The following is a 72,089-nucleotide window of genomic DNA, read 5'->3' on the forward strand; positions in this document are numbered from 1 at the left end:
AGCTGCACTCAGTGGTATCTGAGTCCCAGAATTAGGCAGGAGGATGAACAATAAGTAACTTTGCTCATCAAATACCATAATGAGAACATACATCACACAATATAAAAGGAGGAGATAGGGTACTCAAATACAGCATGAACAAAACAAATTATGTTGAAAAGATAAGTGATCTTTAATTAGCAAAAATTAATGCATTACATACATAGAAGCTCAAACCAATTGAAAACAATAAGTACAACAAGAAATAAAAGTTAATTCAACATTCTATTCAAAATAACAAATATTTCTGCCAGACTCTCAATAAACACAAACAGTCACATTAATATATATTTCTTTAAAATGAAGCTCTGAACTGGTTTATGATACTAAACAATGAACAATCTCTATGTTTTACACATAAATTACATTGTGATCAAATTTACAGTAGAAGCAATAAAAGTTCATATTCTGTTTCAAAGTGCTTGATATCGGAGTTTATTTCTAACACTCTAAAATCTCAGCTCATTAAACCACAAAATAAAAGTGAACTATCAATATGAAGACAACAAGATCTCCAAACAGTGAACACAACATCTGCTAAAGTGGAAGTGACAATCTACCAACTCGGATTCACTGAGCTATCCAGAACAATTGTGAAAACTCATAAAGATTTCATTATTGGTAGGAGAATCCATGCTCCAGAATTAAATCCATTCCTTTTTTTAACTGCACTTGCAAATGCATTGATAGCTTTGTACATTACGGTTCACTGAAATATTCACTAATACTTCCACATTTTACAACAAGAAATTTCTCGATACTTTGCGAATTGCACAAAAGGACTATCACACTAATTTTGTTCCAATCCCACAACATGCTATGATAAGATTTACATGCAAACTTCTTCACTGACTAATCCCGAGGATGAACTGTCTAAGACCAATAAGGAGTGAAGACCAGTTACCATGGATTAAGCCAACATGTTTTTAAATGAACCTTATCTCATCTGATCCAACAGCAGAGTTTGCCAATCATAACATTTAAGATATGTCTGAATGACCTGATAAATTTGTTACTATTAATGTAAATGTAAATGTAGCCGTACTTGTAAAGCGCACTGATACTCCTGAGTGTCTTGGCGCTGTACACATACCGCTAGGGAACCCTTCCTGGTTTTTCCCCGTGAAATGTCCACTCCTGGGCATCCCCAGGGTGCAACCAGGCATCCCTAGCGCTGTAGGCGGCCGTTGTGGAGACTAAGCAAGCTATTGCCCAGAGTTGCAGCATGGGACCCATGCTTAGAGTAGGCACCGAGGCGAGAAATCAGGTCCGAGGAATTATGAGCCCAAGATCCGCCAAGACCAGCCAAGGCAGGAATTGAACCCTGGTCCCGGGCCAGACCTCTGCATCAGGGTCTGCCGCTCTAACCATTGAGCCACACTTCTCCACTAATAAGATGGGTTCCGCCAGAACACATCTGTTTGTCATGACATGGCATGCCAGAGCCATACCCCCGCCCCCATTCTGACGGGCAATGCACTCTACATTGCTAATAATACAAAAAGCACACAGAGGCAACATAAGAGTTTATAGAGCTTAAATGCACAGCACACACGCAGATCAGATCCGGATTCATCCCTGATTTCAAAGTGATGACTCTTTAATAGTTTCTTTGCACCACATAAATTGTGAAATTATGTTTTTAAACAGCCAACGTGTTTCGCCCCACCGGGGGCTTCCTCAGGGCTGCAAACACAATATATTATATAATCAAAATTATGTTTTATACATATATAAAAAACAACAACATTATACTGTATACAAACATGAGATGACGCTCCTGCTTAGGAAAATTACTTGTGGAGTCTCTACCTCTATAAGAAACAGAGATCAAGAAAAAGCCAAAAGTAGGAAAGAAAACAGAAAAGTAAGTACAACACCCAATGTGTTCTAAGAAAACTGAAAAAGAGAGTCAGACAAAAGACCGAAAATGTAGAGACCATAGCTAATCATGATCATATATAATGACCATGTATTAGGAAAAACAAGTATATATTATTTACAAAATTGCTGCTAAAAGCTCAGCAAACTCAGATAAACACAAGAACACCCCACACGTGTCTCCACTTATAACCATAAAGACATGACTTAAAAGAGATCCTCACCAAATTCCATAACTCTCAAATATTTGAATTGTTCACTGTCATTCCAAAATTACAGTGTGTCAATGCTAGTATAAAAAACATAAAGATGTGTTGTCAATAATGTGACCATATTTTTTATTAAAAGATAGCCAACCATATACAATGGTGGATTGGTATAGGGCATAAATACCTTCTAAAAGATACAAGGCATCAATCCATACAATAAGGATATCCTCAAGAGAGTGCTTCCGATAGTTTTCCCACTTATTAGTGTCACATTTGTTGTTTTCTGAAACGTGATTAAAACTCCAGTCACCACCATATCGAGAAATACAGAGCAACAATACTAAAATAATCAGCGGCAGACCAACACCATTTTACCTTGGACCGTGTCACTAACGGTTCAAACTGTACACTGTATTTCCCAAAACATCCAATATTTTCTTCAGGTCACTACGATAGGTAACTCCCCTAGAAATTAAATTATTGTTTAAGAACATTTTTCAAACACAAGCTCCGGTTTCACACAAATATTCAGACCAAAACTGAGTGACAAATATCTCTGTATAATTCTATTCATTATATACCTGGTCTAGATCATGCACACATCAATATTAGATGTGGCATACTTGTTCAGTAGAGAGTCACGCTTTTAATGGAATTATAGAACACATTGATCCAACCACTGTTACACAAACAGCTTCTCTCTTAACAGAAGCCATACGTCATTTCCAAAGTCTATTGAAACGCCACAATGGGCTCGAAAATGGTGTAAATAAAATCAATTCTAATAGAGACGACATTATCAAGGTCCATAGTCAGATGGCCCAAAAGTATAACCTACAGCAGATATACATACACATTTACGCAAAGACAAAAAGAGGGAGGGCAAATAGTAAAATACGCAAGGGGACCTGCAATCGCCCAAAGCCACATGAGCAGAGAGCGTCGGGTGCCTATTTGTCAAAAGTCCATTACATTATTAGCCCCTTATGGTCAAAACACATCTCACACGACCATCAATACAAAGAAGCCTTTAAGTATACTAGAAGACATCCATAGCCGCCCAAGGCCACTTCAATGCACGGAGAAAGCAGAGTCTGTTCGTAAAAGAGCCCGAAGCTTGGTAAACCCCATTAAATCAAAAACAACTTTTCAACAAGCAGCCCATCAACCCGAAAGAGCCTCCGGTCTACTCGGTGTGTAACAGTTATGAGAGGCGTGATTCACCGGCGTTACTGCGTGTCAGCGTTCCCACAAGTCGCTTTCAACAAAACCACCATCATTGTCCGCGTGCCGTCAGCTTCAAAAAGGCGGAGCGGAAAGCACGTCACTGGTCACGTGGTTTCATGTAGACCAATCAGTGACACAATACGTACCCCACGTCACGTGTAAACATTGAAAAAAAGTATGTTTAAAGCGTAATTTTTATTGATCTTTACCCGCGCCGTTCAGTGAACACTTATCACCGATTTCAAGGCAGTATAATTAGCCACCGTTAAGAACCTTTGAAAAAAAGTGCAAACTCGGAATCTGAATTCGTTCAAGTGGGTTTAAAATTTCAAGCCTATTGCAAAATCGAGCAAAACAACCATTAAGTTCGCCCTGACAGTGTGACGATCCCAGCGCCACCACATATTTAATAAACCAAAGTATCATCATGGAGCACCTGTGTCTTCTAATTTAACCACTTTGATGCTAAGGCCCTGGACAGATTTATTAACAATTTCCATTGAAATCAATGGAAACTCCATGACGAGTTATCCTTGTCATTAGCATCCAAGTGGTTAAAGTTCGAGCTTGCGGTTTCCCCATAAAAAATACCTTTTTGTCTTTGGTTGATAATAGGGCATAAGACAGAAGGAGAGTACAGAATGCACCCAGCATGAGAGTAATTAGCGCAATAGCATAATGGGCTGATTTGACAAACACTACTGCATATGTGTTATACATCATTTTTGACAGGCAGATCAGGTTTAACAGTTTCTTTGTACCATATAGCAAAAAACGGCTTTGTGTCTTTGCCCTCATCAGTCACATAGAATTGGATATATTGATGTCACTTTTTAAGGTGGGGATCATTATACATCAGTATAAACCTCACTAAGCCAAGCCAATTTTAAGAACTAGAGAGATAACGCAACATGATTCATGTAACAACCAGAAGAGGATAGATAAGCAAAACAATTCAAACCATAAAGTCCAGAAAATTTGACATTAATAACACAACAACAGATGAAAAAAAGGGGGGGGAGTAAAGGGGCAGGGGTAGAATTCACCCTACCGTAAACATTTCATTTAATTAGCGAACAATTGAACAGAATTTCATTAACTAGACGATCTCAATCAGTATTAATTCAAGCAAAGCAGTTTCCACATGTTCACTATAATTACGCATTGCAGATCTTAAATTAATATAACCACCAAGATGTTTATAATAATGTGACATTCTTTTTTTTTATTTATTTTTTTATTGAGTTTTTAACCCCCGTTATTCCCCTCCCCCCCTTTTGGTACAGGACATATCACAACTTAAACATACAAAGCAACACATCACAGATCCAATTTTTAAATCAATATTACATCTGGCGAGTCTACTACACTTCTTAAATAAGAGGCAAAGAGAGCAGAGAAAGCAAGGAAAGCAATGGGCAAACGGAGGAGCAGGGTAATTACGAAAGAAGAGAGGAGGCATGGAAAGCAATAACAACAACCATGGGTGACTAAAACATTAACAAGAAAAACAATATACATAAATTGGCAAGACGAAACATGCTTATATAAAAAAAATTAAAAAAAATTAAAAAAAGAGAAAGCAACAAAGTAAATCTCGCCCTATACTATGATCATTTCATCAAATTAATCAGATTCCTCTTCTCTCCATCTTGTTACTGGGCCCCATACCTGAAGTCCTAACCTCTTCCCCTTCTCCCTTTTCTTACAAAGATCGCTTTTTCTAAATTATATGCTGACAACAGCCTTCCCAACCAGTCATGTTGTGTTGGTGGAATTTTTTCAAGCCATGCCGATGCAATCATTAGTCGAAATATTGCCATTGCCACGAAGATAAAGTTAGCGTATTTTGACTGAGCTTGATGCTCCCCTACTCCAAAAATGATTATTGATGGGGTTAGCTTAATTTCTATTCTCAATGACCTTTTTAGGAACAGCTCTATTCCTTCCTTCGTTGTTTGGAGGTGAGTACATGTTGCGAACATGTGTATTATATCCGCCTGATCTGCAGAGCATCTCGGACATGTAACACCATTATTGCCTCCCCATTGCGCAATCCTAGCCGGAGTATAATATAACGAGTATAAAGTTTTGTAATGTTGCGCCTGAAGTGATGCTGAGCATAGAATTTCCTGCCCCCTTTTTAATGACCAATGAAATATTTCTTTATCTATGCCCATCTTGGTAACCCATTTCTGCTCCTGCTTCTCTAGGTCATCAGGTTTCGCGTTAAGCAATTCTGCATACAGTTTTTTAATCGTACATCCTACCCCTCCCTCAATCACATCCAAAACTGAATTTGAATTGAACCCTGCTGGTCCTCCTTTTTTTGCCAAAATATAACTTCTAATTTGTAAAAACTTAAAAAAGTCCCTCTGATCCAAATCATATTTTCCCCGGATTTCAGAAAATTGCAGCATTCCCTGTATCCCCATTATATCTCCTAATTTTTGGATTCCTTGCCTACCCCATTTTGCAAATATCGAGTCTGAAAAAATCTCAGGAGGTAACATATTATTATGTAGCAGCCTAGTATATCTATTATATTTGCCTAGTCCATATTTTTTCGTAAAGGCCTTCCAGATATTATAGGCAGCTGATATCGTCTTAAATTTAGTCCTTTTAAAGTAGGAAGAATCAGAACACTTCAAAAATACATTTTCTGCTTCCATTCCTAATACCAATGCATAGATATCAACTGTCCCAAGGTTGTCCTGGCATTTTGCTTCGGCTCCTCCTATCAAACCAGACATATACTGCAAGGCGGCTGCCCAGTAATATAATTTGAAATCCGGTAAGGCGCACCCTCCTTTCTCCCGTGGTAGCGTCATATATCTCATCGCCCTCCTTGTCTTTCCCTTTTCCCAAATAAACCTATTTATTGTGTATTCTAGAATATTAAACAAATTTGTTTCAAATAATAGCGGGATTGCCCGAAATATATAAATATATATATATAAAAATTTCTGCAAGAAAATCATTTTAATGATATTAGAACGCCCAACTATAGCGAGGTGCAGATTATCAAGTCTATCCAGGTCTTTCTTCGTCTTGGTTATTATTGGGGCTATATTTAATTAGACTAATTTATCTAAATATGCTGTGATAATTACCCCTAGATATGTCCCTGACTGAACTACCCGTGGATCATTACATGCCATATTCCTATTCTGAATGATTTGAGTCTTAGTAGCGTTTAAGGCATATCCAGAAATTTTGCCAAAACATATAGCCTTCCTTTCCACCTCGCTTATGGCCACTGTGGGATCCGATGTAATTATCACATCGTCCGCGTAAGCCAATATTTTACAGTCCCCCCTACAGGTCTTAATCGGGGGAATACTGTTGTTTGCCTCAATTTTACGTATATATGGGTCCATATACAAAGCAAACAGTAATGGTGAACAGGGGCACCCCTGCCGCTTTCCTCTATTGATTTTTAATGGAAGGGTAAAACCAGCATTCACTCGTATACGAGCGAGTTATGTATAGTACTTTAATTGCTCTAAGAAACCCCGGACCAAACCCAGCTCTTTCCAATATAACCCAGAGATAGTCCCAGGAGACCCGATCAAAAGCTTTCTCCGCGTCCAGCATCATTGCTGCCATCGGGTCTCCTGAAACCTCTGCGGCATCAAATAGGGTAACAACCTTCCTTGTATGATGGGTAGTTCCCCTCCCTGGTATAAAGCCATGCTGGTTGATGCTTACTAAGGTCTCAATACTATTTGCAAATCTAAGGGCCAAGATTTTAGAGAACACCTTCGTATCAGCGTTCATTAGAGTTATTGGCCTATATGAACCTGGCATGTGAGCTGGCTTATCCTTTTTTAATATAACCACGATATCAGCCCCGGACGCTGGTTTAGAAATTCCTAGCTGAGCCTGCTTCATTGTGATAAATAGATCCTGTTTGAGTGCTTCCCAAAAAGCCTTATAAAATTCTGCAGGGAGCTGGTCTGGGCCTGCTGCTTTACTTATTGGTAGGCTCATCAGAGCGGACTCTATCTCATCCTGATCAAAAGGAAAATCTAAATTCTGCCTTTCCTCCTCCGATACCCTCATTGTCGGAACCTCCTGTGGATATTCAGTTATTTTATCCAGATCCTTAGGCTGCCCCTCGTTGTATAATACAGCATAGTACTGCCTAAAAACCTCACGTATCCCCTCTGGATCTGTAAAAATATTCCCCACCTCATCCTTGATTTCTCTAATCTCCCCGGAGGCTACTTTCTGTCTTGCCCGTACTGCCAATGTGCGCCCTACCGTCTCGCTACACTCGTAGCATTTTTCTCTATTTACAAGGTATGTTTTAGCAGCCTTCTCTGCTAGGTTCTCCTTTGCTTCCATTTTAGCCTTAGCCACCTTGATAATTACTTGATCCAGTGTACCACCTAGAGTGGCTGCCCTGGCTAGGGCCCCATCTGCCTCCTCCACCGCCAGAAACAGATTAGCAATTCTGGCCTTCTCCTGTTTTTGAGAAAAAATGCTAAAGCTCAGAGTTTCACCGCGGGCCGCAGCCTTGAAAGCGTCCCAGACGACGCCCGCATTAGCACTCCCTCTATTAATCTCGAAGAATGATTTAATCCAGTGCTTCATATGTTGGACATATTGGTCGTCTTTCAAAAGCCCTCTTTCAAACGTCCAGGTCCTCTCTATCTTCCCCCCACTCACCATGCTTACTGTTAATACCAGCGGGTTGTGGTCAGAGAGTATCCTGGGCAATCTTTGAATCTTTGCCCCCGTCATTAAAAGATTTGGAATGAAAAAGTAATCTAATCTAACACAAACCCTATGAGGGGCCGAATAGAATAGTAGGTAAATCCTGGGTCGTTATACTTTAAAGATCCCCAAACATAGATCAGTGCATTGTTATTTATAAGATTAGTCAGTGCCAGGTATACTCTCTGTTTCCTCCCATGATACAAGTCCCTTCCCTTAGCCCAAAGCCCGCCTGCCCCATTTATATTAAAATCCCCAGCGAGAATAATTTGAGATGGGCATGTCGCTAATTCTGCATCCAGGAATTCCAGCACCTCTGGGTCATCCTCTGTTGATCCGTACAGTGTTGCCAAAGTAACCCACTCCTGTCCAATCATACATTCTACCAGAGCCCATCTCCCCCACTGATCTTCAAGCTTCCTTTTTATTATGACTCTTTTATTCCTGGATAGTATGGCTACGCCTTGTTTCATAGATCCTTGCTTGGAGTGAGCTACCAGGTTAAATCCCAACTGATCCAACAACCCTGCTTTAGAGCCCTCTATGTGGGTCTCCAGAAGAAAGACAAAGTCGGGTCTCATGGTTTTTAATAATATTCCAACCCGCTGCCTCTTTTGCCTATCATTTAATCCGCAGACGTTCCAAGTAACTACTCTAGTTTCCATTTTCTTTTTTTATCATGTATCCATACACAACAACTGTATTGTTTATACATTTTACTTTTATTTGTACAATTATCCCTCATGTCCCCGTGTCCCCTTGTCCCTTCCGTCCCAAAACCCCTCCATTTCGTCATCATTCTTTTCACCCCATGTTTTATTCTTGATCCATGGCCTGTACCAAAACATCCGCCCCCCTGAGCTCCCTTCCTGACCCCCCCGTACAGGCAATTAGGTCAATCCTGACCTATATGTGACTGCTCCTAACCCCAATGGCCACCTCCCTCCCCCACCCCGGTGCATTTTCGGCTATACCTACGCTTATTATCTAATCCTAATCGAGTAATCCATCAAGGACTCTCAGATTACTTCTTACTTCTTACTTCTTACTAATGAGTCTCATTATCTATTTGTCATTTAGCAATCAGCAAGTTACAATGTATTTACAACATAAAACCAGCGAGAATTACCTATAAGCTTTTTTTTTACATCTTATACTTGTTTCGAAGCCCCTCGTCGCAATAATGTGACATTCTAATAAATAATGCATTTCATTATCTGAATGTAAACCTGATGTTACTGCTCTCAATTTACAAATCCAGAAAGCCTCTAGCTGCCTGAGGCGTAGCTCCCTAGTGCCTTCTCATCTATCTAAATTTGAAATTACTCTTTGGATCTCAGGATCACAGATATGTGCCCCAAGGGCATTAGTCACATAATTTCTGGAACAAGCTTGTCTGTGTTCCTGTATGCGCACACGCAGCTGTCTCACCGTGCTTCCCACATATATTTTTTTGACAATTGCAGATGATTACATAAATTACAAATGTCGATTGACAATTCATAAAATGTTTTACATCATACGTATAGCCACTGTTGTGTAAAACGCATGGTTTTGTTCAGACCCACATTGCAATTTCTACAGATGTGAAATCCCTTTGAAAGTTTTGACCATGTATTATACATGTTTGGTCTAATAGCCGTACAGCTAGGAAATAACATTTCCATCAGAGTACCTGATCTTTTACAGCTAATGGATGGTTTATCATTAACAAGTGGACCCACACCAGGTGTTCAATTCAGTATTTTCCGATGTTTGTGCAGTATTTTGAAAACATCTTGGTTGTGCTGTGAATACTTCATAATAAAAGAAATACGTTATTTATTATTTCGTCTTAGCTTTCACTTTCAAGATGTCAGTTCTCTTGACACATCTTACTTTATTTAGAGCCTGATTGAGATCATGGTCCCTGAACCCCTTGTTCTTTAATTGCTATAGGGTTACACATGCCTGCTCTTCAAACAATCTACCTTCACTGCAATTGCGGCGGACCCAAATCAATTCACCAAAAGGGATTGCACGTTTGGTACTGGCTGAGTGCGCGCTCTCAAAGTGTAATATACTGTTGACAACAGTTTCTTTTCTGTATAACGAGGTCTGTAGTTTACCCTGCTCAACATAATGTTCAAGATCAAGGAATTGGATTTTAGTTTTGGACCTATTCATAATGAGGCGTACATTAAATAAATTTTGATTTAGATAATCAAAGAATTGTAACAAGTTACTTTCCGACCCAGTACAAATCCTAAAAAATCATCTATGTAGCATCCCCAAAAAAACACACCATCTGTCCAGCTGCTTGCACGGTGGGACAAAACATATACCTTCTCAAAAAAAACCATAGGATGGTGCTAATTTTGAACCCATCGCAGTACCACGTTCTTGATGGTACCAATCCTGACTGAATAGAAAGTTATTGTTGCTCAATATCAAGTCGATCTTTTCCATGATCATGCCATTGTGTTCTAAGAGGTTGGCTCGCCTGGTGGAGAGATAGTAATCCATGGCCATCTGACCAAACTCTTTTTTAATGCTAGTATAAAGGGACTCTACGTCCATGGTGACCATCCACATAGTATCATCCCACTGTACATCATCAATTTTGTTCAAAAAATCTTTTATATCCTGAATAAATGAAGGAAGATTCCTCACGAATGGTTTGAGGGAAAGATCTACGAACTCAGACAGATGTTTGGTCATTGAGCAGTTTCCGGAAATTATCGGACGCCCAGGAGGTTCTTTTCCTTTCTTATGGACCTTCGGTAGAAGGTACATACATGCCGCCCTATGATGTTGGATTTTGAGATATTGGTACTCTGCACCAGACAAAAGTCCAATCTCTTTGCAATGATATAAACAGGTGTTGATCTTCATCATTGCAACAGGACAAGGATTCCCACTTATTTTCCTGTAACAATCCTCATCGCTCAGTTGTCTCATGGCTTCACGATCATAGTCTGCTCTATTCATAATAACCACATTCGCTCCCTTGTCAGCTTCACGTATGACAAGGGAGGAATCGTTCTTCAGACTGTACAGAGCTGTCTTCTCTGCAGGGGTCAGGTTATCTGTACGCCACCCACCCACCAAGAATAGAATATACATCAAGATCTAACATTGGATAGTTCTTTGGGTCCCAAAAGTAAGTTTATTCCGCAGGGACCTCATTTAAATAGCAAATGTGAAGTTCCATAAACTTTTTACTGAAGCTGTATATGGCTTAGAGGACAAACTGGTTGAGGGAAGAGGTGAGTGGTGTACAGATAATATGACCCCTGCAGAGAAGAGAGCTCTGTACAGTCTGAAGAACGATTCCTCCCTTGTCATACGTGAAGCTGACAAGGGAGGGAATGTAGTTATTATGAATAGATCAGACTATGATCGTGAAGCCATAAGACAACGGTGCGATGAGGATTGTTACAGGAAAATGAGTGGGAATCCTTGTCCTGTTGCAATGATGAAGATTAACACCCGTTTATCGCATTGGAAAGAGATTGGACTTTTGTTTGATGCAGAGTACCAATATCTCAAAATCCAACATCCTAGGGAGGCATGTATGTACCTTCTACCGAAGGTCCATAAAGAAAAATTTCCTCCTGGCCGTCCGATAATTTCCGGAAATGGCTCCATGACCGAACATCTGTCTGAGTTCATAGACCTTTTCCTCAAACCATTTGTGAGGAACCTTCCTTCATTTATTCAGGATACAAAAGATTTTTTGAAATAAATTGATGATGCACAGTGGGATGATACTATGTGGATGGTCACCATGGACAAAGAGTCCCTTTATACTTGCATTAAAAAAGAGTTTGGTCTGATGGCCATGGATTACTATCTCTCCACCAAGCGAGCCAACCTCTTAGAACACAATGGCATGATCATGGAAATGATCGACTTGATTTTGAGCAACAATTACTTTCTATTCAGTCAGGATTGGTACCATCAAGAACGTGGTACTGCGATGGGTTCAAAATTCGTACCATTCTATGGAAACTTATTCATGGGGTGGTTCCAGAAGGTATATGTTTGGTCCCACCGTGCAAGCAGCTGGACAGATGATGTGTTTTTTTGGGGATGCTTCATAGATGATATTTTTATGATTTGGACGAGGTCGGAAAGGAACTTGTTTCAATTCTTTGACTATCTAAATCAAAATTCATTTAATGTAAGCCTCATTATGAATAAATCCAGGACTAAAATCCAATTCCTTGATCTTGAACATTATTTTGAGCAGGGTAAACTACAGACCTCGTTATACAGAAAAGAAACTGCTGTCAACAGTATATTACACTTTGAGAGCGCGCACTCAGCCAGTACCAAACGTGCAATCCCGTTTGGTGAATTGATTCAGGTCCGCCGCAATTGCAGTGAAGATAGATTGTTTGAAGAGCAGACATGTGTAACCCTACAGCGATTAAAGGACAGGGGTTACAGGGCCCATGATCTCAATCAGGCTCTGAATAATGTAAGACGTATCAAGGGAACTGACATCTTGAAAGTGAAAGCTAAGATGAAATGTTTTAATAAAGAACGTCTTTCTTTTATTACGAAGTATTCACAGCACAACCAAGATGTATCCAAAATACTGCACAAACATTGGAAAATACTTAAGGGAACATCTGGTGTGGGTCCACTTGTTAATGATAAACCATCCATTAACTATAAAAGGTCAGGTACTCTGAGCGAAATGTTATGTCCTAGCTATATAGCTATTAGACCAAACATGTATAATACATGGTTAAAACATTCAAAGGGATTTCACATCTGTGGCACTTGCAATGTGTGTAGTATGGGTCCGAACAAAACCATGCGTTTTACATACAACAGTGGCTATACGTATGATGTAAAACATTTTATGAATTGTCAATCGACATTTGTGATTTATGCAATCATCTGCAATTGTCAGAAAATATATGTGGGAAGCACAGTGAGACAGCTGCCTGTGCGCACACAGGAAAACAGACAAGCTTGCTCCAGAAATGATGTGACTAATGCTCTTGGGGCATATAGCTGTGATTCTGAGATCCCAAAGAGTAATATCAAATTTCATGCTATTGACCATGTGGTACCTGATAGACGAGGAGGCAATAGGGAGCTAGAGACTTTCTGGATTTATAAATTGAGAGCAGTAACATCAGGTTTAAATTCAGATAATGAAATGCATTATGTATTATAATGTCACATTAATATAAACATCATGGTGTTTATATTAATTTAAGATCTGGGGAGAGGAGTTGGCCTAACGGCTAGGGCGCTCGACCTCGGACCTGGGGATCTGGGTTCGAGTCTCGGTAACGACGCAAAAGAACTCCTGTGATTCTGGGCAAATCACTTAATCTCCCCGTGCCTAAAATGAATGCGTGTCCTCATGTAACGTAACTGGTGCTATGTAAAGCGCTTTGATACCTGATTCAGTTCGGGTCTAGTTCGTGCTATATAAAACTCTGCAAAAAAAAAATCTGCTAAGGGTAATTATAGTGAACATGTGGAAACTGCTTTGCTTGAATTAATACTGATTGAGATCATCTAGTTAATGAGATTCTGTTCAATCTGTTCGCTAACTAAATGAGATGTTTATGATAGGGTGAATTCTACCCCTGCCCCCCCCCCTTTTTTCATCTGTTGTGTTATTACTCTCAATTTTTCTGGACTTTATTGTTTGAATTTTTTTGCTTATCTATCCTCTTCTGGATGCTACATGAATCATTTTTGCGTTATCACTCTGGGTCTTAAAATTGGTTTGGCTAAGTGAGGTTTATACTGATGTATAATGATCCCCACCTTAAAAAGTGATATCAATATTTTCCACTTCTATGTGACTGATGAGGGCAAATACACAAAGCCGTTTTTTGCTATATGGTACAAAGAAACTGTTAAACCAGATCTGCCTGTCAAAAATTATGCAGTAGTGTTTGTCAAATCAGTCCATTATGATATTGCGCTATTTACTTTCACGCTGGGTGCATTCTTTACTCTCCTTCTGTCTTTTGCCATATTATCAACCTAAGACAAAAAGGTATTTTTCATGGGAAAAGCGCGAGCTCGAACTTTAAATAAAATAGAAGACACAGGTGCTCCATGATGATACTTTGATTTATTAAATATGTGGTGGTGCTGGGAGCGTTACACTGTCAGGGCGAACTTAATGGTTGTTTTGCCCGATTTTGCAATAGGTTCGAAATTTTAAACCCACTTGCATGGATACAGGTTTTAGAGGAATACACTGTAACATCATGGGGACGGCAAGTTTGCACTTTTTTCCAATGGTTTGTAACGGTGGCTAATTATACTGCATTGAAATCGGTGATAAGTGTTTACTGAACGGCGCTGATAAAGATCAATAAAGATTATGCTTTAAACATACTTTTTTCAATGTTTACATGTGATGTGGGGTACGTGTTGTGTCACTGATTGGATCGTTCTTACAGTGCTTTACAGGAGTTCTCGGACGAAATCAAAACAAAGCAGCGGGGATTTCCCAGGTTGCTGGAGGCTTGGATTTGTTTAAGAACTCGGTGTGCTTCTAGGGCGCCGGAGGAATAGGCTTGCTTAATGTGACAGCATGCGCTATGACTGAATTATGAAAAGGGTTTCTATGCCGTTGTAGGGATATTATTGGCTTATAACCACACAAGGGCAAAGAATAGGAATATCGATTCAGGTACCTAGATAAATACACTACACCCACTCCACGAATTCATGTCCATAATTACTAAACTAAGCAATAGTAAACATATCTAACGGTGCATGTGTATACCGATCCACCCCAAAATACATTATTTGCATCTGAAATGGCATATGCGAAATACACGAAAAATGAGTATAGGTACAGTATTTCAAGCAGAGTAATCATTCATAAAATAGGATGCATATATATCAGCGGAATGATTTTGCGAAAATTACACATGAAATGGCTCTTAATACAGAAAAGAAAAGTGCGAGACCATTTCAGCACATATAAATACAGTTATTTGTAAATATGCTAGAGGCTGAGGTAATATATTGTCTCTAGAGTTCCTAAAAATAGAAGCTCTGTTCTCTAAGAATAGTTCTACTTTAAGCAGAGGATGAGTGCCAAAAAACAGGTAAATATTTTGGAATCGGGGAAAAAAATAATTTCGTTTTACAAAACAGTTCCAAATATTTTCAGAAGCTTTTGTTTTTCAAAGCTGAAGGCCAAATTCAGAGTTCAGGGAACGCTGAGTGCTCGTTTGCTTAAAACTTATTCTTTTTGTTCATGGGAGAACATCATTTCAGACAGACTTTCAAAAAAGCAGTCTACCGCTTCAGGTGAAAGTTCGACAAAGTTGGAAAATGCCGCAACTGTGCAGTCGTGAGAATGATTGCTATCATCGATGACAGGATCAGTGCTCACAGAAGGTCATACCTGGTTGATGCTGCTCTCATCTTGCGCTTCACTACCCTTTAATGGCAGTGGTGAAGTCTCAACGAATGCCGTCATCAGGATGGGTAACTGCTGGGGACAACACGATGCATGAGCCGTTACAGGACTTAGCAAAGTATCTGTATCCAATGGTACTTCTGATTGTAGTGTAAGACAGATGTCCAACTCGCATTCTTCTCCGCATAGCATACATCTTAGCACAGGTAAGATACAGTTCTGCCAGATGGGTCTGAATGAAAGAAACCAGGTCATATTCAGATCTCTTAGCCGGGCTAATCCAAGGACTTTAGTTATGCGGTCCCGATAGCACATAGCTAGGATCGTTTCTTCCATTGTTGCTGGAGTCTTGTCTGTGACATGGCTTGCCATAACGAAGCAGGAGTATCAAAAATAAAATGCCTGCTATGAGTCCCAACAGGAGTGGAAGGCCGCCAAAGATCGAATGGACAAAATTAGGAAAGATGCCCAGGACTGCTTTGAAAGGTGTCAACAGTCCCGAAAAAATTGTCTTAAATACACTCGCGATACCATTCGTATCTGAAATGTTTAAGATTTGGTTTAGCATTTCTGCGAAATGTAAGGGGCAAATTGTTGATAATAGTGCATGTATCTCCGTTGTCGTCCTTGCAACCTGGAGATCATACGTTTCTTTTGATGACGTCAAGGGCACAGGCGTCTGTAGAAGAACAGACTTCATTCTGCTTAAAGTATCAATTCGAATAGAAGAGATTTTCAAACTGGGCCAAATTTTTCCCTCCCTGTCTGGAGTGTCGTTCGGATACAATACTTGCATACAGCAAGTGACCATGGAAGAAACGCTTACTAGATAAGCTTTTCCTGGCACCAAGCCACAACATCTGAGGTCCACTATTAGAATGTAGCTCCCGTTCGAAAGCCGTCTAAAGAATGGCTCTATTCGAGTTGCAGGTGTGCCAAGCTGGTGACATGAAAGGTTATTTGAAGTCCCCTCACAGGCCCCATGTAGATTTATACCCTGACACAGAAGTATACCACTTAGTGATTTTTCACAATTATTACCACTAAGAAATACAATCTGTCCTTTTTCACTATAACATGTGTGTGTGTAAGGTAATTTCCATGTTGACTTAATGTATCCTTTACCCAACCTTTCATACTGGCCTGCCTGTATATACTTTTGGCAGTATCGAAATTGGAAAGTTGTTATCGGAATAGTTATGATTCCGTGTATTATCCATTCGATGACAGGTCGTTCTGACATTGTCAATGGTAATCTCCCAAGTTTTTCAATGCTCAGAATTGTATACTCTGCTCCTTTTTGTGCCAAGCTGATTTGTATATCAGTAAGGTTAAAGATAGAGAACAGTGACGTTGTGTTGATTAAACGCCAAGGCACGTAGCCTGAACGCAGATTTTGTAACGTCCAGCCAAGCTGTACAATAGAACGCAATTGGGACTGACCATGTTGTAACATTAGTAAGTCCTGCTCTATTATATCGATTGCAGATGAATATATTCTGGAAGACAGAGTCATTAACCCATTGTCCACAACAGAAAGTGATTTTTCCAAATTAATACAGTCAATTTCCCGTATTTTCTCTGCTGTTTCAATTTGAGTTTCTTGCCAAGCTTCGTTATAAGCTGTATATATAGAGGCCGCTATGAAACGTTTTTGACGCTGTTTGCGTGGTCCCATAATGAAATAACGCAAGTCAGCACCTTCTTTAAGTAAAGTTCAGTGTTGCTTAATTTCTGCCAGTGTGGATGTCTGTAGCCATTCAAGGCAGAGTTTTCCTACACTGTATGTTGTAAATATCCCTGGATGTTGTCTCTGGGAGTATCTAGGGTCTGGCCTGGTCAATTTGAACCCCTGTATTTTGTTCAGGAATCTATTTTGACAGTTATTTGTGTCTGTGGGCCAGATCAACCTTTTTTTCCAATCAGGATGTGTTCTGTTTTGGTTTAAAATATGGGATACCTCTATCTCAACATCTGTAGTGCTATTACTGTCAGGTGTTGGCTTTGGAATAGACGGTTTGTTTAAGTCTTAAATTTTGGCTAGGCCAAGACAGGTTATTTGTTGAATTGTGTCATTCAAAAATATAATTTGTTCTGGGATCATGCAGGCTCTGAATAATGATTCTATACCTTGGACTTACCAATCTTTGGTACCCCAGATGGTTTTTGTTTCAATGTTATTTTTCCAAAAATCAAAACCAAATGTATTCATTTTTTCAAAAAAATGTTCTGAATAGATTAATTTTGTATTTGTCAGCATGGTTTTCATTCCTGTCTTATTTAACAGTTTGAAATAAAACGTTTCTGCTTCACTTGTGTTAAACCCTGAGAAGTATGGGAATTTCTCATAAAATGTTTTTGAACTACCTTTTGGTGGAGTTGCACAATGTTCCCATTGATTATAATTTAAAACATTTCTAGGTTGAGCAGATTTATGCAAATAATGGTTAGAATAGTGATTGTAGCAGTACATCTGTTCATAATTTGATGAACCTTGTAAATAATCGTGTTCTGTAAATTTTGCTGACATAACTAAGTCTGACATCATATCATTAATACTTTCAAAGCCCCAATCATCAGAGAATGTGCTCAGTTTTACAAAGTCACTTAATGAAACCTTAAATTGATGAGGATACTTCAAGAGCTCGACCGGGCCATATATTTCGTAATCTGTTTTGTCCCATGCTACCCCACCGGGTATCGGATTGGCTGTGAAGTCTACTGAAGAAAGTTCTCTTTTCTCGATGTGTGAAGACTTGTGTGGCTTTAGGACCAGGTTGATATTCTGACTTGCTGTGTCCATTGTAATATATTTTCCCTCAATGAAGTGTCCCAAGCATAGCACCATGATGAGCCAAAGCAGGAGGAAAAGTACACCTAGCACCACCCAAAACTCAATCCATGGGGAAATCAGATAGGTTTCTTGTAGTTGATGAAAGAGTTCTTTAGTTTTGTCTTTAAAAGTTTTTGTTGTTGTTGGCTGTTCCTCAGGTTCGCTCGGATCCTCAGAAAGTCATCGAAATTGATGAAGTAGCCTGATGCAGTTCTGTCAATTGTTGGAATTGCTTCTGGATTTTTCTTTGTTTTATTAGCATAGTCTGTGGCTACATCGTTGTAGACAGGTGTTTCTTGACGAATTGTTGCAATTTGGGTTTTAAGAGGCATAAGTTCCATGGCTTTGTTGCATAGTCCTTGTTGATTCACTGTAGGTTTATCAAATGTGATTAGTCTCTCAGTTTGAACCTCTTGATTTGTAGCAAACTTTGGTGTTCTGCTATTTCTTGGGAGTCCACTTGGCCTACTACTTATTATTGGCCACATGATTGTGGTTTAACCAGGTCGATGGATACAACTCGGTTCTCCTTTTTAGCAGCAAGGGGCGGTAGTACAACTGATCTTGTTCCGTTGACAGCTAAGACAGGTACTGCTTTTCTGTAAGAAGGCCCAAATTCCTTCTTCACCGCGATTTTCTCTCTGACCAGATCCCCAATCTTTGGAATCCAGACAGGCCTTGCTGGGACAGGTGGTTTCTCTTCAATGGCTGTTGGCTGTTGTTTCAACTTTATGTTGCTCAGGTCTTTTCTTGTTTCATTTAAGTCCTGTAAAATAGCCAAACGATCTTTGATATCAAAGCATTTTTCTGACTATCGAGATCCTGGATATGCATTCTAGTCCCGAACAATAGTTCGTACGGACTGAAACCTTTTAGAGAATTTCTTGGCAGATTGTTAAGACTACGTTGGACACTTATTAAATGTTTGACCCACCCAACCCCCGAACCTAATACCTTTGCCGTTATAGATTGCTTTATGTCTTGGTTTTTTCTTTCCACAATCCCGTTTCCCTCAGGATGGAAGGGACAAGAATACCGCAATGCAATGCCCATGCTGGTCATGGCCTCCTTATAAGCTCGAGAGCTAAAAGCAGGACCCTGGTCAGAGTGTAGCATGCCAAATGCGTATGTGCCGATAAAGACTCGCAAATCTTTTATAACCGTTCTGGCGTCAGCCGAGCTCTGGGGCCACATCCAAATGAATCTCGTGCAGGAGTCCACTGCGACCATGATTTATTTATAGTTGCCATCCCTTTGTAAGGGACCACAGTGGTCCAGGTAAACACACGCTAATGGTTTATCTGAGATCAGAAGGGGCAACTGTGCTGGTCTTTTTACCGTCAAAACTTTCATTTTTTGGCATATTTCACAATCTAGAACTTAGTTCCTAGTTTGTCTTCTCATTTGTGGCCACCAGTATCTCTGTTTTAATAATGATACTGTGGCCGAGACACCAGCGTGTAAAGAGGCGAGCCCTTCGTGTGCCGCTATAATTAGTCCTAACCTATGTTCCATGTTTGGAATTGCCCTATCCCCCACTCCAGGGATTCGAGCAAATGGAACGTTATTCGCATCAGTTATGTATGAGTACTTTACTGGAAAGCCTTTCGGGAGTGTTTTTATCGCATTATTTACTGTAGCGCTGACAGCTTGTAATATCTCGCTGTCTATTTTTGTTTTTGACCGGGTGATAGCGGCTACGGAAGCCGTTTGCACAGCTGCCTTCGCGGCCTCATCAGCCAATGAATTCCCTGCAACGTGAACGCCATCACGTTGATGACTCAGTGTATGTATCACGTGAGTCTTTTGTAGTTTCTTTTGTAAAATAACTACTTGTTCCCAAAGCGTTTTATGCTTGATTGTGCCACCCTTTGCATCTTTGAAACCATTTAGAACCCAATTCTGCAAGTATTCATTATAAGACTGAACGCAATAATATGAATCGCACACTATGAGTGTGGGGAATTCGCAATCAGTATTTTCAAGCGCCATCTTAAATGCTAGTAGTTCAGCTCGCTGAGCTGTACAATCTCCTAGAGATTGTGTTTTAGTGACCAGTGGTCTAAATTTTCCTTCGTGCCAACGACCTTTAACAATCGCGCACGCAGCACTGTAAGCTTGTTTACCCCCAACTGCGGGCTGTGCTGATCCGTCTGTATATATTATACAGCCGTAGTGTTCAAGAGGCAAGATTTCGGTCGGCAGAGGACATTCAAATTCATATTGGAGAAATTCTTGTGTTTTTAAATTAGGATCAAATTCGTAGACCACGTCTGTTGCAGCAAGAGAATTAACCCATTGGATCCATCTAGGATGTAGCGCTTTAGCATTTGGAATGCTTGCCTTTGTTACCGCTTCTAGAGCTGGTACTGGTGTAACGATGATTATTCGTTTACCTTGTGCTAGGGCTCTTTCTTTTGCTACCGCAGTCCGAACCGCAGTTAGAATTTTTTCCGTTGAACTAAATTTCATTTCAGCTTTTGTGTACAAATGTGATTTGTATGCTATTGGTACCGTTTCTCCCTCATTAGAGGTTAGGTATGTGAATCCGCATCTTCCTGGGATGAACAGGATCACAAGGTTGCGTGTGTTATCGCATGTTTGCAATTTTGTTTTAGCTAACATGTCTGTTTGCAATGATCTCAAAATTTCTGTGTGTTTTTGAGTCCAATTGATTGTTTTAAAATCTGGTTTTATTAGTTCATAGAGAGGTTTAACCCTCTCTGCATAATTTAGAATGTAAGTTCTTCCGAAATTCAGGAAACCTAGAATTGATTGTAAGTTTTTCAGCGTTCTTGGTGCTTTGATTACAGCACATTTCTCTAAGAAATTGTCTGCCAGGCTTTTGCCTTGACTTGATAATTCATATCCTAAAAACAGGACAGTCAGATGGGCAATTCGTGACTTTTTAAAGTTGAATTTGTAACCCTCTGCTGCGAACCCAAGTATTATGGTGTTCACTCTTTTCAAGTGAGTATCCAAGTCATCATCTGTTATATAGATGTCATCGACATAAGATAATGCCTCATCATCATACATTTGTAGTAACTCTGTTACTCTTGCTGAGAATAATCCTGGGCTGTTCTTGAACCCCTGTGGGAGTCGACAGAATTTTCTGCGAGCCCATTATTGAGAAAGCGGTCAAATACCTGCTTTCAGGTGCTATATTTTGACAAAAGAATCCATTAGAGATGTCTAATGTTGTTTTGTATTTTTTTGCACACGATGTTATTCATTAGTGCTGCACTATGTGAGTTTTGTACTGCAAACGTTTTGCAACATGAGTTTAGATGTCTGTAATCCAAAACTAGACAATATGAATCGTCTGGCTTGGAGACAGGAAACAAAGGATTGTTCCTTTGTGAGGTGCAAGTTTCAATCACTCCCTGGTATTCAAGTTGATCTAAGATCTCCCTGACCTGTTTTTTAGCTTCTTGCTTAATTGGGTACTGCCTCTGTGCAGTTGATTGACATTTTAACTGGATTTTGTGAGGAGGAGAGTCCTTATCCCATCCAACATGGTTTTTATATAATGCAGGAGCTTGGGCTACTGCCCACTTTCTTGCAAGTGTATATTTTTTATGAATTGGAATGTGATTTGAGAAGGCAGGCATAATCATTTCTTCGCCATGAGGGCACTCTCTGACAAACTCCGGTGGCCAGTCTTTTTCAGATAAAAGGATGTCATAGCCTTTGGAGAGGTTATCCCAAAATAGACCCCTTATTTTCCTAGTCTTATCTCCCTCTATACGTAATGTTATTTCGTATATTTTATGAGGTTTGCTAACTCTGGTGTCTGCAGTTTCCACCTGAATGTATTCATTTGTGTCCACTGTCTCCAGATGATTCATCAGGATCTTGCGAGCTATGCTCACTTCTGCTGCGCTGTCTAGCATTGTCTGAGCCCACTCTCCGTTTTTCAGTTGTGTCCTCAGGATCCTCGGCATGTTTGATTATTTTAATACTGGCTACCTTCTTTTTTGGAAATTGTAATTTTTTACTTTGATGAGCAGGTTCTTTGTCTTTGGACTTGACGTGCTCTTCCCTGTGTTCTGACCGTCCTCTTCTTTCCGATTTCTGCGAGGAAGTCTGAAAAGATCGAGAGGGATTTGTATCAATATCTTGATATCTATCAGGTTTCTTCAAATTATCCCTATTTCTAAGGTTGTATCTTTTCTCACAGGGCTCCCTCTGGGGAGACTTGTGTCCTTGGTCCGGAGATCTTTCTCTCCGCCGAGGAGAGCTTCCTCTGGACTGGAATCTTTTTTTTTTTTGGGAGTGGATTGTTTATTTCCATCCCAGCTCTTTTTTGGAGTGTTTAGACTATTTTTAATAAATATCTTTTCAGGATTTTCAGTTAGTTGGGGTTTTACTCGTTTCCCACCCAAACTATCTCTTCCTAGTTCTTCATAGGATTTTTCTATGATTCTGGCAAGTTCAAATGGCTGTTCTGCTATATCTGTTTCTTTCAATTTCTGGAGGAAAGTTATATCCTCTGTTGCCAATTGAACCAACTCTCTATATGCCTGTGTTAATTCTTTTATTTTAACTAAGAGTTCTTCACTTGACATTTTTTTAATGTCTGGATGTGGTGTGTAGCTGGCTAGAACCGGCCACGTTGCTCCTGGTCTACCTAGTGGACCGAGCCTGGTGATGTGATTATTATGTTTTAGGGCGCCTTTAAACCAGAGAAGGTGCTCTTGGTATTTTAATGGGATTTCCACCTCCTCGAAAGGAGTGTAATCATCCGGTGGTTCCTCTATTTTGTAATAGTGGAATTCATGTGTGACAGCGTTTGCTGCTGGAAAGTTTATCCATGAATAGAATACCTCTGTCTGCCGATATTCATGTGCCTCAATTACGAATATGACTGTACCACCTCTCGATGTTAGTCCATTTTCTATAAGTTTAATAGTTATAGTTTTTCTTATGTTGACCGGGATGAGTATTGCATCCGGGTCGGTCTGCAGGAGACTATTGTCATCCTCTAGGAGATGAGCTGCTATTCTAGCTGCCTCACTCTCTTCTTCAGTTTCTGACATTTTTACTGACAGAAAGGTTTTTGTTGCAGATCAGGTTTTCAAGGAAACAAAGATTAGGTGCACAATATTTTGGAACACTGTATCCTTCAACGTTGAAAAAACCAAAAACTATACATAGAAATCTCTTCCTACTAAGTTCCGGCGGATTTTTACCTTTGACCCACTCCAGACGTATTTGGAGTATTTACGGGAGAAAGGGTCTGTGTGAAAAAGCACGACTGAGTTACTCTAACGTCTTGCGTTAGATTTATTGCCTTACCAAACATTGGGTGCCATGTAGTGTAGTTCCTATAGTCCCAATAGGCTCTGCGCATTGGAATAATATCTTCAGTAGTGTAGACGTAGGACTGAGGTTAACTAGGTCTCTACTGACTATATTAGACTTAAGTTTTTTGCCAGCTAGCTCAGAGTTCACTAGAAACTTTCTCGAATAAGCGAGGAGGAGTTTAACCTCCCTGGATAGACAAGAAGGGATTTCGTTTCTGACAACCATAAAACATGACAACTTTGCTCTCCCTGATTAAGAGTATATCTCTCGAGTCGTGTGAAAACAAAAGACAGCTATTTCACTCAGTCAAAGTTGTGTACTTAGTTTCACCAGATTGCAGAGAAAAAGAGAGACGGGCGTTTTCAATAAAAGGTGTTATTTATTGAGCAGTTTCTCTTTCCTCATATAAGAGAAATGAATTGCTACAATTGCAATACTTATAGTTAAGTAAAGTGCATACAGTAAAAGCAGGATCATGAAATAATACTGTAAAAGCATTGATATGGTTTCTTAGCCATATGATACTTTAAAATGGATAAAATAGATACATACATATATACATTGACTAATCGTACTCAACTGGTGCTTCTAACTACGCCTACCCCGGTGTACCTGACCTAATCCTAATACGTGGGAAGGAGTAAGTAAGTAGCAGTTTTAAGTTAAGTTTGTTTTGCCAAGAATCTGACTCAAGAATTCTCTGTAAGGGTTTAGGCAGTTCAGTACCTGGGTATTAGAAGGCAGGAGGTCTGGTATCTCTCTCTCAGGACTCGGTATCCCATTCACCCGCAAGGGTAAGCTGGAAACGCCGGAGGCTGGATTTCTCAGCAGGAGAAAAGACAGCGTCTTTCTCAGCGTGTCAGAAGGGAGGGGCAGCGTCCGTGGGCTCTCGCATCAGCTGGGCTCTCTGGCAAGTATTAGCTGCTCCAGATTCATCACCACCGTGTGTTTGCTTAAGGCAACGTTGGTATATTTATACCTGAAAGGTGCCGGGTTTGACGTAAGGCTGGACATAAGACGTCAATAAAGATGTCACTAAGAACTGGTCGTTCTTACAGTGCTTTACAGGAGTTCTCGGACAAAATCAAAACAAAGCAGCAGGGATTTCCCAGGTTGCTGGAGGCTTGGATTTGTTTAAGAACTCGGTGTGCTTTCTAGGGGGCCGGAGGAATAGGCTCATGGGAACAGTCCAGCCCGAACTGCCAAGCCATGACTTCCCTAGACTGGAAACAAGCATCCTAGGACCGGTTTCTGGCATTTCAGCTGTCTTCAGCCAGACTTGCTTGAATCCAGTGGCAAAGTGAGCAAGGGACTCACGTCTGAGCATACCCTGCCAACTTATGGTGAACAAAGCGGTACAAAAGGGGGGGGTGATGGACGGAGCATCTGAACCAATCAAACACTCACACCCAGTCAAGAGATCTGGGTTTAATCCATCACCGTTCTTTAGCCCACTCTGCCACCCCAGTTCAGACATGGCCATATGCAAATCAGTCTGACCCTGTGCCTCATGGGAACAGTCTAGCCCGAACTGCCAAGCCATGACTTCCCTAAACCGGAAACAAGCATCCTGGGAACGGTTTCTGGCATTTCAGCCGTCTTCAGCCAGACTTGCTTGAATCCAGTGGCAAAGTGAGCAAGGGACTCATGTCTGAGCATACCCTGCCAACTTATGGCGAACAAAGCGGTACAAAAGGGGGGGGTGATGGACGGAGCATCTGAACCAATCAAACACTCACAACCAGTCAAGAGATCTGGGTTTAATCCATCACCGTTCTTTAGCCCACTCTGCCACCCCAGTTCAGACATGGCCATATGCAAATCAGTCTGACCCTGTGCCTCATGGGAACAGTCCAGCCCGAACTGCCAAGCCATGCCTTCCCTGGACCGGAAACAAGCTTCCTAGGACCGGTTTCTGGCATTTCAGCTGTCTTCAGCCAGGCTTGCTTGAATCCAGTGGCAAAGTGAGCAAGGGACTCACGTCTGAGCATACCCTGCCAACTTATGGCGGACAAAGCGGTACAAAAGGGGGTGGTGATGGACGGAGCATCTGAACCAATCAAACACTCACACCCAGTCAAGAGATCTGGGTTTAATCCATCACCATTATGTGGCTTTGGGCGGATGCGAATCCCTTCGCGTATTTTACTATTCGCCCTCCCTCCTTTTGTCTTTGCGTAAATGTGAATGTATATCTGCTGTATTTTTTTAATTATTTATTTTTATTTATTTAATGCAATTTTATATAGCGCGAACTTTACCCGAAGGTGTCAGAGCGCTTTACATAAGAACCAGTTGCAAAACATAAGGATTTAGGATTACATGCGTTACATAAAAGATACACACAGAAAAAAATTGCAAATGTACAAGATGTAAAGTCACACAAAGAAGAGACTGGTGATTACAGCTATCTCTATATACATAGGGAAGGGATATGAATTGATATACTCTAAGACTCACATAGGAATGGTAGAGAGTGCAAAGGTCTACTACATATACTAGTGATTAGAGTTATCTCTATATTCATAGGGATGGGATACGAATGGATATAGTCTAAGAGTCACATAGGAATATTAGGATACAAAGGTCTACTGCATATACTAGTGATTAGAGTTATCTCTATATGCATAGGGAAGGGATATGCCTTGCTCTTGCTGCAGACAGGCCAGTATCCGCGCCTTGATCTGAGGCTCGTCTGGCTCCAGCTGCAACAAATTCAGGATAGTTTCGGGAATGTCTGGGGGGAAGCTGGTTTGGTAGGCGTCTGAGTAGATGTAGGCAGGAGCGGCAGATTCATGAGGACTTGAGTAGTGGTCAGGCAACTCGGATTTAATTGTGCGATTGGGGAAGTGTGGGTAGTGGTACCCTTGCAGTGCCCCATGGTTCGGCATGGCCATTCCCAGTGATGGTGTCCCATATGGACTTCGGTCGTAGTTGACTTGGGTCATTGCAACAGTGTTCAAGGGCAAACTCTTGGAGACAGATTATATGCTGTGGATGTTGGGGGGATGGTGTACTCCGTCTGGGCAGGAGACACGATTTGAGGCAAAGTCTCAGGTTTGAAAACGTTTGCACGTATTAAGGATTTCCTCTGTTGCTTTAAGGCACGGTCTCTCTTGTACATTGGTCCGAATTTGTTTCTTCCACCTCTCATCCTGTCTGCCCGCACCGCTTCTAATCTCATTCCTACGGTCAAACACTTTTGAAACTGGCAGTAGGGGCATCGTTTCCTCTGTGTTTTGTCAATGTTGTAGCTTTGGTTTTCTGTGCAGGTGTAGCGTTTGTTGTTTTGAACTGTCCTCTTGAAGAAACCCCCCCAACTTCACCGCCGTGTCAGAGTCCATCAACATTGCCATTAGAAGCACCGCCAGCAGCCCGGGAACCTCGGGACGCCGTTGCCTGCTCCACCTACCCTGTAGGTTATACTGTTGGGCCATCTGACTATGGACCTTGATAATGTCGTCTCTATTAGAATTGATTTTATTCACACCATTTTCGAGCCCTTTATTTTTATGTGGCATTTCAATAGACTTTGGAAATGACTTAACTGGATTTTGTGAGGAGGAGAGTCCTTATCCCATCCAACATGGTTTTTATATAATGCAGGAGCTTGGGCTACTGCCCACTTTCTTGCAAGTGTATATTTTTTATGAATTGGAATGTGATTTGAGAAGGCAGGCATAATCATTTCTTCGCCATGAGGGCACTCTCTGACAAACTCCGGTGGCCAGTCTTTTTCAGATAAAAGGATGTCATAGCCTTTGGAGAGGTTATCCCAAAATAGACCCCTTATTTTCCTAGTCTTATCTCCCTCTATACGTAATGTTATTTCGTATATTTTATGAGGTTTGCTAACTCTGGTGTCTGCAGTTTCCACCTGAATGTATTCATTCGTGTCCACTGTCTCCAGATGATTCATCAGGATCTTGCGAGCTATGCTCACTTCTGCTGCGCTGTCTAGCATTGTCTGAGCCCACTCTCCGTTTTTCAGTTGTGTCCTCAGGATCCTCGGCATGTTTGATTATTTTAATACTGGCTACCTTCTTTTTTGGAAATTGTAATTTTTTACTTTGATGAGCAGGTTCTTTGTCTTTGGACTTGACGTGCTCTTCCCTGTGTTCTGACCGTCCTCTTCTTTCCGATTTCTGCGAGGAAGTCTGAAAAGATCGAGAGGGATTTGTATCAATATCTTGATATCTATCAGGTTTCTTCAAATTATCCCTATTTCTAAGGTTGTATCTTTTCTCACAGGGCTCCCTCTGGGGAGACTTGTGTCCTTGGTCCGGAGATCTTTCTCTCCGCCGAGGAGAGCTTCCTCTGGACTGGAATCTTTTTTTTTTTTGGGAGTGGATTGTTTATTTCCATCCCAGCTCTTTTTTGGAGTGTTTAGACTATTTTTAATAAATATCTTTTCAGGATTTTCAGTTAGTTGGGGTTTTACTCGTTTCCCACCCAAACTATCTCTTCCTAGTTCTTCATAGGATTTTTCTATGATTCTGGCAAGTTCAAATGGCTGTTCTGCTATATCTGTTTCTTTCAATTTCTGGAGGAAAGTTATATCCTCTGTTGCCAATTGAACCAACTCTCTATATGCCTGTGTTAATTCTTTTATTTTAACTAAGAGTTCTTCACTTGACATTTTTTTAATGTCTGGATGTGGTGTGTAGCTGGCTAGAACCGGCCACGTTGCTCCTGGTCTACCTAGTGGACCGAGCCTGGTGATGTGATTATTATGTTTTAGGGCGCCTTTAAACCAGAGAAGGTGCTCTTGGTATTTTAATGGGATTTCCACCTCCTCGAAAGGAGTGTAATCATCCGGTGGTTCCTCTATTTTGTAATAGTGGAATTCATGTGTGACAGCGTTTGCTGCTGGAAAGTTTATCCATGAATAGAATACCTCTGTCTGCCGATATTCATGTGCCTCAATTACGAATATGACTGTACCACCTCTCGATGTTAGTCCATTTTCTATAAGTTTAATAGTTATAGTTTTTCTTATGTTGACCGGGATGAGTATTGCATCCGGGTCGGTCTGCAGGAGACTATTGTCATCCTCTAGGAGATGAGCTGCTATTCTAGCTGCCTCACTCTCTTCTTCAGTTTCTGACATTTTTACTGACAGAAAGGTTTTTGTTGCAGATCAGGTTTTCAAGGAAACAAAGATTAGGTGCACAATATTTTGGAACACTGTATCCTTCAACGTTGAAAAAACCAAAAACTATACATAGAAATCTCTTCCTACTAAGTTCCGGCGGATTTTTACCTTTGACCCACTCCAGACGTATTTGGAGTATTTACGGGAAAAAGGGTCTGTGTGAAAAAGCACGACTGAGTTACTCTAACGTCTTGCGTTAGATTTATTGCCTTACCAAACATTGGGTGCCATGTAGTGTAGTTCCTATAGTCCCAATAGGCTCTGCGCATTGGAATAATATCTTCAGTAGTGTAGACGTAGGACTGAGGTTAACTAGGTCTCTACTGACTATATTAGACTTAAGTTTTTTGCCAGCTAGCTCAGAGTTCACTAGAAACTTTCTCGAATAAGCGAGGAGGAGTTTAACCTCCCTGGATAGACAAGAAGGGATTTCGTTTCTGACAACCATAAAACATGACAACTTTGCTCTCCCTGATTAAGAGTATATCTCTCGAGTCGTGTGAAAACAAAAGACAGCTATTTCACTCAGTCAAAGTTGTGTACTTAGTTTCACCAGATTGCAGAGAAAAAGAGAGACGGGCGTTTTCAATAAAAGGTGTTATTTATTGAGCAGTTTCTCTTTCCTCATATAAGAGAAATGAATTGCTACAATTGCAATACTTATAGTTAAGTAAAGTGCATACAGTAAAAGCAGGATCATGAAATAATACTGTAAAAGCATTGATATGGTTTCTTAGCCATATGATACTTTAAAATGGATAAAATAGATACATACATATATACATTGACTAATCGTACTCAACTGGTGCTTCTAACTACGCCTACCCCGGTGTACCTGACCTAATCCTAATACGTGGGAAGGAGTAAGTAAGTAGCAGTTTTAAGTTAAGTTTGTTTTGCCAAGAATCTGACTCAAGAATTCTCTGTAAGGGTTTAGGCAGTTCAGTACCTGGGTATTAGAAGGCAGGAGGTCTGGTATCTCTCTCTCAGGACTCGGTATCCCATTCACCCGCAAGGGTAAGCTGGAAACGACGGAGGCTGGATTTCTCAGCAGGAGAAAAGACAGCGTCTTTCTCAGCGTGTCAGAAGGGAGGGGCAGCGTCCGTGGGCTCTCGCATCAGCTGGGCTCTCTGGCAAGTATTAGCTGCTCCAGATTCATCACCACCGTGTGTTTGCTTAAGGCAACGTTGGTATATTTATACCTGAAAGGTGCCGGGTTTGACATAAGGCTGGACATAAGACGTCAATAAAGATGTCACTAAGAACTGGTCGTTCTTACAGTGCTTTACAGGAGTTCTCGGACGAAATCAAAACAAAGCAGCAGGGATTTCCCAGGTTGCTGGAGGCTTGGATTTGTTTAAGAACTCGGTGTGCTTTCTAGGGGGCCGGAGGAATAGGCTCATGGGAACAGTCCAGCCCGAACTGCCAAGCCATGACTTCCCTAGACTGGAAACAAGCATCCTAGGACCGGTTTCTGGCATTTCAGCTGTCTTCAGCCAGACTTGCTTGAATCCAGTGGCAAAGTGAGCAAGGGACTCACGTCTGAGCATACCCTGCCAACTTATGGTGAACAAAGCGGTACAAAAGGGGGGGGTGATGGACGGAGCATCTGAACCAATCAAACACTCACACCCAGTCAAGAGATCTGGGTTTAATCCATCACCGTTCTTTAGCCCACTCTGCCACCCCAGTTCAGACATGGCCATATGCAAATCAGTCTGACCCTGTGCCTCATGGGAACAGTCTAGCCCGAACTGCCAAGCCATGACTTCCCTAAACCGGAAACAAGCATCCTGGGAACGGTTTCTGGCATTTCAGCCGTCTTCAGCCAGACTTGCTTGAATCCAGTGGCAAAGTGAGCAAGGGACTCATGTCTGAGCATACCCTGCCAACTTATGGCGAACAAAGCGGTACAAAAGGGGGGGGTGATGGACGGAGCATCTGAACCAATCAAACACTCACAACCAGTCAAGAGATCTGGGTTTAATCCATCACCGTTCTTTAGCCCACTCTGCCACCCCAGTTCAGACATGGCCATATGCAAATCAGTCTGACCCTGTGCCTCATGGGAACAGTCCAGCCCGAACTGCCAAGCCATGCCTTCCCTGGACCGGAAACAAGCTTCCTAGGACCGGTTTCTGGCATTTCAGCTGTCTTCAGCCAGGCTTGCTTGAATCCAGTGGCAAAGTGAGCAAGGGACTCACGTCTGAGCATACCCTGCCAACTTATGGCGGACAAAGCGGTACAAAAGGGGGTGGTGATGGACGGAGCATCTGAACCAATCAAACACTCACACCCAGTCAAGAGATCTGGGTTTAATCCATCACCATTATGTGGCTTTGGGCGGGTGCGAATCCCTTCGCGTATTTTACTATTCGCCCTCCCTCCTTTTGTCTTTGCGTAAATGTGAATGTATATCTGCTGTATTTTTTTAATTATTTATTTTTATTTATTTAATGCAATTTTATATAGCGCGAACTTTACCCGAAGGTGTCAGAGCGCTTTACATAAGAACCAGTTGCAAAACATAAGGATTTAGGATTACATGCGTTACATAAAAGATACACACAGAAAAAAATTGCAAATGTACAAGATGTAAAGTCACACAAAGAAGAGACTGGTGATTACAGCTATCTCTATATACATAGGGAAGGGATATGAATTGATATACTCTAAGACTCACATAGGAATGGTAGAGAGTGCAAAGGTCTACTACATATACTAGTGATTAGAGTTATCTCTATATTCATAGGGATGGGATACGAATGGATATAGTCTAAGAGTCACATAGGAATATTAGGATACAAAGGTCTACTGCATATACTAGTGATTAGAGTTATCTCTATATGCATAGGGAAGGGATATGCCTTGCTCTTGCTGCAGACAGGCCAGTATCCGCGCCTTGATCTGAGGCTCGTCTGGCTCCAGCTGCAACAAATTCAGGATAGTTTCGGGAATGTCTGGGGGGAAGCTGGTTTGGTAGGCGTCTGAGTAGATGTAGGCAGGAGCGGCAGATTCATGAGGACTTGAGTAGTGGTCAGGCAACTCGGATTTAATTGTGCGATTGAGGAAGTGTGGGTAGTGGTACCCTTGCAGTGCCCCATGGTTCGGCATGGCCATTCCCAGTGATGGTGTCCCATATGGACTTCGGTCGTAGTTGACTTGGGTCATTGCAACAGTGTTCAAGGGCAAACTCTTGGAGACAGATTATATGCTGTGGATGTTGGGGGGATGGTGTACTCCGTCTGGGCAGGAGACACGATTTGAGGCAAAGTCTCAGGTTTGAAAACGTTTGCACGTATTAAGGATTTCCTCTGTTGCTTTAAGGCACGGTCTCTCTTGTACATTGGTCCGAATTTGTTTCTTCCACCTCTCATCCTGTCTGCCCGCACCGCTTCTAATCTCATTCCTACGGTCAAACACTTTTGAAACTGGCAGTAGGGGCATCGTTTCCTCTGTGTTTTGTCAATGTTGTAGCTTTGGTTTTCTGTGCAGGTGTAGCGTTTGTTGTTTTGAACTGTCCTCTTGAAGAAACCCCCCCAACTTCACCGCCGTGTCAGAGTCCATCAACATTGCCATTAGAAGCACCGCCAGCAGCCCGGGAACCTCGGGACGCCGTTGCCTGCTCCACCTACCCTGTAGGTTATACTGTTGGGCCATCTGACTATGGACCTTGATAATGTCGTCTCTATTAGAATTGATTTTATTCACACCATTTTCGAGCCCTTTATTTTTATGTGGCATTTCAATAGACTTTGGAAATGACTTATGGCTTCTGTTAAGAGAGAAGCTGTTTGTGTAACAGTGGTTGGATCAATGTGGTTTATGAATCCATTAAAAGCCTGACTCTCTACTGAAAAAGCATGCTACATCTAATATTGATGTGTGCATGATCTAGACCAGGTATATAATGAATAGAATTATACAGAAATATTTGTCACTCTGTTTTGGTCTGAATATTTGTGTGAAACTGGAGCATGTGTTTGAAAAAATTTCTTAAACAATATTTTAATTTCTAGGGGAGTTAGCTATCGTAGTGATCTGAAGAAAATATTGGATTTTTTGGCAAATACACTGTACAGTTTGAACCGTTAGCGACACGGTCCAAGGTAAAATGGTGTTGGTCTGCCGCTGATGATTTTAGGATTGTTGCTCTGTTTTTCTTGATATGGTGGTGAATGGAGTTTTAATCACATTTCAGAAAACAACTAATGTGACACTAATAAGTGGGAAAACTTTTGGAAGCGCTCTCTTGAGGATAACCTTATTGTATGGATTGATGCCTCATATTTTTTAAAGGTATTTATGGCCTAATGCCAACCACCATTGTATATGGTTAGCTATCTTTTAATTAAAAATATGGTCACATTATTGACAACACATCTTTATGTTTTTCATACTAGTATTGACACACTATAGTTTTGGGACGACAGTGAACGATTCAAAGATTTGAGCGTTGTTGAATTTGGTGAGGATCTCTTTTAAGTCATGTCTTTATCATTATAAGTGGAGACACGTGTGGGGTGTTGTCATGTTTATACAAGTTTGCTGAGCTTTTAGCAGCAATTTTGTAAATATTTTACACTTGTTTTTCCTAATACATAGTCATTATATATGATCATGATTAGCTATGGTCTCTAAATTTTCGGGCTTTTGTCTGACTCTCTTTTTCAGTTTTCTTAGAACACATTTGGTGTTGTACTTACTTTTCTGTTTTCTTTCTTACTTTTGACTTTTTCTTAATCTCTGTTTTACATCGAGGTAGAGACTCTACGAGTAATTTTCCTAAGCTTAATGTCAGGAGCGTCATCTCATGTTTGTATACAGTATAATGTTGTTTTTATTTTAAATATGTATGAAACATAATTGTGATTATATAATATATTGTGTTTGCAGCCCTGAGGAAGCCCCATGTGGGGCAAAACGCATTGGCTGTTTAGAACCATCATTTCAAAATGTATGTGGTGCAAAGAAACTATTAAAGACTCGAGTCATCACTTTGAAATCAAAGAAGAATCCTGATCTGATTTGCGTGCTGTGCATTTAAGCTCTATAAACTCTTATGTTGCCTCTCTGCGCTTGTTGTATTGTTGTATAATTTTAGGGTCCCTGGGCAGTGGACAGACGAGGTGGGCAATACGAATTTGAGTATATTCACGATTTGTGTATAGCTAGGTGGTGCGGCTCTTAAGTATCCCTTACTGGCACTCTCCTTTTGTTCACTCTACATTGCAATATTTTGTAACATTAATTTCAGGCCATGCTTTTCCCCAGAATGCTGCAGTTCCAACAGTAGATTTCTCAAAAGTCATATTAAAATTGCTTTATTGCTATCGTGGAATATTAAGCTGTAAAAAATAATTAACTTGCCATATTCTGGACTGTGAGAGTGGGGTGGGGGTAAGGACCATTTTTTTTAATCAGATCCTACACAGGTTATGACTCTGGCTAACGCATATATTTGTAGATTGGAAAGCGTGACTACACAGTTTATTAGTGAAGAGGTACCTAACATAGTTAGTAGGAGTAGATGACACCAGACATTGTCTCTACTGTGTTTACTCTTTCCTTGCAGGATGTGTTTCATTAAACTGGAACAAGTCATCATTGCATGAGGACACACTTGCATTTGTTGACCTGGTCTCCTGAAAATCTGTGACATGTCCGGCCATATACATACTTGCGTGTTATGGCTAAACTCAGTGGTGACTGCTAACAGACTGGGTGGTGGTGTGGGTGGTGTGGGGGAATGAAAAGGACAAAAAAACAACACTTACCAGAGTGAGGCCAGATGACCAGCCACCATCTCTCCTCTGTCCTCTTCATTTTCTTTCGGGAGTCTGCAGCAGGAATCACCCGGACTCCCAGGCTCTGCTAAGCCAATCACAATGCTGAAATGCAGTGTTGTGATTGGTCTGAGCACCATGGTTCGGCACTCAGATGGGGACTGGTAGCCTGGGCATGTTCTCCACCCACGCTGTACAATATAGCCGGTGGAGAACATGCCAAGGCCAAATCGTCATGCGCACTTGGAGAGTGCCGCCTCTCTCCTTCCCCCAAGCCACCCCCACCTCAGTAGTGCTCTGGTGTCACAGACCCTAGCCCTGCCCACAGGAAAAGAACTGAGCCACTGCAGTAGGAAAAATAAAATGATAATAACGTTGCATTAATATCATTTTATTTTTCCTTTGAGCCTCCCAGCTTACTAGGACCTGCCAGCTTTGCAGGGAGGACGTGCAATAACGCGGCCTATCAGAGCCCACTACCCACGCCTCAGGATCGAGAGTATTCCAAATATGTTATTCAGTATAAGAACATTGGAATCTTGAAACTCATCGGGAAGAACAAAGACATAGACATTCTATTTTGTCCTATAAATATTCAGAAGCCTTGAGGAAGTCACATGACGTGACAAAACACGTGTCGGCTGTTGTCTTTTGTGGATCAGGAAAAGGAGGACATACTAAATACCAACTGTCCTGTATATTTTGTTGATCATCTTCTCCTGACCAGCTCTTATATTATTTTGTGTCTGATGTATATTTTTTGGTGTTTATGCTCACTAATGTATGTTAATAAATTCCTGTAACTAATAAGAACCAAAAGTGTCACTTGTGGATGTAATACTCAGGATCTGTGCATAGATAAAAAAAAGTCTTAATGTTTAATACATAAGGAACTAAACATTGTTACAATTGAGTGCCGGGATATTGGACTGTATAGTTTGCCCTCCCAATAAACTATGAACAAAATCTGGTTAAATGTGTTATGTCTGTATTCCAGCCTCAAGCTTTGACCTTCATCTCATCCCTTTACATTCCTCTGCATAGTGTGTGCTCTCCTCCGATGCCCCTCTTCGTTCTCCCCATATCTTCAGTTCTGAACTGGAATTATACACCTCTCTTTTCCTCTCCCTCTTTCCTATTTCCATAGTTTTCTTTCTCTCTCTCTATTTCTCCCATTCACCTGCTCATCTATCAGTACAGCCAAGTGTCGTGTACCATATGCAGGGCCACTAGAATTATGGAATTGTGCCGCAGCGGCAACTTTTGCATAGTTATTCTTTTGGCGCATTTGTCACATAATCCATCATCTGATTCATAATCTGCAGATTATAACAAACAAAAAGTGTTTCTAGCTCAAACCGTTAAAACGTTACTAAAAATGCAGTGACGCGTGTTGCTGCGCAGTGGAAGGCCCTTTTCAAAGTTGGACTCGCCACCTTTCAGTTGCTTATTGCTATATTTAGGCGTTAGACTGGCAATACAAAGGTGCAACTAAAGCCCAAACAGTGTTAACATGTTCAAAATTGATGAAATAATTGTCATACTATCAAAAAATATGCCACATAATGCTGCATATTTTGCTTTTCTTGCCTCATAATTTCCTCAACCCTGCTTCATAATTTGGCCTTCCACTTCCGCATAATTCCAGTGGCCCTGGTCATAGGTCGCACTTTGAGCTATTCTCAGCTCTTTGCATTTTGGGTCTTTGGTTGTGTTTTTCCTTTATATGTATGTGTTAAAAAATGACAACATACAAATAGCCATTCGCAAAAGCACCAGGTTTGGCACACAATGTCACATGTGACAAGGGACCGATTGGTTGCTATGGACTCTCACCTCCGTGTCCCACATTTTTCTTCAGTGCATCTTTCCCCTACTGTACCTTCACTATCACCTGACCATCTCACACGCACCTGCCCCGACACACACCTCAGATGTTATTTTTCCATCCAAGGTCCGAACATAAAATAGCCCATGGACCTGATTAAGAGTTAGGTCCAAAATCATGTCCCTGTGATAATGGGAATATGCACACAGATAGGAATTTCACCCAATATGTTATGTTATTTATATTTAATATAGCGCACAACTCACCCAGGGGCATCTCGGCGTTGTAATGGAAAAAAGTATCAGTGAGGGGAATAGAGGTTGGAATAGATGAGCTTTGATGACATGTGAGAGCTACCTGCTCACTACTTGTTTTATTTTTAACAATCAGGCTAATCCATAAATGTTTAAAGCCATTGTGTTTGTTTTTGTTTTAATAGTCTTCAATTTCAGTGAAGTCTTTGGTTTTACAGCAGTATATTGGGGATGACCATGAAAGCACGTCACACGTTACTTATGTCTTTCATTACAGAAAATGTCAGGTAATCCACGAGCCATAATTCCTGGCTCCTCTGTTTTTATTGGCATGCATCTTTCGACATAGGGAATGCTAGAGAAGTCCACCAGTTCACTTCAGTCCTGGTGTGTACTACCTCTAGATACCCACCAATGGCGGTAGCTATCATTGCTTATTGGTGGAGTGGGGGGCAGGGTGCAATCAAAACTAAACACATCATTAAAATGATTCAAATGACACTTACCTGCCTCTCTGAAAGCCACCGCCTTGCTTCTCTCCTCCAATCCTGGACTCCGGCTGCACACTGCCCAGGCTATCAGATGCCAATCCCGGCGCTTCTCTCAGGCTGGAAATACTATTCATTTGCTGCTCAGACTGTGCCTGGGAGCCTGTGATGTTTCTTCAACCCAGCTGTGCAATGCAGCTGGGTTGGCAAAACCTAAGTGCGCATGTCTGTTTGGCTGGCCTAAAAAAGGCCGGCCAAACAGACATGTTTACTTGAAAGTGCTCACCACTTCTCCCCCTGCCATACATGGCATATAGGATTGCCTAGCCCACCATGCTCTAGATTTGGGTCGTCAGCTGCCAGACAGTAAAAAACAAAATGATGATAAAATGCTTTTATTATCATTTTATTTTTCTTATTTTAGCAGGGGAGGGGTGCTCCTCTGCCATTACGGAGGAGCCGCCCCTGAAACCCACAAACAATTCTGTCAGTGCAGCGCAAACCTGAACGTAGGTGGATCCCAGCTATTGTGATACTTTTACTAGTTGCAGCACAAGAAAGGGAAAGACACACAAAGGGGAAAGAAGGAGGATGAGCAAGATGGGAAAACTGTCACAAAGGCAGAAAACAGGAGCCTACAAAAGTGAGATAAAGGCAGATAGAGTTTCTGGCAGTGGATTAAAGGTTTCAAGACTATGCAACGTTTCTATTGTGTGCATTGATATTTAATCATTTTTGTTACACAAGGGAACACAAGGAAGCAATATGCTAGGGACGTTAGGGAATTATATCTTTATACAGGACAATGGTCCCTAGACAAGAAGAATTTTAAGAGATAAATATAGGCTAAATAGACACTATATTCATTGTCCAGCCGGACAGTTTTATTTTATGATAAACAATTATACAAAAAATCTAGTGTGATAACAGCAGGACACCAGCCGATGTCCAACTAACACACCTAGGAAGGGGACAAATAAGGAATATTAGAGGCAATTTAGACAGTCTGTGTAGTACAATTCACAGTCAGACAATATTAATTGCACACTATTGCTAGCGTCAAATAGCACAATTCATACACATATAGTGTGACAAGGTCGACGACGTTTCGAACCTATAACTTATTCAAGGTTCATCTTCAGGACATCAAATGTATGCCTTCTTATTTAAAAAGTCAAAATTAACTTTTTAGCCCGTACTATGGGCAACAATTGCCACAACATATATTAATACAACAAGGCAAGAGACAAATCAAGAGAAAAACTAGGGAGAAAACCAGAATACACAGATTAGGGCATTTCTTAAATAAGAGAAGTAATCACACACACAAAGTATAATCGATGTTGGTTACACCAAATACGACCAGTTTATAACCGAACTAAGACATTCGGATGTGCCAGATTCAATTCCACATTCAAAATTGTGAACATTAATCGAGAGTAAGATAAAAAGTACAATTAGGTCAAGGGACCATTAGTGCAACAAGTACCATAACGACGCGAAATGTGCCCAGTGTGATTCGATTGTCATAGTGATGTGAGCCCAAGCGGAAGATGATAATTTACCAGCGAGTGATTCCTAAGGAGGTTATCACAAAGTACTAAAAAGGCCCTTGCACCATAAAGCCGGCACCTAAAAATTAGTAAATTCAGAAACGGCATGGGAATAAGTGTACCTGCAAGGCTGGTATGAGGGCCGAATGCCTGGGTATTGAGAAAATGGTCCGCCTAAACCATATAAAGTCAGTGATTAGTAAGGATTGGCAAAAGATAAAAACGGTAGCCACACAGTTAATACGAAAAATACAAAGAGGATATTTGCTTACCGAATATACAGCAAGACTACCGCAACTAGGTGAGGGGAATGCTGGAAAGAAAACATTGCCATAATTACTAAGTCATAATTACAAGAATTAGAAGGAGTATAGGTGGACAGGGGAAGCAACTACCTATTCCGCGGCATGCTCTTACTGTAAAGTTTCTGAGAACGGGCCGTCTGTGTGGGTGATTTTCCCCTTGAATGCGGATCGCATTGACGGCCCGTTCTAAGCAACTTTACGGTAAGAGCGTGCCGCGGAATAGGTAGTTGCTTCCCCTGTCCACCTATACTCCTTCTAATTCTTGTAATTACGACTTAGTAATTATGGCAATGTTTTCTTTCCAGCATTCCCCTCACCTAGTTGCGGTAGTCTTGCTGTATATTCGGTAAGCAAATATCCTCTTAGTATTTTTCGTATTAATGGTGTGGCTACCGTTTTAATCTTTTGCCAATCCTTACTAATCACTGACTTTATATGGTTTAGGCGGACCATTTTCTCAATACCCAGGCATTCGGCCCTCATACCAGCCTTGCAGGTACACTTATTCCCATGCCGTTTCTGAATTTACTAATTTTTAGGTGCCGGCTTTATGGTGCAAGGGCCTTTTTAGTACTTCGTGATAACCTCCTTAGGAATCACTCGCTGGTAAATTATCATCTTCCGCTTGGGCTCACATTACTATGACAATCGAATCACACTGGGCACATTTCGCGTCGTTATGTTACTTGTTGCATTAATGGTCCCTTGACCTAATTGTACTTTTTATCTTACTCTTGATTAATGTTCACAATTTTGAATGTGGAATTGAATCTGGCACATCTGAATGTCTTAGTTTGGTTATAAGCGGGTCGTATTTGGTGTAACCAACATCTATTATACTTTGTGTGTGTGATTACTTCTCTTAATGAAGAAATGCCCTAATCTGTGTATTCTGTTTTTCTCCCTTGTTTTTCTCCTGATTTGTCTCTTGCCTTGTTGTATTAATATATGTTGTGGCAATTGTTGCCCATAGTACAGGCTAAAAAGTTAATTTTAACTTTTTAAATAAGAAGGCATACATTTGATGTCCTGAAGATGAACTGTGAATAAGTTATAGGTTCGAAACGTCGTCGACCTTGTCCCACTATACGTGTATGAATTGTGCTATTTGACGCTAGCAATAGTGTGCAATTAATATTGTCTGACTGTGAATTGTACTACACAGACTGTCTAAATTGCCTCTAATATTCCTTGTTTGTCCCCTTCCTAGGTGTGTTAGTTGGACATCGGCTGGTGTCCTGTTGTTATCACACTAGATTTTTTGTATAATTGTTTATCATAAAATAAAACTGTACGGCTGGACAATGAATATAGTGTCTATTTAGCCTATATTTATCTCTTAAAATTCTTCTTGTCTAGGGACCATTGTCCTTGATATTTTATAGCACTGGCTGCGGGCTCCTGAGCACAGCTTTGGGCACCAGCACTCATTCTTTTACAAATTAAGCACTGAATTGTCTTTGGCATGAGATACAACTAAATAAACTGATCATCTTCTAGGCGGAGGATGTATCCTCGTCTTTGGCAATGAGCTCAAGTGTTTCTGGTAAGTTCCAGATCAGGAACCCACACATAACTCAGCCAATGCACATCGGGGCATATTATCAAGGACAGGCGATACATTATCGCCGCTTTTATCGGCAGGAAACTCACGCAGTCCTACTAACGCACCTTAATCATGAATTGCAGTGCCTCGTGGTACGCTCCTATTACATCCGTCAATTGCACAATCCCTCCTTTCCACTGAGTACCTGAGGACTTACACTCCTAACTATGCCTATGGCACAGTGGCGGCTCCTCAAGAGAGTGCTGCGGGGTGGCAGGGTGAGGGAGGGACAGGGTGTGGGCTAGTAAACTCTTGCATACGGCCGAACCGAGTTAAGTACATAAATAAATAAAACAAATTACATTGCGCGTGCTGCATCGCCGATTGGGTTGTAGTGCGCGCAATATAATTTGTTTTCATTTATTTATGTACTTAACTCGGTCCATCCGTATGCCGGAGTTTGCTACCCCCTACCCTGTCCCTCCCCCGCCCCGCCTCACCGCCATGCAGCACTCCGTCAAGGAACCGCCACTGCAGTATGGCAGAGCCCTTTTATATATACCTTGACACTGTGGGTACTAAAAGGGAAGGAACCCACACTCTCGTCATTTATGCAAGGCTAATCCAACCTGTGCCATTTGCCTTACAGATGTACCTTTAAGATGACAGCTTTATGCATACCATAAACGAAGGTACATAATAGAGAGCTTACGCCTCCTCCACGACCCTTAAATGCAAGCAAAGAAGTGAGCTGCATGAGCACTCGCATATGCAGTTCTGTCTAAAGGGCAATAAATATAGAGTAAATAAGAAAACATATATCAACATCAGTTTTACTTCCTAGAATCTATGGTAATATTTAAATTGACAGCCACTTTAAGACTCAAGAAAAGGCTACACTATTTTTACAATACATAAAATGAATGTTTACATCTCAGCTCCTCAGTATAAATTTCGTGTTAATTTCTCATGTGATCAATATACTTACAGTCTGATACAGGCTCCTTGTAAGGTCTTGCTGCATTTATCTGGGCATTCAGTTTAATAACCAACAACAAAGCTGTGCAGGTTATATAAATGTTTTAAATAATTCTTCCAGACAATCAAGTTAGAATAAAACTGAAGCAACCAGTTGTGAGTTTCCTTTTAACTATTCAAGTTAATCTCAGTCGAGTATATTCAATCAATGTGCAATGAAATATTATTCGCTGGGTACTTCTATAACAAACTTTGATAATGACAAAATTTGGGTGGCAATTTTCAGCTTTTAAGTGTGAGTTATTGGACTGATCTTCTGATCACTCATAATTAAATTTTCTTAGTACACACAGTTCATGGTAACTGATGAACGCTTAAATGCTTTTGAAATTCAGTGCATAATTTACGTCTTTCCTTGGCTCACTCTGAACTTCCTTCATAGAAATGTATAAGTAGAAGGGATATGGCTCCTGTTTCTTTTCTTGATAGTGATGTCCCTCTGCTTTCTTGATTTTTTTTCTCTTGGAGGATATTTTTACGACTGAAACTGGGCGGGACTTGGCAGGCTGTGCAAAGGTTAATTTATTTTGTATTAAAAACATATGTTACAATAATAAAAACATTTTCATCACCTTAATGCAGCCGCCCTGTTCCAGCATTTAAAATTGTAAAACGCATTTGCTGACGTGGACATTTTACTGGTGTTGTTTTTAAAATATTTAGGGGCTGATTTTGAGTTGCTCATTATATTCCTGCCTGTGCACAAACTTCTGTTTACGTACAGGTTTGATTTACGGGGCATATTTACAAGCTCCTATCGCCAGCACAACATCACTTTCAGTGACGTTGTGATGACGATTGGGGCCTCACCTTATTTACAGGGCAGCATTAAGCCACTTAACTTGGCTTAACGCTGCCTTGTAAATAAGGCACCCTTTCACGCACTGTTTAGTGTGAAAGGGGAGGGCAATGGATGTTGTGGTGGGCGTTCCACTGCAACACCCATTGACTTTGACGCTGGCTCCTATTTACAAGAGGACCGTAAATGAGAGACAGCACCAAAATTAAGACTAGGAAAAACTTGGTCTTAAACAGGCGAAACAAGGAGAAATGCTTTATTTTGACTCATTTTTGCTGTTTCCATGTGTGCTGCCTTGAAGGGGGAACTTCCTACACATAAACAATCTTCCCCTCAACACAGGCACCCTTGCAATATGGTGCAAAGTGTGCCGACGTTGGCAGGGGGTAACGCAGGTCTGCACCATATTCTTGCGAATATGGTGCAGCCCTGTGTATTGGAAGTGGTGGAGCATATCGTTATGTCTAAAACACAAAGGGGAGAGTAGAGGTAGGAAGTCAAGGGACCTGTCCTCCACGGTTCAATACAAATAATCAAAAGAGATACCCTCTGTAGGAAGGAGGATTAAGGGATAGAGATAGTATTGCCTTGCAGAGAAGCAACTGAAAAGGAAAAATCTTTTCTTTTTCATAAAACCCTCACCCACCCGAGTTTCCCCTTGGTGGCATGCTTCATCATAGGGTCCATCCCTGCCCTCTACGGAGAGGGGTGTGCTATGACCTATGAAGGCGAGGGAGCACTAACTTTGTAAAATACAGGGGTATCCTTATACACCTAACCGCTTATGGTGAATCAGAAGAGAGTGGGTTTTTTATGTAAAAGTAGAAAGTTACGTTACCAGTTTATTGGGTCCAAAAATCTATTTTTATTTCTTATCCCCAAAAAGGTATGCTAAAATCTGGAGACATGTGGAAAGACTCCAGGCTTAATTACCTAATGTTTCCCAGGTGGTCAACTAGTTTCATGCCTATCCCCAAGGCATTTCATCAGGACCTAGAAAGGAGAAAATGATGTTCCCACTCCGAGTGTTATTTTAAACACAATATTAATAAACAAACAAAATGAACATACAGCACTTAATTGGTCTGTGTTAAATAAAAAAAAACAGCAAAGATGTAAAGAAAAGCGAGAGATTAAAAACATAAACGACCCTAAGGTCCATCTGGTATTCCTTAGGTTGTGATAATTGCGTGGTGGTGATGGTGAAATATATTTTTTTCAAACTATGCCCGCAGGCGTGTGTATATTTGTGGTAATGAGACACACAAGACAGAACAAACATTAAACATATAATAAGGAGTCACCAGCATATACATATGATGAAGATAATTACATACTTAAAATACGACCATCATTGGGCCTCATGAGTCCATCAAGGAGTTTAAAGGAGGAACACCTGTAGTCAAACTCTACACGTGCGGTCAAAAAGTAGAGAAATGCATGGAAAAAGAGATTGTGTCGATCCGATAGACAGCGTTTTATTTTAGACGGGCAGGACGCCCCTACTAGGTTCGTCAAGGCTGAGCCCCCACAGTGGACCTGTCTGCACTTTCCCAAGGCTCCGATGTTACTGGAGCAGCGGGGCGGGAGATATTTAAACACGTGAGTGGTGCAGCATTCTTCTTGATTGATTAAGAAAAAGACTAGACTGCGCCCCTTGTTTTGAAAGTATTCACTCTGGCTACCTCCGGCTAGTCAGAAGAAATACTCCGATCTGAGTGGTTTCGCTTCCAATAGAAAAAATATTTATTAAAATACAAATAGTAATACCTAAAAGATTATTGACAAGGGTCTGACAAAGAAAAAACTTGTAATGGGGATAAAACCAAAGACAAGCGTTGTCTTAATGGCGGTTGTGTGGCGCGTTGAAAAACGTTATAGAGACGCATGACACAACAAAGAAACTATGTGTGAATAATCTATTAAACCTCCACACTAATATTGGACTAGGAGCAAGCAGTCAAAATGTATGATGCCACCATACTATTAGGTAACGGTATCGATGTTTGGGGGAAAATATTTGCACCTTACTAAAAGTTCAAAAGATAAAGGGGAAAACCTCAAGTGTCATCCTAGGTTTTTTCACGAGGTGTCAGCGCTAAGTAACTCAAAAAAATCCTATTATCGTTGGACATGCCAACTTGGATAATGCCGAGGAGTATGCAATGGTATGGATGCAGTAGGGAAAACCGGGGTACCAAAACCCTGTGTCATCCATGTTTGCCTGTATGAGTGCACAAGGTTTTATATCCTAAGTACTAGCTTGGACCATGGCAATGGCACAGGGAAAGAAAGACCGCTCCGTTAAGGACATGTCCGCACGCGCCTCAAGTGTCTCAAAGACAGATGGACCTCAATCCAATCTGTCGTCAAAGACACCGGAGGGTGGAAATGACAGAGGCAGCACTAATGATGACATTCATAGAAGCCCTCTTAGCTTCCCACATGAGGACATGAGGACATCCAATCAGTGAAGCACAAACTCACGCAAGACCTTAAAGAGGTCAAGCATGACCTTGCGGAAATGGACGGTAGGGTGTTCACACTTGAGGACAATGAGACAGCACAAGGCGAAGAGGTTAAACACCTACAACAAGAATTCCTATGCCTACAGGAGCAACAGGTGACGCTACAGGGATACGCTAAAGACCTGGAGAATTAAAGGGCTGAGAGCACAGATGTAAAGGCCAATGTACAGGCCTTTTTTTCATATCCTGGGCATGCCAGGGGGGTCTGGCTTACAGTTGGATTGGGTACATAGAGTTGGGTGCCCTAATGCCAGAGGGTCTGTCCCCCAGATATCCATGTATGTGTCCATGACTACCAACTCAAAGAAAACATCCTAGGCAAAGTGAGTGCCACCTACCCAGTGAAGTTCCGCAGCCACAAAAGATCACTGTCCAAAGACCTCTCAGCTCTGATATTACAGAAACTCAGAGCTTGGTGGCCTGTCACAGAATTTCTCAGAAGTAAAGGGGTATTGTGCATCTGGGGTCACCTATTCCACCTAATTTACTAATTTGTACCCTCCAAGTTAGAGATCTCAACAACCCTGTTAAGCAGCAACTGGTGCTATCCTATCCTACAGCAAAAGGGGGGAGACATCTGCTTCCTCAAGGAGGTGCATCTTATGCCTTGAGATTGGCATATGCCTAAATGATTCCACTACTCTAGCCAATACTTATATGATCCCACAAAGACAGGAGGAGTGGTTATACTGTTCTCCTATTCTTTTAATGGATCCATAAGGGCCAAGATTACAGAAACTCAGGTAAGGCTTCAGGCATATTGCATACAAGTAGGGGTACTCTCCTTTACCATTGCTTCTATACATGCTCTGAAAGATGACCAGCAGCAATTCCTGAAACAAGCAATACTGGAAACATTGGATTCCCCTGAACAATCGATCTTGCTTGGAAGGGACCTTAACCTGGTGTTACACAACAGACAAACTGGTGCTCTCTCTGAGGGAGGTGTGCAGTGCTGCAAGAGGTGGGTCTGAGGGACTTGTGGAGATCAGTCCACCCCTACAGCCGGGACTACACTTACTACTCCCTGGCCCAGAAAACATATGCTAGGATAGATTACTTCCTGGGAACATCAACACTACAGATGGAGCTCAGGTGGATCAAGATTGAGCCTAGAGCTCCTTCAGGTCATACCGCATTTACTCTCACCTTGCGGGCTGTTGCACACCAATTGCGAACCGGCCCTTGAAGAATGTGAGATTGTCTACTCCACAGCAGGACATGGGCCAGAAACGTATATGCGTCATTATCCACTTCTTAGAAATTAATGACAACTCAAACACCACCATGGCCACACTATGGGAGACATTGAAGACGGTGGTAAGAGTGGAGCTCATAGCAACCACTGCTGCCATCAATAGTCTGCTTAAAGATAAAAGGAGGGTCCTAGAGGGATGGGTAGGGAACTGGAGGCCATTTATATGAGGAGGGAAACCCTGAATATCTGGTGGAAGCTGGAGGTATCTTCATCCCAGTTTTGTGGCTTAGACCTACACATAGCATAGCAGAATACGCAATGCTCCCCCTTAAACACACCTTCTACACCTGGTTGGGGACAAGTGTGGCAGACTGCTTGCTCCTCTGAGCTAAGCACCAGTCAGAGAGGGTGGGTGCATTCTTAACCCTGGATGGCACCAAAACCATTGACAATGAGGGTATAGCATCAACTTTCAGGGATTACAACATCAAACTTTATGACGCCAAGGACCTCTAGTTGGCTGATGCCCATGAGTATCTTCAGTGCTCCAATACCCCCAGCCTGATCATGCAACAGGTGGAGTCGCAGGAGGCACCCATTTGAATAGAAGAGGTGATCTCTGCAACCGCCCGCCTGGAACTACTCAAGTCCCCTGGCCCAGACAGTTTCGCTGCCCTGTTCTATAAAACCTTTTGCCAGGCCATAGCACCGATTCTTACGCGACTCACAGACACACAGGCCCTACCCAACCATGCTGGAAACCTCGATCTCTGTGATCACAAAACCTGGAAAAGACAGATCAGCATGGCTCCTCCTACTCTATCTCACTCATAAATATGAATGCCAAACTCTTCACCGGCATCCTGGTGGCACAATGAAACTCTCTCATGCCAGTCCTGGTGAATGCAGACTAGTCTGGGTTTATACTTCACTGACAGTGTGCAGACAACACCAAAAGGATCCTGCATCTTTTGGATAAGGCGAAGCGCTCACATCAAGAGGTGATGCTCCTGACTATAGATGCTGAGAAATCATTTGATAGAGTGCATTGGCACTATCTGGAATCCACCCTAGCCCACTTCAGTTTTGGAACTAGGTTCAGAAATTGGGTGCTCATCAGCTACAGCGATCCTACAGCAGTTGTACGGGTCAATGGGCTACTCTTGGGAAGCAGAGGGACCCACCAGGGCTGCCCATTGTCTGCACTCCTATTTGCTCTATACGTGGAGCCCATGGCACAAAGAATTAGAGACAGTCCCCAGATTATAGGGGAGCAGTTTGGAAGGAATGTAGACACCATCAGGCTTTATGCAGATGATTTTCTGGTCACACTAGATGGCCCCTTGCACTCCTTGCCAGCATTCCTGGATGAATTGAGGTTATTCTGAAGAGTGTCCAGTTTCTGTATTAACCCCAGAAGTCACAGGCCCACAACTTGTCACTCGCACCCGTCTTTCAAGTGCAGCTGGCAGCCGAATACCCTTTCACATGGGCTGTTTCCTTGATAATGTACCCCGGAGTACAGATTGTTTCTACAATCCAAGTTAGAGTTCTTCACAACTACCGTACTTTATTAAGTCAAGTCAAAACCGATCTCACTCAAAGGAGGCACTACCGCCACTCCTGGTTAGGAAGAATAGTAGCATTGAAATGGCAATTTGGCAATTTTCCTCTGAGCTCTATTCTTATTCCAAGACCTTCCATTGACCCACTTGCGGGCATGCTCAAATCAATGCAGGCAGATCTCAACTACTTTGTATGGGAGGGAAAACGCAATCAGACTTACCGCACAATGGCAGAGGGCATTTTAGGAGTCCCTAGCCACTTGCATTTGTATCAAGCTGCTCGCTCCTCCGCTTAGTTGTGCCATCTCGAAACTGAAAAACCCCAGGTGCTTTATGGGTCTAACTGTGGTTGATGGAAAATGTCCTGGATGCAGCAGAACCATAAAGCCTGGGGCCTATATTCCTCCCCCATGAGTAGAGCTACACTGGTGGTCTCGGATAATGTGACCATTTGGAATGGACTGAGTTCCTTCCCCTTACTGCTTAAGCACATATTGGGAAATTCCTCCAGGTCTACATCCCACACATTTTTCAGAGTGCCAGCAATCCGGCTGAAGGTCCAGGCAATACTTATTTGACACAGATGAACCCATCCCATTAATCAATTGAAAACTGACTACCAGGCAGTGGGTTACTCACCCTGACGTGTTGTGAAGCACAGCAGGTACTCACCCTCTTTGAGAAATGGCTCCTCCTCAAGGATGGAGATAAGCATATCACCACTGAATTATACACCATCTTGCTCCAACCCCACACTGAGGAAAAGACCCCAGGCCAGAAAAGGTGGTAACAGGAGCTGGGACGACCTCTGACACACAAAGAATGGGGGCACATTTACCACAGGATGCCCCACTCAGCTTGTAAAACACGAGCGTGGAAACCACCACCAAGAAAGCGACTTACTAGTGTCTCACCCCTGTCAGGGTCCGCAGGGTCAATCACACTAACAGTTAGGATTTCTAGAGGGGTAGCGGTGCACCTGGACCTCCATCTACTGTTGAGTTGTCCGAAACTGATGCAATTCTGGAACATAGGCCTGTTGGACCTAGAAACCTATATTACCACTCAACTCTCATGCTATCCAGCCTATATTATTTTGGGGCTTCCTGACCCTCTATCCATTCCTCGGAAATCTTGACAGGGTTGGCACATCAGTCTGGCATTTGGCGCAATGCACCGGACGATACTCTCTCACTGGGGCATGGACAAGGTACCTATTGCTTGGCTGCACAGGCCATGGCGCTTCCTGTGTATGGAAAAGATAACTCTGTCAACATCCCAATGACCAGAGGTGTGGGCCCTGTAAATATGATTGCTATCGGCAGAGTTTTGAGAATTGACATGCCCCAAATATCTCAGACTGCTGTGCCTAACGGCCCCACTGGATGATTTGCACACAGTTAACTCTGGCACATCGGCAGTGATTAGTGGTAAGGGGTTAACAAAGGTAGGGGATATCAGGGGAACATTATTAGAGTGAAAACGAATGAAGGAGAGGGGGATAGGGAGTGGGGTACTGTTGGGGCAGAGTTTTATTCACTGTCATAGTTATTTCTCTAATGCACAGGGTGACACCCTTAATCACAGGTATACTGTTTGTATTACTCCTAGTCTGTAATCTCAATAAAACAGATTTGAACCATAAAAAGGCTACTGTAGTGGGTGTCACAATCAGGTTTGCAGGCCCAATCGTAGCATTTAATTTAAAGGCCCTGGGCTCATGTTTTACCACTTTTCCAGGGTCTTGCAAATTGCAGTAAGCCAATTTATTTCACCATGTTTAAAGAAGGAAGCACGAGCACCTTAGCATTGGTTAGCAGCAGCAAAGTGCACATATTCCTAAAGCAGCAAAAATAAAGTCAACAAAACCAGGAGGATATCAGGCAAAAGGTTTCGGGAAGACCACATCAAGGATATCAAGTTCGACAGAAGCAGATAACATCTGTTGTCACAATTAAAGCAGATAACATCTGTTATCACAATTAAAGTAGATAACATCTGTTGTCACAATAAACATCCATTTCAAAGGAGAAGCCAGCTTCTTTGAAGTCTGTGTGGCAGAGTAAAACATAGCTATAAATGGCAAGAGATTTAACAAGAGCAACTGGAAGGAAGAGAAAGATAAAGTAGTACCTCAATAACAGGGTGTTAGCTGAAGGACAGCAAACAAGCTGGAGCAATCAATACATTTCCATGCTCCACCTGAAAGAAGAGGAGGTGAAGCTAGAAAGTGCAGGCCAATTACAAGGCAGCAAGTAAGAGTGACGCGAAGCCAACAAAGTAAAGCAATGGGAGGGTAGCAAGCCCCTTGTTGTATACAATATATATGGCAAGCAAGAAAACATGCATCACATTCGTTATCACAGGATAGTCCTAAAAATGGGCATGGTGTGCCTGAACTCTGCTTCTTGAAAGGAGTGTGTAGCCAAAGCATATGGTGTTCATATTGTATCAACTTAGAGTAGGAAGTAGCTCATACTACTGAAAGAATTAACCCAATCTGTCACTAAGTAGGCTAACTGATGCCAACAAAGGCCTCTCCCATGGTTGAAGTTGAAATAACCAGGTCACTCCCTTGCTGGTTTCTTTCTTTCATGTTCTCTTCAACTTCAAAATTGAGCTCTTGTGAGCTGCAGAGCGGGGACTGGTGAAGTGCTATATATAAACAAGTAAGTACAATAATATCGACACAAAAATATCAATGTAAAAAATATAGAAGTAAAAAATATCGACTTAAAAAATTACATAACTTAAATAAAATTAATTAAATAATAATATTATTAACAAAATTATTTCAATGTAATATATTTTAACAAATTATAACAAAAACACATAATTTAATAAATATAAACACAAAAAATGTGTACATATACACATATTTACTTAAATATATTTTATTTACTATTATCTTTATTTAACTTATAAACTTTTTACAAATATATTTTAATTCATTATTTAAAAATAAAATATACACATATATAAATAATTTAAAATTAAATAAAACATTCTATATTTAATTAACACATGAAACTATTTAAATGACTATTCCCACTCCAATGAGTGCAACAGCAGGGAAAGCGCTGGATAGCAGAGGGGTAAAAATGACTATTTCCACTCCAATGAGTGCAGCAGTAGGAAAAGCGCTGGATAGCAGAGGGGTTGAAATTACTATTCCCACTCCAGTGAGTGCAACAGTAGGGAAAGCGCTGGATAGCAGAGGGGTAAAAATTTCTACCCCCACTTCAGTGAGTGCAACAGTAGGGAAAGTGCTGGGTCCCACAACAATAAAAAACAAACATCAAAATGTTTATGAAATTTAATTTCCAATATTAACATAATTAACATATACATTAAAATATATTATTAATAACAAAGATAGTAAAAAATCATTAATCACACATATACAATTAAAAATTACTAATTAATAAATGGAATTTAATTTAAAAATATGTAATAATTAATAAATAAAACATTAATTACTTACCACCCTTCAAACCATTTACACACATAAACACCACAACACACACCTAAAATTCTTTACACAATTACAATTAATAATAACTAATTAATTAATGACAATTAATTTTAAAAGATGTAATAATTAATCAATAAAAAATTAATTACTTACCACCCTTCACACCATTTACACATATAAACACCACAACACACACCTAAAATTAATTAAACAACATAATTAATTATTAATTAATTAATTGAAATTAATTAACAACTAATTATCAAACAATTATTAGCTAATCAATTAACACATTCATTATTCAATAAATGTTATATAATTAAATTACTTCCCACCCTATTCCCCTATAAACCCACAGCCCGCTAGGGAACTAAAAACACAAAATTCAATAAAAAAAAAATATATTAACTACTCTAACTAATTATTGAAATCTTTGTAATTAAATTACTTCCCGGTATTAGGACTACCATCAGGCAAGATGGCCGCTAATCGGCCGTAGGGAGCAGTCGCACCCTTTCCCTCTCCCTAGGAATCTCAAGGCTGCTGCGGTATGCTGGAGCATGCTGCACATTTTTAGTCTGCTGCGGTGCTTATGGAATTGGCTATCTAAGGGGGAAACTAGACAGCCATATCAGCAATTTATTTCTTTAGCGAGTGGAATAGAGAAGCCTCACTCCTCTCTGAACTTGTGAATTCTGATGTACAGTATGGCGCCGAGAGGACCAAAGGCTCAGAAAGACCAGAAATAGTCATCAGTTGATACCGACTCCGTCGCACCGGCCCCTGTGTCTGCTCCTAACCTCCGAGCGGCGACAGAAGGACGGAGGCAGACCGCCAAAAACCCTGGGGTCTCTGACGATTTACGAGAAGGGGCCAGCGAAGATAAGGTCAAGGATAAGGGGATCGCCGTGAAAAGAACTAATAAGACGCGCCAAAATGAAGGGGCTACAACAAAGGAAAACAGCTTGCATCAACCTACCTTGTATGAATCCTTCCCCGTATCATCACCAATACCGAAGGAGCCCCTTCCTGGAAGCATTCTCTCGCCGGACGGGATTCCTGGAAGACAAGGTGAGCCGAGCGCTGACAGCGCGGATGGCCGGCGTAACGAGCAGCTCACGCAGATGTCTCGAAGTGAGCTAGGGAGCCGCGCGGATGCCGAGAATGAGATGGTTGCTTCTGAAGAGACCTTGCAGCTTGCGACTCGGCCCGTGACTCAGCCCGCAGCACAGACTGTCCCAGGCCCAGAGCTCCAGGCAGCACAGGTACTGGGTAATGTTAATGTGGGGTCGGAGCTGCAACCGCATCTGCCTGCAGTAGCTGATGAGGGTTTGGATGCTTACATCGGCACAGGCACTGGGGGGCCCTTAGTTCAGGACACTCACACGACCAGGGAGCTGGTTGAATTGTCCAGTACTGCTGAAACTGAAATAAATGGATACATTAACGATACTGAGGCTGATCTTGTTGTTACGGCTGCAGGTGATACAGCTGAGGAATTGTTCGCAGGAGGGCAGCAAGTAGCTCCGCCAACAAAAATGCCTGCTCCCGCCAGGCAGACAGTTCCTTCACAGAGAACGGCCCCCTCTAAATCAGTCTCCCAGGGACAACTGCTTCTTTTCCCTGAATGATGACTCAGGCTCACCGCTATCAAGTGGGGAGAGCTATACTGGAGACTCGGACTCGGACTCTGAGCCCTCGGCAGTAGAAAGCACCTCTGTCCAGAGGGCTTCGGCTGTTCAGAGATCTAAGCATCAGAAAGACAGACCTCGTTCGAAATCAAAGGTGGCAGGGAGTCCATCACATTCAGAGGTGGTCAAGAAGTTGGATTGGGATTACTCCGCTACCTCTCAGTTATATCAGGAGGGTGGAGGTACCAATGCACACCAGCCTCATTCTTCCAGTCCTCCACAGACCCCCACCATGTCCTTATTATACACCAACTTGAAACAAATGCAAGTGGAGGCTAGATCAGAAAGTCAAAGGGCCAAGCAAGCAAATAAGAAAATACAGGGATCATTAAGGAAAAGGAATAAACGTTATGCTGATATGACAGGAAGAGTTACTGAGGTGGAGGAGAGGACAGGGAAACTGGAGGACGAAGTTTCTAAGTGGCAGGAATTTAAGGAGGCACAAGAGAAAATCTCGGAGGATGTACAGTGGAAGCTCGAAGATTTCGAGAACCGCCAGAGACGGAATAACATCAGACTGTTAGGTGTGGCGGAGGGGACGGAAGGGCAGGATGCTCGGGCATACGTCATCGCTTTACTCAGGGGGGGTTTTCCCGATATAACAGCATGGAACTGGGAGAAAGAAGTGCAGCGAGCCCACCGGTTCCCTCTGATCCAGAGGAAAGGATATGCAGCATCTGAGGCTGATAGACCCAGGGCTATACTGGTCTACGTGGGGAATTACTTACTCAGACAGGAGGTCATGGACAAGGCCAAACCCAAGGCCAGGCGATCAGATAATGGCACGACATTCTTTGCCCGCCCGGATTTTTGCCACGCCACAGTGGAGAGGAGGTGGCGGTTGAGACAATTGACATCTCCCTTTCAGAAACTGGGTTGTGAAGCTTTTCTGTTGTTTCCATCTCGTCTTAAGGTGCTGGTGAATGGACAAGTTAGGATGTTGTTTTCAGAAATAAAGGCCCAAGCATATCTAGCAGAGCTAAAAGAAAAAAGGGAGCAAAGTGGCGCCTGTGTCGCATTGAGATAATTGATAGGATTAAGTCTTCAGCCTTAGTGATGAATTAGTATATTTACTAGACAGAGCACTACTACAGCACAAGGATACTAGGGTAGGACACATAGGGAGGGGGGGATGGCATGACTTCCTGGGGACTTTAGCTGTCACACATAGGTCAGGATTGACCTACTTGCCTGTAAGGGAGATGGGGTTCTGAGGGAGTGGGGTTAGGGGGGGAGTGGGGAGGGACATGGGTACAGGGCACGGCACATTTTGGCACTATTTTGAATATGGGTTGGGCACATGTTGGAGTACACAGCATGAATTGAAGGCTGGAGCACTAGACACTAAAGGAAAGTTGATCATATTTTGGCTGGTTAATTGGTTAGGGTAGCCGGCAGATGTTTTCTAATGATTATACGAATGGCTACACTTAATGTGTACGGCCTGAATGATCGCCTTAAGAGACGAGTATCTGCTTTATTGGAAAATATGCGCGCAGACTTTGTGTGTTTGCAGGAAACACACATCGAGGGAACTAAGGGATTTTTATTAGAACAATCAGGGTTTCACTTGCTCGCCCACTCAAAACAGGGGGTTAAGACCAGAGGGGTGGCTATATTGTCAAAACTTTAAAATGTTGTGTTGAGGAAGAAGCTCGAGCATCAGTGGGGCAGATGGGTTTTGATAGAATGCTTGATTGAGGGCAACTGGGTTAGGGTTACCTTGGGGTCAATTTATGGCTCACCAGAAGATGATCCAGAGATTTTTGATTTTCTAGACTTAGAACTAGCCACATGGGCCCCATGTGTTATTCTTACTGGGGACTTTAATATCAACGGGGCGGGAGGATTGGGTTTGGATTCTATTGGGAGATACCAGGGCCGAAAGAATAGAGTTTGTCGAGCCATCCTTAGTCTGGCAAAGAATAATGTATTAGTGGATGTATGGGAAAAATGTAAACCTAGTCATTCTGGGTTTACTTATTACTCGTCTCCCAATAAGCTATGTGTCAGATTAGAATATTTTCTTGTATCGAGCTCTCTATTATCAAAGTCACAAATTGAAAGACTGCCCCGGATCATTTCTGATCATAACCCTCTGATGTTGCCCTTAGATGTACCAGCGAAAGTTAGGCAGGAACGGGTGTGAACTTTTGAGAGGGGGCTGCTAAAGGATGATGACTACATCCGACACATGAGAGAGTGGATTAAAAGCTTCTGGGAGATCAATAGGGGTAGTATGGCTTCAGGAATCGCCTGGGATGCCTTTAAGGCAGGGGTCCGGGGGGAGACATTACGTTTTAGTATTTTTAAACAGAAGCTGGAGCGGATAAGGATGGTAGAATTAACCAGGGTGCTGGTAGATGCTGAAGAGGACTTGGCCCAATGTACGGTGAAAGGCGCGCCGCTCGAGCTGGTACTTATTAAGATCACCAGAGCGAAAGCTGAGGCAGAAGAGAGTATAGCTACTGTTGGACCTAGAGTTGTCAGGTCACCTAGGGTAGCCTGGCCTAGGGTAAGACAGTCACTAAATAGAGGCACATGTGTAAAGGTTGCACACCACCCAGCAGTAACTCAATGCAATCACACTCAAAAATGACACTACACCGGTATTTATGGAAAAATATGGTTTGTTTTTTATAAAAATAGATATGTTTCACTATACTTCTTTTACATCAGCATTTCTCCTATAACTCCTTTTCACTTTGAGTATTAGATAACACTTTACAAGTCCATATTACTCTTGTTTTGTCAGTTTCTTCAAATTCCACACTCCTTCACCCACCAATTCACCAACAATGCTACACAGTCAATGGAGAAGACAAGTGATTTAAAGAAATTAATATACTCAGCTCCCACAGTAAAGCATTGGCATTTACAGGTAATTTTCAGAAACTTCCACGGTTGATTCCTCTGAATTTCAGCTCTCGCCCCCACTCAATGCTAACTGGCAACAGACAAGCCAGATCTAACCTCTACCTCAGGCTAGCTCACGTTATGTCTGCCTCAGTTTCCAAAATGACAGGGATTCTCCCACAGGGAATTGACACAGCTCAGATAGGCAGTTTAAGGATCATGTCTTATTTTAACTTTGGTGCAAGATAGTGTTCACTCTGCCCTCAAGAAGGAACTGTTCTCTTCAAATGACTCCTAGAAGGCCTGTTACTGAAGTTGAATAATTCCCTGTCTGTGTTTCTTGTAGCTTTATGTTTTGGTCTGATGCTCCCCTTAATCTAGACGCCCACAGGGAACTCCACCGATAACCCCTTGGTAACACCACCGCTTCAGCAGTGGAAACCCACCAGTCTGACTCAGCTGGGGCGGTTCAGTTTACTCGGACACTGACAGCCGGCCGGACTAACAGGGAGCGCTACCCCCTCGTACTCCTTTCCGCTGATCCTGGCCTCAGATCTCAACTGATAGGACTACGGAGGCCTCTGGAGACAGGGGCCCGTTTCCCCAGTCACTCGTTATCCTTTCCCCCCCCTCCTTCCACCTTACTTGAAGCTACTCATCGTAGAGCGAGGCACAGTCCTTCCGCTCTCGTTCTTCAATCGCTCTTCGTCCCGATGACGAGACCAGCGCCCTCACGCCAGTCGCGAGGGAAGCCCAGACCGCTGCTGCCGGGAAACCAGTCTCCTATGCTGCTCGCACCAAGCCTTCGTCTTTGGTGCCTCCGCCCATGCGCGGAAGAGTAGCTTCTCCAGACGGCGCCACCTCAGCCGCACAGGGACCCGCTTCACTCCCGAGTTTGCGCAGCACCCAGCACTATCCTGACTCCACACAGGGATTAACGCCACAGAGTCTGCGCGAGGCCAGTGCTCCCTTGCCCATGCGCCAAACCCGGCAGGCCTCAGAAGGCACACCTCCACTTCGGTTGTTTCTCGGGCAGCGTAGGGAGCCTCGATTCCTTCCGGTCTTCCGTTGGTTATCGGGTAAGGTGATCTGACAAAGGGGGGGTTTTCCTTCACGGTCAGTGACTTAATCACAAGAGTTGAAGGGTTGAAAGGGGCCAGTCGGTTACCAACCGAATCCTCCAGTCAGCGACTCCAGTAAGAGGGTTTGGTCAGGGGCGAGTGGGGGAACGTCTCCACGAAGAGGCTGCCTATCCCACTGACGAGCTAACTATTTCTTGTGCGTCCACCTCCCCACACCACTGCCTCTCTCCTCAAGCTCAATAAACTGCACAAAATGGCTTCCTGACCCCTGCCCTTTTATAGACTGGCCACCCAAGGTCCAGTAGGGTCCAGAAGGTTCTGGAAGGCCCTATGTTATCCTATGGGGCTTCCTCAGAAGTTGGCAGTTATGGCAGTTAGTAGCCACCATTTTGTTGATCTGAGTGAATTCCAGTCAGAAAAGGCACCTAAGCCTGAGGTGAAAAACTATGAGGGCAAAAGAGAGCATCTATCCCCCAGGACAACACCATAAAAATCTAGTGGACACGAAAAGATAAAAAGGGTATGAGGGGCAAAAAGGGGACAAAATAAATAATTATTAGGAGGGGCTACGCAAAAGGCCAGACAGGTCTAACACGCGTCCCCCCCAGCTGAAAGTGGGGAGAGCTACCCAACCCCTTGGGAGTCCTCATCACTAAGGCGGAAATACCTAGAGAGACCGTCTGCATTGGCGTGGTCCACTCCAGGCCGATGTTCCACCCGGAAGTCCATTCCCTGTAGGGAAATGGACCATCTCAACAACTTGGGATTTTCCCCCTTCATCTGCATCAGCCAACGAAGGGGTCGGTGGTCAGTCTGAACCAGGAAGTGCGAGCCAAACAGGTATGGCCGCAACTTCTTCAGAGCCCACACCACCGCAAAAGCCTCCCTCTCAATTGCACTCCACTTCTGTTCCCGGGGAAGCAGTCTCCTAGATAGGAAAACTACAGGCTGATCCAGGCCCTCTTCATTAAGTTGCGATAACACTGCCCCAATGCCATGTTCTGATGCATCTGTCTGGACAATGAACTCCTTGGAGAAGTCTGGGGCCCTCAGGACCGGTGCTGCACACATTGCCTGCTTCAGTTTTTCAAAAGCTTGCTGACATGCCTCTGTCCAAACTACCCGTCGAGGTTGTTTCTTTGAGGTAAGCTCTGTGAGGGGCGCTACAATAGTGCCATACCCCTTCACAAAGCGACGGTAGTAACCTGTGAGGCCCAGGAAAGCTCGGACCTCTGTCTGGGTCTTGGGGGGTTCCCAGGCCATGATTGCCTCAATCTTTGCCTGAAGGGGTTGCACTGTTCCCCTACCCACCAAGTGTCCAAGGTACACAACCGACCCCTGCCCAATCTGACATTTGCTGGCTTTGATTGTCAAGCCAGCTTGTTTCAGGGCCTGGAGAACTGCTTGCAAATGTTGCAAATGGTCCTCCCAACTGCTGCTGAAGACAGCAATGTCATCCAGGTAGGCAGCGGAGAAACCCTCCATTCCGGAGAGGACCTGGTTCACCAGCCACTGAAATGTAGCAGGGGCATTCTTGGGCCCAAAGGGCATCACACAAAATTGAAAGTGTCCCTCAGGTGTGGAGAAGGCTGACCTTTCCTTTGCTCCATCTGTCAAGGAGATCTGCCAGTACCCTGAAGTGAGGTCAAAGGTACTGAGATATTGGGCAGCTCCTAGCCGGTCAATTAATTCATCCGCCCTAGGGATCGGATGAGCATCAGTTTTGGTAACTGAGTTCAGTCCCCGGTAATCCACACAGAACCTCAGTTCTGGAGTGGTGCCTGGTGGAGCGGCTTTTGGCACTAGAACCACCGGACTGGACCAGGGGCTGCTGGAAGTTTCTATAACTCCTAGCTCCAACATCTTGGTAACCTCACCATGGATGCTAGCCTTCACCTTGTCGGACAGCCGGTAGGTCTTTTACTTCACTGGTGGGCTGTCCCCTGTGTCCACATCATGGGTACACAGGTGAGTCCTTCCCGGGACAAGGGAGAACAACGTAGAGTACTGCTCCAGTATCTGGCGACAGTCCTCCCGCTGTTCAGGAGTTAGGGTTGGGGAGAGAATCACTCCCTCCACTGACCCATCCTTTTCTTGAGACGAGAACAAGTCTGGAAGAGGTTTGCTTTCCGCTTCCTCTCCCCCATCGGTCACCATCATTAAGATGACCTCGGGCCTCTCATGGTGGGGTTTGAGTCGGTTAGCATGTAGCACCCGTAGGGGCTGTAGAGGGGTTTTAAGGTCCACCAGGTATGTGGCCTTACCCTTCTTTTCTAACACTTCAAAGGGGCCTGTCCAGCGATCCTGGAGGGCACTTAGCTCTCCAGGCTCCATCACCCACACTTTCTGGCCAGGCTCCAGCTCCACTGGGTGAGCGTGGTGGTCATACCACTCCTTCATTACTGCCTGGCTGGCCTCCAAGTTGTCAGAAGCTTGCTTCCACAACTTCGCCATTTGGCTCCTGAAGGCCAGCATGTAGCTCACCACATCCTGGGGGGGTTTCCTGGGAGACTTTTCCCATCCATCCTTCACCAGGCTGAGAGGACCGTGTACAGGGTGCCCATACAGAGGCTCGAAGGGGCTGAAGCCCACCCCCTTCTGTGGCACTTCCCTGTAGGAGAATAGCAAACAGGGTAGGAGGACGTCCCATTTCCTCCGCAGGCTTTCAGGCAGACTTCTGATCATGCCCTTCAAGGTCTTGTTGAACCTTTCTACCAGTCCATTTGACTGGGGGTGATAGGGAGTGGTGAACCGGTAGGTCACTCCACACTCCTTCCACATTGCCCGCATGTATGCTGACATAAAGTTGGTCCCCCTGTCGGACACAACTTCTTTGGGGAAACCCACTCGGGTAAAGCTCCCCATTAGGGCCCTAGCCACCACAGGTGCAGTGACGGTCCTCAGAGGAATTGCCTCTGGGTACCGTGTGGCATGATCCACCAGAACCAGGATAAACCTGTGACCAGCTGTTGTTGGTGGATCCAATGGCCCTACAATGTCGATGCCCACCCTTTCAAAGGGGGTGCTAACGACAGGAAGTGGTTCCAGGGGAGCTTTCAGCTTCACCCCTGTTTTCCCACTGCCTTGGCAGGATACACATGTCCGACAGTAGGTGTTAGACGCCACTTTCATCTGAGGCCAGTAAAAGTGGGGGACAAGCGAGCAAAGGTCTTGTCCTGACCTAAGTGTCCTGCCAAGGGTATTTCGTGAGCCAATTCCAGCAGAAAGGCTCGGTACCGTTGCGGGACTACCAAGGCCCTTGATGAACCAGGTAAGGGTACCTTGGGTTCACTGTAGAGGAGTCCATCCTCCCAGTAAATGTGGTAGTGTCCCGCAACGTCCCCTGCTGCCTGGGCTTCAGCCTGTCGCCTCAGTCCCTCAAGGGTAGGGCACTCCTTCTGGCCCATACAGAACTCTTCTCTGGTAGGCCCTCCCTCCACATGCCACTCAGCAGGGATGGGCAGGTCCTCCAGAGAAACTACTTCCCCCTCCACGGACTCCTGGTCCACCACCGCAGGTGGCCGATCTGTCACATGGGGTGTGGAAGTCGAAGCAGGCTTCTCCTGTCTTCGGGTCTGTCCCTTTTTGGCAGCGGGTTGGGCCATTATTCCAGGCTCCAACCCAGGCGAACTCCCTCTCCGGGCAGTCGCAGACCTTGTGCTTACACAGGCCCAGTCAGGTGTACCCAGCATCTCTGAATGCGTCCGGTATTCCACCTCTCTCCAAGCATTGTGCTCCATGTCATTAATTCAGGCACTCTGTTCATCACCACCCCCTTTTCTGAATCATTTTGTCCACCATAAGCGTGGAAGGGTATACTCAGATGTGAGTCCCTTGCTCATTGCACCATCAGGATTCAAGCAAGCCGGGCCGACGACGCCTGAAATGGCAGAAACCGGTCCCCGGAAGCTTGTTTCCTTCCCAGTACAAGAATTGGCTTGGTAGTTTGGTTTGCCCTGTTCCCATCATGCACTGGGACAGGAACAGACTAATTTGCATATAGCCAAGTTCTGAGCTGGGATGGTGCAGTGAGCTAAAAAACGGTGATGAATCAAGCCCTGATCTTTGGACTGGGTAAGAGTGGTCTGCTTAATTCAGGCACTCTGTTCATCACCACCCCCTTTTCTGAATAATTTTGTCCACCATAAGCGTGGAAGGGTATACTCAAATGTGAGTCCCTTGCTCATTGCACCATCAGGATTCAAGCAAGCCGGGCCGACGACGCCTGAAATGGCAGAAACCGGTCCCCGGAAGCTTGTTTCCTTCCCAGTACACGAATTGGCTTGGTAGTTTGGTTTGCCCTGTTCCCATCATGCACTGGGACAGGAACAGACTAATTTGCATATAGCCAAGTTCTGAGCTGGGATGGTGCAGTGAGCTAAAAAACGGTGATGGATCAAGCCCTGATCTTTGGACTGGGTAAGAGTGGTCTGATTAATTCAGGCACTCTGTTCATCACCACCCCCTTTTCAGAATCATTTTGTCCACCATAAGCGTGGAAGGGTATACTCAGATGTGAGTCCCTTGCTCATTGCACCATCAGGATTCAAGCAAGCCGGGCCGACGACGCCTGAAATGGCAGAAACCGGTCCCCGGAAGCTTGTTTCCTTCCCAGTACAAGAATTGGCTTGGTAGTTTGGTTTGTCCTGTTCCCATCATGCACTGGGACAGGAACAGACTAATTTGCATATAGCCAAGTTCTGAGCTGGGATGGTGCAGTGAGCTAAAAAACGGTGATGGATCAAGCCCTGATCTTTGGACTGGGTAAGAGTGGTCTGCTTAATTCAGGCACTCTGTTCATCACCACCCCCTTTTCTGAATCATTTTGCCCACCATAAGCGTGGAAGGGTATACTCAGATGTGAGTCCCTTGCTCATTGCACCATCAGGATTCAAGCAAGCCGGGCCGACGACGCCTGAAATGGCAGAAACTGGTCCCCGGAAGCTTGTTTCCTTCCCAGTACAAGAATTGGCTTGGTAGTTTGGTTTGCCCTGTTCCCATCATGCACTGGGACAGGAACAGACTAATTTGCATATAGCCAAGTTCTGAGCTGGGATGGTGCAGTGAGCTAAAAACGGTGATGGATCAAGCCCTGATCTTTGGACTGGGTAAGAGTGGTCTGCTTAATTCAGGCACTCTGTTCATCACCACCCCCTTTTCTGAATCATTTTGTCCACCATAAGCGTGGAAGGGTATACTCAGATGTGATTCCCTTGCTCATTGCACCATCAGGATTCAAGCAAGCCGGGCCGGCGACGCCTAAAATGGCAGAAACCGGTCCCCGGAAGCTTGTTTCCTTCCCAGTACAAGAATTGGCCTGGTAGTTTGGTTTGCCCTGTTCCCATCATGCACTGGGACAGGAACAGACTAATTTGCATATAGCCAAGTTCTGAGCTGGGATGGTGCAGTGAGCTAAAAAACGGTGATGGATCAAGCCCTGATCTTTGGACTGGGTAAGAGTGGTCTGCTTAATTCAGGCACTCTGTTCATCACCACCCCCTTTTCTGAACCATGTCATTCCCCAGCAGACAATCAACTGGCACGGCAGGTCTTACGGCAACTCGAAGTGAACCTGCAACCCCTTCCCACTCAAAGGGAACCTCGGCCATGGGGTAGTGGCCCATTCTGCCGTCAGCCATCGCGGCGGGGTGGAGTACATAGGGAATCACCTGCTCTGGAGATACCAGTTGACTTCTCACCATAGTCATACTGGCTCCTGTATCTATCAGAGCCTCCTCTCTCTGGCCATTGATGGTGATCCACTGCCCATACTTGGTAGTATTTGGGGGCACCTGGATCTTAGGAACCATCTCCCGTTCTCCCAGGGACACTAAGGTTACACCCGCCCACTCACCCCCCTTATCTAAGGGCAACTCCTCCCCGAGCGCTACACTAGCTACTCCCGGGGCTTTTCCTCCGGTGGGAGGGGGTGGTCTCTTTGGGCATCTAACATCTCCCTATAATGTCCAACACCACCACACTCAAAGCAGTGGACAACCCTTGGCTGCTGGCTTTGGCCAGGATGAGGGTTTCTGGGCGGGTTAGCCTTAGGGATTAAACCTGTTCCCTTTCCCTGGAAACTGTTTTGGGGACCTTTAGAGAACTCCCGCTTTTTATCTCCCCCCTCCTTCTTCTGAGGGGCGCCTTGTCCGGCCTTTTGGGAATCCCCTCCAGTCCCCTTTGAGGACACCCGGGTACTTGCCCAGATGTCCGCCTCCTCTGCAAGCTTCAGGGGGTTGGTCAGCTTGCTGTCCACCAGGTGTTGGCGCAGCTCGGGAAAACATTTCTCGAGTAGATGCTCTTTAAGAAAAAGATCATACAACCCCTCATAATCCTTCACCTCACTGCCCTGTACCCAGCCCTCCAATGCCTTCCTTGCATAATCCAGGAAATCCACCCAGATCTGGGTGCTTAACTTGTGGCTCCCCCTGAACTTTTGGCGATACTTCTCCGGGATTAGCCCAAACTTTCTGATCAATGCTAACTTCATGGTGGGGTAGTTGGTCTGCTCCTTCGGTTCTAAGGCTAACAAGGTGTCTCAACCAGTAGGAGGCATATACTTATACAACCCACCCCCCAAGTGCTTTTCCTGGATCCCATGGGCTCTTAAGGAGACCTCATAGGCAGCCAGCCATTTGGCTATATCATACCCTGACTATAGCTGGCAACTATGTCCTTAGGCAAGTAGGGTCTGGACTCCCTGATTGGTTCTCTGGTTTCGCTGCCACCATTTGGAGTAGAAGAGGGTCCTAATTGCAGGGCCTGGAGTTCTAGCTCTTTTAGTTTGAATTTGTGAGCCATCCTCCGCTCTTCCCTCTCCTGTTCTAGCTTGGCCAACTCCCATTTCAGTTGCCTCTTTTCCCTCCTGTCTGTGAGTTCCGCTTCGGTCAAGCTTCCTCCGGAGACACTACTGCCCCCCTTAGAGTAGGTCATTGGTCCTGGGAGTAGGTTTCCCACCTCTGGATGGAACAATCCCTCTACCCCTATGACTGTGTCCCGATCCGTCCCCTCATCCTCCTCCTTCCCTTCTCTGTGTGCTTCCACCCAAGCCCTCAAACTGGTCTGGAGTTCCCCCTTCTTGGCACCACGCTTAAAGAACACTCCCATTTGTTGACAATAGTCCTTAAGCTGGGCCACAGAATAAGTGTCCAGTTCTTCCAGTGCAAATTCCATTTTGCTAAAGGCAATTCAAGGTCAAGCACACAAAAAGAATAGAGTTGCAAGGGCAATCTGAAGCTACCTCCACCCCACCACCAGGAATAAATTTGGAAAAAGCAAAAGTAAAAATTAGGAAGTCCGCCAGGAGAAAACTCCAGGTGTAGGTTAGTGGATTACACTTAGTTACTGCAGAGTAGTCGCAACCACAGTTTTTATCCCACCGCTAGACACCAATATGTTGGACCTAGAGTTGTCAGGTCACCTAGGGTAGCCTGGCGTAGGGTAAGACAGTCACTAAATAGAGGCACATGTGTAAAGGTTGCACACCACCCAGCAGTAACTCAATGCAATCACACTCAAAAATGACACTACACCGGTATTTATGGAAAAATATGGTTTGTTTTTTATAAAAATAGATATGTTTCACTATACTTCATTTACATCAGCATTTCTCCGATAACTCCTTTTCACTTTGAGTACTAGATAACACTTTACAAATCCATATTACTCTTGTTTTGTCAGTTTCTTCAAATTCCACACTCCTTCACCCACCAATTCACCAACAATGCTACACAGTCAGTGGAGAAGACAAGTGATTTAAAGAAATTAATATACTCAGCTTCCGCAGTAAAGCATTGGCATTTACAGGTAATTTTCAGAAACTTCCATGGTTGATTCCTCTGAATTTCAGCTCTCACCCCCACTCAATGCTAACTGGAAACAGACAAGCCAGATCTAACCTCTACCTCAGGCTAGCTCACGTTATATCTGCCTCAGTTTCCAAAATCACAGGGATTCTCCCACAGGGAATTGACACAGCTCAGATAGGCAGTTTAAGGATCATGTCTTATTTTAACTTTGGTGCAAGATAGTGTTCACTCTGCCCTCCAGAAGGAACTGTTCTCTTCAAATGACTCCTAGAAGGCCTGTTACTGAAGTTGAATAATTCCCTGTCTGTGTTTCTTGTAGCTTTATGTTTTGGTGTGATGCTCCCCTTAATCTAGACGCCCACAGGGAACTCCACCGATATCCCCTTGGTAACACCACCGCTTCAGCAGTGGAAACCCACCAGTCTGACTCAGCTGGGGCGGTTCAGTTTACTCGGCCACTGACAGCCGGCCGGACTAACAGGGAGCGCTACCCCCTCGTACTCCTTTCCGCTGATCCTGGCCTCAGATCTCAACTGATAGGACTACGGAGGCCTCTGGAGACAGGGGCCCGCTTCCCCAGTCACTCGTTATCCTTTTCCCCCCCTCCTTCCACCTTACTTGAAGCTACTCGTCGTAGAGCGAGGCACAGTCCTTCTGCTCTCGTTCTTCAATCGCTCTTCGTCCCGATGACAAGACCAGCGCCCTCACGACAGTCGCGAGGGAAGCCCAGACCGCTGCTGCCGGGAAACCAGTCTCCTATGCTGCTCGCACCAAGCCTTCGTCGTTGGTGCCTCCGCCCATGCGCGGAAGAGTAGCGTCTCCAGACGGCGCCGCCTCAGCCGCACAGGGACCCGCTTCACTCCCGAGTTTGCGCAGCGCCCAGCACTATCCTGACTCCACACAGGGATTAACGCCACAGAGTCTGCGCGAGGCCAGTGCTCCCTTGCCCATGCGCCAAACCCGGCAGGCCTCAGAAGGCACACCTCCACTTCGGTGGTTTCTCGGGCAGCGTAGGGAGCCTCGATTCCTTTCGGTTTTCTGTTGGTTATCGGGTAAGGTGATCTGACAAAGGGGGGGTTTTCCTTCTCGGTCAGTGACTTAATCACAAGAGTTGAAGGGTTGAAAGGGGCCAGTCAGTTACCAACCGATTCCTCCAGTCAGCGACTCCAGTAAGAGGGTTTGGTCAGGGGCGAGTGGGGGAACGTCTCCACGAAGAGGCTGCCTATCCCCCTGACAAGCTAACTACTTCTTGTGCGTCCACCTCCCCACACCACTGCCTCTCTCCTCAAGCTCAATAAACTACACAAAATGGCTTCCTGACCCCTGCCCTTTTATAGACTGGCCACCCAAGGTCCAGTAGGGTCCAGAAGGTTCTGGAAGGCCCTAAGTTATCCTATGGGGCTTCCTCAGAAGTTGGCAGTTATGGCAGTTAGTAGCCACCATTTTGTTGATCTGAGTGAATTCCAGTCAGAAAAGGCACCTAGGCCTGAGGTGAAAAACTATGAGGGCAAAAGAGAGCATCTATCCCCCAGGACAACACCATAAAAATCTAGTGGACACGAAAAGATAAAAAGGGTATGAGGGGCAAAAAGGGGACAAAATAAATAATTAATAGGAGGGGCTACGCAAAAGGCCAGACAGGTCTAACAGCTACTAAGGCTGCTGACACCTTTTTAGCAAAAAGTGAGCAGTGCTATGAATTCAGTGAACGTGTGGGCCACACTTTAGTGGTTCGAGCTAGGCAGAAAGCAGCTATAGGTGAAGTAAAAGGGATCACGGATAGTCGTGGGCGGCTTCTTACAGACTCTGAGGGGATTCGCGAAGTCTTTAGACAGTTTTATCTCACACTGTATGATCAGGCACAACCAAAAGATCCCTGTGAAATTCAAGCATATCTGCATGATGTCCCTGTTTCTACTCTTTCTGATGACGACAAGGAAATCCTAGATACAACTTTGGGAGGCAGAGGAGATTATGGCCGCCTTGTCAAGCCTGCCTTCTGGTAAAGCAGCAGGGCCAGATCAGATCCCTATTGAATTTTTATATGTTTTTTGGGATGTAATCAGCTTGGATCTGGTCACCACACTACAGCAGACACAGCTAGGGGCAGCTGTACCGGGCACCTGGGCAGGAGCGGATATAATGATTATTTTAAAGAAAGGGAAGCTGTCTACAGAACCAGGGTCTTACAGGCCAATCACACTTATGAATTCAGATGTGAAGATTTTTTCTAAAGCACTGGCAGTTAGGTTTTCAAGGCTAATAGGTACACTGGTTAGCATTAATCAACATGGTTTCATCCCAGGAAGAGGCACAACACACCACATCCGTAAAGTTATTACTCTATTTGACACCATGGAGGTTCCGGGAGACCCGATGGCAGTTATGCTGCTGGATGCTGAGAAAGCATTTGATCGGGTCTCCTGGGAATTCCTGTGGTCAACTTTAAGGCGATCTGGTTTTGGGGAGGGCTTTATCAAAGCAGTACAAGCACTATGTATAGCTCCCACAGCTCGAACTCGTGTAAACGCAGGATATACATTGCCTCTTCAGATCAAATGAGGTACAAGACAGGGCTGCCCGTGTTCTCCACTCCTCTTTGCTATGTATATAGATCCCTTAATTCATAAAATTGAGGTGAACGATAGGATTCCCCCAATAGAGACCCACAGAGGCCATTGTAAGATCTTGGCTTATGCTGACGATGTGGCGGTTATCAACCCAGTAGCCACGGAGGCTATAAGAGAGGTGGAGGTGGAAGCTGTGCGTTTTGGCCAGGTTTCAGGATATGCCCTGAACAGATCTGAGGCCCAGATCATCAAGAATGGGAAGGCAGAGTGTTTGAATCTTTGGGTGCTCCAATCTGAAGTTTACTTGGGAGTAAATATATCCGCGGACTTGGACAGCCTGGTGGAGACAAACATAGGGCCAATAATTAATAAAGCTAAGAAGGACTTGGATAGGCTACATAACCTTCATTTGTCTATAGTAGGGCGCACCAATATTGTCAAAATGATCCTTCTGCCAAAGTTTCTCTATCTCTTCAGGGCAATCCCGCTTATGTTCGAGGCAAAGTGGTTCACTATATTAGAACAGATGATAAACAGATTTATTTGGGTGCACGGCAAGACTAGAAGGGTATTGAGGTATATGTTGCTTCCGAGTGAAAGAGGAGGGTGGGCCTTGCCTGATTTGAAATTGTACTACTGGGTAGCAGTCCTACAATACATGACGGTGTTGTTAGGGGGAGCAGAGACGGAAGCGGAGGATACACTAGGATCTATAGCTATATTTGCGCTGGTGCTTGATGGGGAGGCAGAGGATGCCTTCTTGAAATATACTGACCCCAGTTACTTTAAAAGAACGAAGTTTAAAACTGTGATTGCAGCACACAACATTTGGACAGCATTTATGAAAAAATGTGGTTTGGGGAAGTTTAATGCATACACTAGGTTGTGTGACAACCCCACACTCCCGCGGGAAATATTTGCAGACACTGTTTTTTTAGAGTGGGGGCGGCGGGGGTTAACGAAGGTGGGGGATATAATGGGGGTTGAGGGAAAGTGTCAATTTTTTGATATTCGCTCATCATATGGTTTTTATTCAAGGAATTTCTTTAAGTATTTACAGGTCAGGAGTTTTTTAGTCATCAAAAAAGGTGGACCATCTGGATTTGGGAAGAATGCAATTATGGAAGTAATTCAAGGTGGAGTTGGTTGCACGATTAAAAGATTTTATGCCTAGTTGATTGAAAACAAACAAGATGACCTCGAGAAGTACGAAGCCAAATGGGTAGATAAGTTAGGGATGGGGCAGGAGCGTTTTCGTCTGTCACTAGAGCCAGGTCGAAAAACTCTCTGTTCAGCGGCCCTTCAGGCTCAGCACTATAAAACAATTTATTCGTTATATTACACGCCTGCTAGGATTGCGCAATGGGGAGGAACAAATGGAATTCACTGCCCTCGCTGTGACAGTTTAGACGCTGATATAGTACATATTTTTGCCGCGTGCCCGTACTTGCAACCACTTCAGGGAGCCGTAGATTTATTTTTGAAGAGATCATTGGGAGTAGAGACCACCTTACCGTCATCAAGAATCTTGCTTGGGGTGAACGGTGATGGCATGCAGGCTCAATCTGGCCACTTTACATTTTTAGCTATGGCAGTTTTACGAATATGCATTGCCTCGGCATGGCTTGATCGACTTCCACCTACCTTTCATCAATGACTGGCCAGACTGCTGTCTGTTTACAACCTCGAGAAGGGGATAAATGCAAGGAAGGGTAAAAGGGGAAGAATATTAAGGTCACAATTATGGGAATCCTATAAATAGCTGGAAGGAAAGGCAAGCCCCGGTTGTTTAGTTATTATTTTTTGTGCCCTTCCTTTATTTTCGATATTTTGTCCATAACGTAACATTTTCATTGTTGATCTATGCTCGATTTTCTGCTTTGAATTCAATTTCTTCTGCGAATATATTTGCAGTTAAGATTCAAATTGCAACACGTGCTTCAGCTTATGTTTATGTATATGTTTGCTTTTATATATACTGATTTTGTTTTTCATGATTTAATGTGCCCTGTATAAAAGGGGGAAAAATACTTTAATAAAGATATTTAAAAAAAATAAAAATTACTTCCCACTCTATTCCCCTATAAACCCACAACCCACTACGGAACTTAAACGCAAAATTAAACTTAAAATAAATTAATAACTAGTAAAGTTTTAAAACAAATCATAAAATGACAAACAATTCTCATTAAAAACACTAAAATACATAACACTATTAATAATTCGATATTATTGTCAACTATAAACGATATTTATGACAACGATATTTTTGAAATCGATATTACTTACCTGTCAGTTGATATTCTTGTCAACGATATTTTTGCTATCGATATTTCTTCCCCACGATATTTTTGCGGGGATATTTATGTCTCTCGATATTTCTCCGTTGATATTCCTGCTCTGCACCGTCCAAGCGACTCCTTCCTGCAGTGCCTCTGCCCAACAAGCACACAACAGCAGGCGTTATAGAGGAAGCTGCTGTGCAAGCTTCTCCTACATAGCAGATGTCCACCATCACCAGCAGCAGTGTGTGAACCCCTCCCACACAGAGCAAGAGGTGCATAGGACGCAGCAGTGTCAGCCCCCACCTCCTCCTCAGGCACAGACAGTAGGGGTGCACACCAAGAGATATAAAACAGAAGCAAAAGGGAGATGATTTTACCACAATACAGTGGATACATTACTGGTAATGCTTCATTTGAAGAAATGGGTCCTAATTCAGAGGCCTCCACTGGAGTATTTCAGTACTAAAAACCGTGCCCTCCTCATGAGTGAACTTACTGTCAAATAACTACGGTAGTGGAAAACTGAAGAACAATGTCACAGGTATAATAAAAATAAAACGAAAAATCCAAAGTGTATAACAATGTTTATATCCTACGTTTTTCCGTACAAATTCTGCAAGGCACCTTATAAAAGCATATTTTTTGAGAGAGGCCTGTTGTAATCTAGAGTAGACTCTTTTTAAAGCCACACTGGCCAGCACTGCTCATGACTTGATACATGTAATTTCAGATGTCATTGCAAATGTCATTCCATAACATCACCGGTGACATCACATGGCAGATCACCACTGACCTTGTCGATGACATCCCTGACAACCCTCAGGACACTACATCATACTGTCCTGTACCTAAAAAGGCTTTGCAGACTGGTCCTGCCACTTAGCTATGCACTAGGTGGTGGGGAATGGATTATGAGATAGAGACTGTTTCATCAGTTCCCTTCTGCCTTTTTGTGCAGGGTCTGATGTTTGTGTTGGCCAATCAATGACAGTGAAGGAGTGCACGTCAAAGACTACTTTGTGGCTTAAGTCAGGACCTGGCAAATTACAGTCCATGGTCACTGTGAAGAGATACCACACCATAGCTTTAAAGCTCTGATGTACCTGGCATTTGGTTATGCTCAAAGGGCACAAGCAGCAGGCCCGGCTTTACTGCACTGATGAATCCAAACCATAAGCCTGCTGCACACAGCCTTGGGATGTACCTTGGTGGGGCCTGCTGGGATGTCCTTCAGAAATACCCAGGAATGGCTCCAGCCATTTCTAGTGTGCTTTAGGCGTTGGACCTAACCTCCCATCAGTAGCGGCTGGCACGGATCTGGTGTGGAGGGGTAGGGGCGTGAGAGGGGTTCAGGGGTAGTAAATTTTTTTAAATGATCTCCTTGCCGCCGTGTCTTTTCTCGTCATCCCTCCTCATTGTCTCTCTGCTCCGGCTGGAAGCAGGAAGCACCCAGGCTCCCCATAGTCAGTGACAATGCTGCAGTGAAACGTTATGATTGGTCTGAGCCCCATGGTTCGGCGCTCAGCCAAGGACTAGGAGTCTGGGCATGTTCTCCACGCAGCCTGTAATGCAGCCTACCTGGAGAACATCCAAAGTGCACATGACGGTTTGGCCGGCCTGAAACGGCCGTCCAAACTATCATTCACACTGATAACAGTGCACATCACTCCCTGTGGGTGCCTGTTATCCCCCTGGACCCGCCCCCGAAACTCCGGGACACAAAATAAAACAATAATAAACCAAGGATTATTATCGTTTAATTTTCATTTTCTTTAAGGTGCTGGAAGGGACGCCGCTGCCTCCAACGAGGTCTTGGGCTGGAGGCGACCTACCCTGCAGTACATTGAGTTGGTTTTTTTTAAGCAACCAACAACCAGGCCTTGTACTCAGCAGTGCTCATGGTACCTAGACGTTAACCCCTTCGCTGTGGGGTGTTTCCCCCCCCCATGCTGGTGACGAGCTGAGCTCGTAATGAGGCAAAGCGGAGCTGCCCTCATGACGAGCTGAGCTTGTCACGGCCGCACCCGTTTTTAGAACGTTCAGCACAGCGGGGAAATTAGCCCTGCATGCGAACGTTCCAATGGCCGTGACGAGCTCAGCTCGTCATGAGTGGAGCTCAACTGTACTCCATGACGTGCTGAGCTCGTCACCAGCATGGATAAGGTTAAAGTGATGTTCTTGATTAGGTCAATGGCAGTGCCTGTCATTTAATTCAGAAGAGTTGCTTAGAATGGTGTCCAGGGACATGGTGAGGAGAAACGGCTCCCTTGTTCATTTCAGATGGAAGCAGGGCTCCAGGAAGAGCCTAACTCGATGACAGGAGGGTCGAGCTGGTTGGATTATGATTTGATATTCATATCCGTGGGCCGGTGTATGTGATACCGAAGAGCTTCCGGTGGGCAGTGTGGTGGTGAGGTGCAAGAATATGAAGGTGGGATTGTGGAGTCAGCAGATCTGGGAGGATGAAATCAAGGTGACTAACGAATGCTGTGAGAGTGAGGAATTCCAACACAGCAAGGGTTGGACAATGGAAATCTGTGTGCTATGCTTACCCTAATGGTTTTGATATTACGCTTGCTCTGCAATGCAATTCTTAACTACTTTTGATATGGCAGGAAATGAGCAGGAAAGATACAGTAATGCTATTGGTGAGCTT

General features: G+C 43.4%; 2 pseudogenes; both read right to left on the reverse strand.

Moving 5' to 3' along the window:
* Positions 1-26,223: 26,223 nt before the first annotated feature.
* On the reverse strand, positions 26,224-27,144 carry LOC144824236 (nuclear receptor subfamily 5 group A member 2 pseudogene; annotated as a pseudogene).
* Positions 27,145-31,601: 4,457 nt separating this feature from the next.
* On the reverse strand, positions 31,602-37,271 carry LOC144824237 (nuclear receptor subfamily 5 group A member 2 pseudogene; annotated as a pseudogene).
* Positions 37,272-72,089: the final 34,818 nt, after the last annotated feature.

This window comes from Lissotriton helveticus, chromosome 3_1 (genome assembly GCF_964261635.1).
Source record: "Lissotriton helveticus chromosome 3_1, aLisHel1.1, whole genome shotgun sequence".
In the NCBI taxonomy this organism is placed as follows: domain Eukaryota; kingdom Metazoa; phylum Chordata; class Amphibia; order Caudata; family Salamandridae; genus Lissotriton; species Lissotriton helveticus.